Here is a 68,813-nt window from a genome sequence, read left to right on the forward strand (position 1 = left end):
ATACAGACAGCGATACATAGATATAGAGACAACAAGATAAAAAGATAGAAAAAGAGAAAGAGAGAGCGAGAGAGAGATAAAATAAGAGAAATATAGAGATAGAGAAAGATACAAAAAGAGAAATAGAGAAAGAGGAAGAGCTAGAAAAAGAGAACGAGATAGAAAGAGAAAAAGATAGAGATAGACAAAGAGATAGAGAAAGAGAAAGATAGAGAGATAGACAAAGAGATACAGAAAAAAAATAAAGAAACAGACAAAGAAATGGAGATCGTAATAGAAAGATAGAGAGATAGACAAAAAGATAGGGAGAAAGATAAAGAGAGATAGACAAAAAGATAGGGAGAAAGATAAAGATAGAGAGATAGACGAAGACATATAGAGAGAAACAGAAAGAGATAGAGATAGACAAGGAGATATATACAGACAGAGAGAGATAGAGAAAGAGAGAGAGAGAGAGAGAGAGAGAGAGAGAGAGAGAGAGAGAAGGAGGGAGAGAAAGAAAGAGGGGGAGATGGAGAGAGAGAAGAAGAGAGACAGAGAGACAGAGAGAGAGAATGAGGAAGAGAGAGAGAGGGGGGGAGGGAGGGAGAGAAAGAAAGAAACAGAGAGAGAGGAGGGAGAGAAAGAAAGAGACAGATAGAAGGAGGGAGAGAAATAGAGAGACAGAAAGAGAGATAAAATGAGAGAGAGTCAGAGAGAGAGAGAGAGAGAGAGAGAGAGAGAGAGAGAGAGAGAAGGGGGAGAGAGAGAGACAAAGAAAGATAAAGAGATAGAAAGACACACAGATAGAAATGGAGATAGAGAAAGAGAAAGACATAAAGAGAAATAGAAAGATAAAAAATAGAAAGATTCAGAGAGATAGATAGAGATTGATAGAGGTAAAGAAAGAGATAAAGAGAAATAGATAGAGGAAAAGGGAGAGAGAGAGAGAGAAAGAAAGAGATAGAGACAGAGAAAGAGAGATAGAGAGAAACAGATAGGGAGAAAAAGAAAAAGAGATAGACAGAGACAAACAGATAGGGGGAAAAGTGAATGAGACAGACAGAGAGAAATAGATAGAGAGAAAAAGAGAACGAGAGAGAGAAAGAGAGAGAAAGACATAAAGAGAAAACACACACACAAACACACACACACACACATAGATATATATATATATATATATATATATATATATATATATATAGAGAGAGAGAGAGAGAGAGAGAGAGAGAGAGAAATAAAGAGAAAGAGAGACAGACATAAAGAGAAATAGAGAGAAAAAGAGAAACAGATAGACATATAGAGAGAAAAACATAAAGATAGACAGAGAGGAAGACAAAAGAGAGATAGAGAGAAAGAGAAAGAGAAAGAGAGAGAGAGAGAGAGAGAGAGAGAGAGAGAGAACTTAGTAATGAGAGAACATCATGACTCACCTTCCTCCTGCATGCCACCTGCTACAGATGAAGCCCACACAGGTAGTGCCAGAGTTCCAATTCAACCTTCCAAGGAATTTTCCCACCTTGCTCATAACCTGCAAAAATCCTCAATATCTGCCATGATTGTTAAAGTCTACACAAGCACGATCAATAGAGACTCCCATCAGTGGTTAACTCAATGCAATGTTTATCTTTTTAAAAAAAAAAATGGGTGCCAGACACACACACACACACACACACACACACACACACTGGAGTGCAGAACTTACACCCCACAACAAGCACAGAAACAAACCAGGAATGCAGGAACAAAACCAGCACTCACATCAAAAAGCATTCCCCTAAGTGCAGCATCTAGTGCAACAAAAAAGAGAAATTAAGCAGATGCCATAGACTGACAGCAGATTATCAAGACCACATCATACACACCAGAATCTCAACAAGCAATACAATCAGGTCCATACTGAACCCAGGACAAGCTTTCTAAAACTAAGCAAAAGGACAACCACAGACAGCCATTATTACATGTGAAACCCTAACCAATCCTACCATGTCCAAGAGCAAATTTTAAATCAACCATCACACAGCTCAAGTAAGCACACCAGCAGCCATGCCCACCACCCATGCCCAGCAAACACACCCAGCAGCCAAGCTCAAAAGCAACAAAAACCTGCCACACCAAGCATCCACAGTAAGCCAGCACACCTCCAGCCACACATAGACAGCATGCAACCCAACCACAACCACAATGACTGCAGCCACAGAAAGAAATACAGAGGGTAGGTTTTCAAGAGAGTAAGCCAAGCTTCCAACACAACCAAAGCAACCTAGGTAGGCATCCTAGACAAAAAAAAATTCAATTATAAGAGATGCATAAATACAAACATGAGTGGCAGTATCTGGAAATCAAGCAGAAAGCTAGGGTCCACTCCATGTCACAACTGTTCAATCATGAAAAATTATTGAAGTGCAGATACCGGGGCCTCCACTTGGGTCACCAGCTGGTGTGACTGTGGCTGGCATGTGGCTGTGGCTGGCTTGCAAAAAACCAATGGCGACCCCACAAAGCTATCCCAAGGTACCAGGGAACCCCCACCCTGATCAGGGAACCCCTGCAGGACAAACCAGCTGGCCCCCACCTGTACACCACACTTGCACACTATCAAATGTAAGAGCAACATATACATTGACCACCGCTGCAACACACAAGATGGATGGCAACATATGGTCGAAGGCCCTGTATCTGTGGAGAAGAGAAAAAGGCAACACAAGATGGCCAACAGGGGATGGAGGTTGGGAAGGCACCTGGCCTGCAAGGGAGGGGAGCCAGAAACAATCCACCCTGTAGGAAGGTACAATTGTGGATTGGCAGGCCAGCACAGAAAAAAATCTGAGGACAAACGGGCTAGCAGGAGAACAATTACAAATCAATCATGCTAGCACGGTAAAAGGTAGGGTGTGATCAACATGACAGTCAAAAGTGGTCAAGGGCAATCAGGATGGCAGGCAATCAGTTTGGGGCCAGCAGTCTACCCTGCATTGCGATAGGGATGTCCAAATACCCGTTTGACCTAATCACGGCAAGATCAGGCATGAACGGGCACTTCAACATTCCTGAAAGGGTCCCAGATTGCAAAAAAGGCAGCATGCTTACCTTTGCTGACAGGTGTCCATCATATCTCTGCTGAACCAGAGCGAGAAGTTAGCAGAAAGAGGCTGCAGGCATCCCTTCTTCTCTTCCAAACTGTTGAAAAAAAAATAATTGACATCATAGCTCATGCACTGTAATCTCTAGGATAATTACCAAAGTAACATGATCAAATTAACATGAGATTCTCTACATTGAACAGATACACCAGGAAAACTCACACACAGATGAATGACAATGATGGCAACAGAAAGTTTTGGATAATGGAGAACCATAGAGTTGGATTAAGGTTGGTAAATAGGTAAGATTAAGGAAGAAATTTGTCAGAATGCACATCATATAGATGCTTGTTGGGTAAGCAATCTCAAAACTACAGGCCCAAAAAATCCTGTCAGCCTGAACAAAGTAACTACACATTCCCAAACAAAACACATACACATATTGTATGCTCAATCAGAAATAAATTGACAAGATAGAATAATGCATTGCTGCTATAATGATACAGGCATTAAAACACTGTGCTAATGCCCTCAATGAGCAGCTGGCAAACCGTGGCTCATGAGCCACACGTGAGTCTTTCAACAAAAGTATGGCTCTTACACAAAACACCACAACCTATGCAAGTATATTTTCCAGGGAAAACATCTGTAAGAGAACTGTTACACTGTTCTCTTGAGTCATAAATTGGACAACCAGCGCCCTAACTGGTTTAAATCAGTTTGTGTAGCATCAGCCTGCAGACTGGACAGTCCCAGGCAGGCAGGATTCCATGCAAGGGCATACACTTTCCTTTCAGGCACATACCCAGTAGGAGGCATGCACAAATCAGCTGATCACTTGTTATTTTTCAGGGATGCTTCTCTCTATGTATGCCTTGCCTGCCCTCTCTGTAAGACGATGTAAAGGGACACCAGCAAAAACATTAATAAATAAATCCATCCACTAAGAAAAAAAATTATATATATATATATATATATATATATATATATATATATATATATACACACACACACACACACACACACACACACACAAAGTAACCACCAAGTGAAACAAAAAGCAGTGCATGTTATGTAAATATGAAAGTGGATTGAACAGAATGGAAACACCAATAATGAAATCAATGGAAAATGGAACATTGCATGATAGACATGTCACCTGGAACTCGGAGTAATGTAGTACTATCACAATAAATGCCAGTGGAGTAACAGAACATAGACAAAATATCCAACATAAATGAATTCATCTCCCTCATAGGCACCACAGATTATAAAAGGGACATAACACTCAGAAATCAACTCCCTCATCTCCCTCATAGGCACCACAGAATCTAAAACGGACCTGGCACTTAAGGGGACAAAGAGATGCAGGGGGGAAAAAAAAAAAAAAAGAAATGGGAAATATATATTAAGCAAAAATACGAAAATCAAAACAATATAAAACAGGGCAATTAAAAGCAAAAGGCATAAATAGACATAAAGAAGGGCAATCCATAAGAAAGAGCTCATTCCCATAGTGAATGATATCTCTCTCTGGCTTCCTACTAGCAGGAGCTGCCAGGGGGGCGGGGAACAGAGGCAGACAAAAGTGAACTCTGAAATGCAACAGGCTCCCTGTTTGCATTTATAACTACTGAACCACACTCCATCAGGGTAATGCTCCCTCCCAAAAAGGCATTCGCACATAAATGTCTTAGGAATACGTGTGGTGCCTTTCTGAAGCCCACCTGAACATCCCCACCTTTAGACAGGAAAAAAAAACCTGCACCACGAATCTGAGGTACCAATCTTGAGGCATTGAAACACTCCCCCTTTTAAGGCTCACTGAGCTAACAGGATACAGAGGACGCACGATTCACAGAAACAACACAGACAAAAACCAACATAAAGGGAAAGCCACAGCCTTATCTGCTACAGGACCTACCGAGTCCCAGGGCCAGCCACGCTGTTGCGGCTGGAAGGGAAGCGGAGAAAGAGCAGCCTGATGCGGAGCCCCAACCGCTATGTCACCTCACGCCTCACACAGCGGCCTCTCCTCACGGCCTCCACGGGGCTCACCTCACCTCAGCCGCTTGGCCGCTGCCTCTCCCTGAGGCGCTCTCCTCACACCTCAAGGCCAAGCCACAGCCGGCCACTCGCCTCAGGACCGCACTGCACACCTCGTCAAGGAACCCGTACGGATCCAGCAGAGACACCTCACGAAATTAGACCCACACCTTCACTCCCTCAGGCTCACTTCCGGCCGCTCTCCGCAGTTCCCGCCTCTCTCGGCAGTTCCCGCGCAGCAGTGAATGGCTTTGGCTGGGAACGCAGAGAGGCCACGCCCCCAAGTGCAACACCGGCTCCAGCTTCCAAGCGGGCCCCGCCCCTCGTTCCAACCTGAATGTACACCTCCCTTAGGGAAAAGATTTCCGGCCTAGCCCTTACGTTGCCTGATAAGGCTCATGAAGGACACTTTCATAAATTTTAAAAAGACATTGGAATGGAGCCCTACCTAAACGTCGCGACTGTGCATGCACAGTGCTAGCCTGTGGACTGAGGGATCCGGGAATCGACAACAATTAGAGCACACATACCAAGTTTTAAGACTGGCTACGTGTACGGAATATACAGGAGCCATCAAGTCCATGGCCCCCTCTCACCATGAACACTCCTATCTATCCACCTATGTCCCTCTTCACCCATCTCCTGAAAACAGAAAAACCATAACCACACTGTCTTAAAAGATGAAGTGTAACACAGAGGGAATAACCAACAGAATCACGTCAATTTGCAGCCTCCCAAAATGCAGCCCCCTGTCCGGGAAAGGAGCAGGGATACGATATTCTGCTGCAGACATTCATCCCTTCGTAAGAAAAGCGCTGTAGCCGCACTGACTGCACAGAACAGCGGCACCAAGTAGCGATCAAGGCCTTTCCCAGACACGCACACAAAAACCACTGTACCCTTTCCCAGCAAGTAAAGAAGGGATAGAGAATGTGGTTGCAGGTCTTTCCGTGACCACACACTCATGACAACCCCCCTCCACGGTGCGTGGACATTGCATAAGTCACTTGTTTCCTGGTCTATCCTCAGCCCTTCAACAACTTCCAAAGTAAACACTCACAGGCTGTAATTAATATAGGAACGAACAGAAATGTGGCTCAAACCTCAAAAGACTCCCAGCACATAACGGAGACCAAACTCGCAAGAATAAAACACAGGGGCTACTCGATCGTGATATTGACTGCAATTATCCTGGCACATACATAACACACACACCGGCAAGTTGTATGGACTGCATCATGAGGACATACCAAGGCAAGGACTGGGCACACAGACCAGATCACAGGAAGAGAACTGGCACAGCCTGGAAAACTAGTAGTTTACAGAATCCCAACCCCAGAGCATGAGCCAGAACCAAGACACCACAAAAACTCCAAGCCACCCTAAAAAGCCCCCCAGTGCCCAAAGCAGGACGACAGGGGCAATAAAAGCAATTCTTTGACCATAAACGCTGGACACCACATCACAAAGCATGCTTTGCACAAGGACCCAATGCCGTACCTTCATGGGGAACCCACACAGGAACAAAGCAAGGAAACCAAGAACACCCAAACAGACGAGAGACCACCTGAGACAATTTACCGGCAGAAAACACACACTGCAACCGAAACTCAGATTTGCATCTGTTAACTGACATCCCTAAGCAGGCATTGGACACCGGACGACAATCACCACATGGCAGTCACAGAAGTGGAAACACGGGACCTCACACTGAGAACAGGGCAACAACAACGAACCCCAGACATCATCCTACATGACCCTAACCCTTACCCACCCCCACCCTTCATAAAAACCTTTTCAAAATAAAAGGAAATTTAAAAAAGCAAAAAAAGACAATGATGCAGAATCAAACACAACACAGTAAACAAATGAGGACAATATCCCTAGAGCCCAGAAGACAACTACGCACCAAGAATCTTTCCTAACTTCGCTAAAGAATCCTAATCTTTCCTAAAGAACGCGTGCAAGATGTCAACATTTATTTCCAGCAACCACAGTAGTCAAAACAAAAGCAGCTCCCACCTGTGATTTTTAGAATGGGGCCTTTACGCACATGGGAATTTAAAAAACTGCACTGTAATATTAAAGAACATGTGACCAACGCAGGATAAAAACTATGAAATGGCTTGCAATTCAAAAGATGTCCACAAGGAAGCAGCACTACACCGCATATCAAATGCACACAATGGAAAGTGGAAAAGACAGAAGCAACAATTCTAACATTGGCCTCAAGATTGTAGCACAGAATCGCAATGAAAATGCAAGCGATACAGTCAAGAAAAGACAGCCAAATCTCTGAGTAAAGATGCCTGTAAATAAAGGGAAATCGCAGTCGAGAAAACAAAAAGAATCAGCCAAAAGCAAGAAACAGGACAAACCAAAAGGCATGCACATCACCGCATACTTACAAATGACCTCGGCTACCTTAGTGAACAACAGGCCACAGAACTGGCATACACAAAATGAAACACAGCAGGCAGAACAGCAGAAACTGTGGCCAAAGCAATCAACATTGTAAATGCCACAGCACAGTAAACCAGCCTCCCCAGGCTCCCGCGCTACTCACCTCAGGAGCCAAGAATGCAAGCGCGATGCTCAAACACTACGTAGGCTTCTGGGAAAGTAACAATCCCATCTCTTCAGGTGCTGCACCAAGAAGGCATGGCAGACACAGGCGGAGCACGAGTCATTGCTACCCATAAACACACACAAAGGGATGGAATCGTGCAGTTCGCATGCCTGTCATCAGGACAGGGACCTGCCCTGTAACTATCAGATGTGAACCTCAAGACTGGGCTGAGCAATTGCCTTCTATCAAGACAGTTCACTGCATTCAAATTTTCTACAGCAAGTGGTGACTTCCCTCCATCACCAAAGTTCATTGAATTCAGAGACCTACAACAAGAGGTCAATTCCCACTCTCAACAAACATCACTGAATTCAGATATCAGACAAGTGGTGACCTACCTCCTTCAGGAGCCCTGAGGACAGAAAAATGTGCAGAACAAAAGGCGCAGGTGGAATCTCCCTTTGTTACGGCAATCAAGCCAATCTCCTGCCATCAGGTGGGACAATCATTCAGCACCCCTCCCAGCCAGAGAAAAGAATAGCCATCAATCACCTGGCCCTGCACCCAATGGCTTCCCTTCCCTACCGGAGACACTGTCCAACACCGCGAATGCGGCATCCAATGAAAGGCAGGGAAGCCGGTGCCGCCCTTGCCCCTCGAACGGGAGGTATAAGAGAGGGCCACGAAATCTCCACCCCCTTTCCGCGTGCCGCGCTCCTCCTCCTGGGGGTTAGCTCCTGATGTGGAAAAACAGTCTTACAGAAACTCAGGAAAGTGTGCAAGGACCGTAAAGCATGCCTCCCTCACCTCCCTGCAGTTGAGGGAAAACTCCGAGGCAGCTCACCGAGGATTACCATGCGGACTGGGACTCGGTGCCAGGATCCAGCATGGAGCCCATTGCGCTCCGCCGACTGCCCTCCGCCCCTTGCGATGAACCTGGGTGAGTTGCCTACTGGAGGCACCGCATTCCTTTTTTCTGTGGAGTGCCAGAATTCACTGTCGCTAGCTTCAGAGTTAGATAATCGGGCAGAAAGAAAGTAATGGGGAAAAGCAGCCAGACAAATGTGTGGAGGCATGTGCGTAGCTGTGGCTGATGAATGTGAATGAATGTATGAGCCAGGGTGCAGGAAAGCCAGGCACGCGAAATAAGAGCTGAACTAGGCCTGCTCCCAGAAGGAATTCCACATACTCCCTCCTGGGGGACCTCCGGGTGGCCTTAGGGGACCCGGAAAGTCTTGGAGAGCAGTGAGGGCATCACCGAGGCACAGCATGCTCCCCCATGGGGAAATTCGTCACACGGCATAAGTGACGGTCTCGCTCGGAGCGCCCATAAGGCCTCCTAGCAGGCCGGCTCCGCCAGACAGGGCGGCTGTTTCACACAGCTGGGCGAGAAAACACGGCATGTAACAGGGTTAAATCGCTCCCTCCCGGAGCTCGACCCTGAAGCAGCACACTGGGGAAAGCGTGCCACAAGACCCCTAAAAAGTACAGGCAGACTACAGTGACCCACCCCTAAGAAAAACAGCAACAATAATCTGAATACTGACAATGATGACATTATTAATATTCCTAATGAAATAGAGTTAAGATTGACTAAGCCATGACACTTGAAGATACAGAGTGCACCCAAAGTACAGCAGGCAATGTAAAAATGAGGCAGAGCTTGCTTGAGGAACACACCTGAAATGAGGAAGACAATCAAACAAGTAAAGAAGCGGAATGCTAACGTGCATGTGAAACAAATGGAGACCCGGGGAAGACAAAGAACTTCCCCAGGAGCGCAAACGAAGGAGGACTCCACAAACAGGTAAGCAAAAAAGGCTCCATTGCCATCCCTCCACCTTGTGCTCCACATCTGCACTCTGCACTGTCTGCATGAAATCCGTTCTGTATTCTCCTACCCCACGTAGTAACTGCATGCTCCCTCTGCTAACATCCCCGACCGGTGTGACGGGACATGGGGGGGGGGGGAATGTGGAAAGTGTTAGTTGTGCCTTTTAGCGGGCGCAGTAAGGAAACAGCACTTCTCAGAAAGGGAATGCAGGACTGGCACATATTCCTAGCTTGGAAACGCAAGTGCAGATGGCCGGCCAGCCAGCCATCACGTAGCTGTTAGCAGGTGTGACCAAAAAATACTTCACACCACATAGCCATTGATGATGATGATGATGCATTTCTTTCCAAAAGGTGGATATTCGAGGAGAAAAAGACTTCCCCGGAGTTGACAATGAATGCCTTCCCTGGAAATGCACCAGGAGAGGAGGATGAAGGAAAACACGCCACTCACTCGGAAAACAAGACCTGCTACCTGCACTAACAGGTGAGTACCAAATTAGAGCACGTGCCTACCTCTCACTGCAGATGGGGGAGGGTACTCAACACTAAGGAGAGCTAAAGCATCCCCTCAGGGCAAGGGACATACAAAGACCTCTGAGATTGGGGGGAGGGCGGTGCTGCAAGTTTCTAGATGGAGTGATGTGATGGGGTTGGGGCGCTAGGAGGAGAAAGGAGAGCTGGATGAGGATTCATTCCACCCACCAAGCAGAGAAAACACCTTTTCTCCCTGGGCTCAAACCAAAGAAGCATGCACAGGGGTCAGGAAAAGGTGAACCATTCAGAGGAAACTTGAGTGGCATTAGTTTGGAGTACCTAGAAAGTTGCGATGCTTACTCACATAAAGAGTACAGTGGAGGAGGGGGAAGAATAAAACCCCCCTGGCAGTTTTCCTGGGAACAATTAGGAGCATGAAAGACCCCAGTAAATTGGTGACTGTAGGGGGATTGGACTGAAGGACAAGAGGGCTTAAGGACTCAGCCAAAGAGATAGCGTTGGGAAGCTATAGGTGAAGGTTGTGCAATTAAGATCTCCCAAGCTTGCAACAGATGTTTCAAAGTTTGAGCATGTGAGGAACAAAGCAGGCACTTCATGGAAGGCAACCTCTCTATAGCAACACCTAACCAATACACAGAAAAAACGAGTACAGGAGATTACGTGCTGCTGCTGCTGGGGACTGCTGGATAACTGGAGAAAGTTCCATTGAGGTGCGTCTTGCTCGGACACCACAGCAATCACCCCTGAACACCCTAGCTGGTGGGTGCCATGGACAAGGAGGGAGGGGTAATGCTGTATTGCTTTGTAATGCCCATTCCCCAGGAGCTCAGGAAATGAGCCATAGAGCAAAAAACCCAGACACCCTGCACAGCCCCTGAAAGGCTGACCTCACCCCAACCCCTTGTCCTGCATGTATCTCCCGTGACCCCCTCACACCTTGCGCCACAGTTGCCCTTCTGTCCCCCTGCCCCCGACCCCACCACCCTGTGAGTGTCATGCTTTCTTCATAGATGAGCGACTCCGAACATGGCACATGGGAGGGCATTACCATGCATGGCAGGGTGGGCACTGGAAGGGAAAGGGGAGGCACCACGTTGAATTTCAGACAATGGGGTCCGAGGGAGGTTGCACGGGTGAGTGCATGGGTGGGGTGGGTGCGTGCCTGGATGGCTGACGGGGTGGGTGGGTGGGTGGTTGGCTGGATGGGTGGGTGGGTGGATGGGGCCAACATATAATAACCTGGCAAAGGTGCCAGACAGAAGCAGGTCTACAATGAGCTGGCAAAGGAGCCAGACAAAAGGAATATTTCGGACAACTGAGCTAAACAGTATGGGGGTCCTCACAAAAATAGATGGGGTTTATCTGCTGGCCACAGGAAACACTCATGAAAACAGAGGAAGCAGGACCACCCTAAGGGGAGATGCCACAAAGACTCATGCCACTCATATGTACCTGTCTCCATCCATGGGGTGGGAAGACTAAGGCTTCAATGGGACCTTATAGTGAGAAGCACCATGATTGAGAACAAAGGGAAGCATGAAAAGGGTGGAACATGGCTGGTAGCAATAACAAAAACACTCATGGAGAGGGCACCATGAAACACAAACCGGAAAGACTGGAAAGCGTACCTCTTAGCTACCCAAAGCTTCAGGACAACTGTGGGACAATGAGGGAAAACAAAATTTGACCAAATCAAAATGCACAACTTTTATTCCAGGCAAAGGGTTCTGTGAGAATTGGGAAACAGTCAGGTGGGCACACACCCTGACGTGACATGAAAGTCCATGAGGTGGGTGGAAGTAGCAAGTGCACTAAGGGGAGGAATGATGGCATAAGCCTGATGGAGAAAGTTTGGTGGAAAACATTGTCCCGGGGATGGGGGCGATGAACCAAGGTGGGCACCCTGAACTATGGCAGTCCAACTCATGCCTTTAAATGGCAGGAGTGCGAGTGGTCTTTTACGGGGAGCCCCACTTTTGAAAAGGACTACACGGGCAGGACTGCTGGGGTTGGGGGTGTATGTGACACCACTGCTGGACGTGAGTGAGGAAGCATATGATAAAAACAGGATTGTGGAAGGGGTCAGACATGGTGGCCTTTCTGTAAAGGCAGCACCACAAGGGGTGGAAAGGGGCACTACTTTTGAAGAAGTAACCTCTGGGATATTGGGACACATACTCATGCATTTGTGGTCAAACAACATACACTGTTGACCACACACTGATAGGCTGAAGTGAAAATGGGAAGTCCTGCCATGATTCAGCTGTGGGAGAGTGACAGCAGCTATCACTCAGGCCTAGGGAGGCAGAGGACTTTTGTTCCCACTCTAGGTACCACAGCCAGGTCACGAAATACACTTACCCAAGGCCTGGCAGCTTCACGGCCTTGTGCACCTCCCCCCATGTGGATACAGGTCAGCCACCACCAGCTGTGCTACCCAGGCTGATGGGGGGGAGGGGAGGAGCCTACTAAACTTGTTGAGTATACATTGTGGTGGGAGTTAGCATGACTAACTGCATACAAAAAAACAGCATGACTAAACTGCATACAATAAACGGATAGGCTGGAGGGTTTGCTGCTGACAACCATGATATCCCCATGGAAATGATAATGAGCATCCACAGTATAGGGATATATAACCCTAGGAAATGCTATCTACAAGGGCACACACCATCTCTAAGGTTATGAGTACTCACTGCTCCCCAGCAAAATAACAAATAACTGGTACATGATGGAGTCAATTAGGAAACGGGGCAGTAGAAATGCGGGGGAGGGGGGGGGGGACTACCAGGACATCCACAGGATTAAAGTATCACAGTGAGCCCTTTCGCAAGTGCTCCACACCACACTGCAGCACCCCAAGAGCTCAAAGATATATGACCAAGGAACAAGGAGGGATATGGGCATACATAGCACAGAGATTGCCAGGGCCAATAAAGGTTGCTCAGAACATGCACATGTAGAAAAGAGCTCAGAAGGAACTATTTCAATTTTAAGCAACAGCCATTTAGTGGGCAGTCTGAGTCCAACACAGCTGCTGATAGCAGACAAATCACAGGGTGGGAAGGCTATTCCCAGCCAAAGTTGTCTGCAATGATCTCTTGTTGCACATCTAAATCCAAGTGGTGGAATCAATGTACTATGATATAAAGTGGATGCCATGGTGAGATTCCTTGGGATTCCAATACTCAGCACCATAGAATGCCAACAATAGGCTGCACACTTATGTATGGCTTGAAATTCAAAGGTTACATGTGCAACCACCCATGAGCACTTTGTTAGGCTCATCAAACCATGGAGGTGACGGGCAGTAATCATGGGATCATGACAGGAATGCTTATAATGAACCATGTGTGATAACTGATTGACAAGACAGGAAGGTTTAAATACCCATAGGCACTAGATGTCAGTCACATCTTCAAATGACCTGGAGTGCATGATCAGCATCTATTATTTGTCTTATATAGGGCTCCCACTTTTAAAGGGAAAATATAGCATAGCCAGTAAGGACTGTGCAAGACGCAGGTACAAATAAGCCACGACTCAACTAACACAGTTCCAGACATGTAAGCATGTGTATGAATTCAGAGAGCAACATGGGAGGGAATGAGGGTGATTACTTTTGCTGAAACGAGCTCTAGAAGGACAGTTCATACAGACATAACATGCAGTGGCATACAAACTGCACAGATTAACAATGCTGACCACAAAGACATAGGCTACAATAACAAGAAAGTGAAAACTAATGCCATAATTCAGCTGCTGGACAGTGACTGCAGCTATCATTCAGGCCTAGGGAAGCAGAGCGCTTTTTGTTGCCACACTAGGCAGGTGGCACAGACACAACAAATAGACTTTCCCAAGGCCTTGCAGCTTCACAGCTTTGTGCACTTCCCCCATGAGGATACAGATCTGCCACCGCCAGGCTATGCTACCCACCCAGGATGATGCAGACGGGGGAAGGGGGGGGGACGACTAAAATTCTGTGGGTGTACATCGTGCGTAGGAGGTAGCATGACCAAGTACATACAATAAACAGGCTGGAGGAGCTCCTGGGGTTACTGCCATATGACCATGGTGGGAATATAACCATAGTAAATGCCACTGCCTACAAGGGCACACACATCTTTGAGGCCATGAGTACTGACTGCTCCCCAGCAAAACAAATAACCTGTTAGTGAACAGGACAGAGTTCCATGGAGTCAATTAGGGAAAAGGGCAGAAGATATGCATGGGTTGGCTACCAGCACATCCACAGGATGGTAGCCTGCAGTTGGTCCTTTCTCAAGTACTCCACAGCACACTGCAGCAACCCAAGAGCTCAGAGCTATATGACCAAGGAACAGGGAGTGATATGGGCAGACATAGCACAGGGATTCAATGGTTGCTCAGCACATGCACATATAGGAAAAAACTCGCAAAGAAGTTTTTTCAGACAAAGCAACAGCCCTTTAGGGACCTGGCTGAGGCCAACACGGGTACTGCTAGCAGCGAACTCACATATGGTGAGACACGGTGATCTAAGTCCAAGTACTGCGATAAAGGGCCATACATGGTGCACTTCCCCATGAGAACAAATGCAAACCCTGGCGGGACACCTCAGGATCCAATACTTAGCAGCATAGACTGCCAAGAGTAGTCTGCACACTTACTTGGCTGCAACAACCAAAAGACTTCCAATACCCTAACAGCTGCATGGTTTCTATGCTTTAAAGTTCAGACATTGCAGGTGAAACCATCCATGAGTGCTTCACTATATTTATCACATCATGGGATTGGGTGGTAGGGAAGGATAGAATCATGACATAAACAGGCATAATGAACCAATCACGGTAGCCTCTGTGTTCCACATGGGAAGGTTTAGACACCCTGGGCACGATGTCAAACCCATTTCTTCAAATGCCCTGAGTGCATGATTACTATCCCTTTGGCGGTTTTACAATGAGCCCCTGTTTTGACAGGCACACTATAGCAGTGACCACTGGGTGCAGGACACAATATATTGGATTTCCCAGACACTACTGCTGGACATGCATGAGCCAGCACACAATGGAAACAATTCTAGGATGGCTTTGACATATTGGCCTTTGTGTGAGGGGAGCGCCCCAAGGGGGTGAGGAAAGGAGCACTGCTTTTGGAAAAACAGGCCCTGGAACATTGGGAGACTGACAACAGACATTTGTAAAAGTACACGTATGGACACTTGGCCGCACACTGATAGTCTGCAGTGAAAACAATGGTAACAGTGATGCCATAATTCAGCTGCTGGACAGCGACATCAGTTACTGGTCAGGCCTAGGGAAACAAGGCTTTTATTCCCACGCTAAGTGACACAGGCACACGACCAAATACACTTCCCATGCTCTTTTTGATGCATCTTGGGGGACCTCCCCCCATGAGAATGCAGGTCAGTCACCAGCAGGCTGTGCTGCCCAGAATAATGTAGTCAGGGGTAGGGGGCACTAAACTCCTGTGAGTACACATACTGTGGGAGGCAGCAAAAATGACTGCACGGAATAAGTTTTTGCTGCTGCCACGCAACCATGAGCTGGCCATACAAGAAAACAATAGGCATCCACGAAATGGAAATATAAAACTAGGAAATTGCACAACATGCAAGGACACACACCACCTTTAAGACTTACTTCATCCTCCCCAACAACCACCAAAAATAACCTGTTAGTGAACAAGCACGTCCCATTCTGGGGATGGGACCCGCAACCTGGGCATGTGCCTGGGATGGGAATGGAACCAAAAGACCTCCTGCTTCATAGGTCGAAGCTCAACCACTGAGCCACACCAGGCAGAGGTCATTCGGTGGCTTTAATGCTGTTCTCTGCACTCAAAGTCCCAACGAACAGAGACAAAAGGTACGTTTACTTGAATGTCAGAGGTGAACTTACCAGGCACTCGAGGTTCCGGGGCCTCCAGAAGGGACTATGCTCTTGAACCCTCACCCTCAGACTGTGACCCTGCAGCCACAATTAGGCGGCCCTAGGACAGGGTCCTCCCGAGACTCTAATTCCTCTTCCTCCTGAAGTGCCCCCTACCAGGCCTCCTGCCGATGCCACCTCACCTGACAAGCCATCCCAACTGCAGCCCTGTTGTTAAGGGAAACACAGTGGCAGTTGTGTGTGTGTGTGTGTGTATATATATATATATATATATATATATATATATGTGTGTGTGTGTGTGTGTGTGTACATATTTCAAGGCAGGAGAGGGAAGAAAGAGAAACATCCATGATGAGAATCACTCACCAGCTGCCTCCTGCTCCACCACACCGGAGATGGAGCAAAAATCTAGGAATCTGACACCAGACCTCCTGGTTCCTAGCTTAAACCTCAACCACTGAGCAACACTGCCCGGGTGCACCCACATGTAATCACTGTGCCCAGGAGAGAAAAAGTCCTTGGATATGGGCTGTTAACTCTGTTAACTTAGTGTGAACACTGCATTTACTCTGAGAATATCATTGCTTTGATCCACCGCGGGGAAGGGGGATCGCCCCAGCTCACCAACTCTTGTGGGTTTGGAGGTGTGAGGCACCTTGACTCTGTCCCCAGTTCTGATTGCGTTCCAGGGGGCATCTCTGGAGCCTGGAGTGTCCCTGATTCCCGACATTTGTATCCACAGGTTCAGCAAAGTGTTAAAGCAATAGAGTCTGTAAAAATTTCCAGGAGGAGGATTGGAAGAGGTGAAGACTCAATGCAAAGTGGGCCTCTAACAAAAAGGGGGTGACAACGGGGACTCTGGCCGCCTGCCAAGGGCGACATTGAAATCACGTCAGAGGACTGCACTGCAGAGACACATCAGCGTGAACTTCCCCATGCTGATGATTGTGCAGGAAAAGGCCCTGGTTTATAGGAAATTGCCCCTTGGTATGTGGGAGGAAAAAATTATAATATTTGCGGGGTCACAGGGCATCACACGGGTAATTTCAAATTGCTCGTGAACAGACGTCTCTGTGCTATGTTTGTCACTTTACTGTAATTTTGCTTTGGGATGGTTTAAAAAAAGTGTAAACAAGTGATGCAATTCCAGAGGTGTCCATAAGACGGCGACATAACATCACAAAAGTGCTGTTACCAGGTATATTAACAACAGGGGTTTTTTTTTTGTTTTTTTTCCTAGATGGAGTTCTTTAGTAATGAACTAAAACTTCCCTCAAAGGCTCTTCTTTTCGGCATTAAACTCAACATTTTTAAGCGTTAAAATATCTATGATGATAACGCCTTCAGAAAATATGACATGAAGTTTGAAAGTTTATTCAATAGCATACGTATCAAATCGCACATATAGAACCACATTTGTGCACTTGTTTTTCTTTTTTTAATATGTTATGGATCTCAGAGGGGAAGGGAGAGAAACACCAATGATTAGAGAAAACCTTCCATCGGCTGCCTTATGCACGCCCTCCTGGGGATGGAGCCCACAGTCTGGCAAGTGCCCTGACTGGGAATGGAACCGCATAACCTCCTGGTTCATAGGCGGAAGCTCAACCAGGGAGCCACACTGGCCGGAGGGCATCGGTGGTGTTAACGGTCTCCTCTTCAGTCAAAGCTCCGAAGAACAGAGACGAAAACAACATTTGCTTGACAATCGGAGGCGAACTTATCAGGCACTGGAGGCTCCGGGTCCTTCGGGAGGAACTCTGCTCTCCAACCCTCACCCCCAGCCTGTAACCCTGCAGCTGTGAGAACATTAAAAGTTAGAGTCATTATGATTTTCTCCAAGGACATATTTTCATTTCGGGTATAGAATGACTTCTTGCTGTGAAAGATGAGTTTGTTGGCCCAGCCACACCGGCATGAACATGAAGTTCTGTGGCTACTGAAGCTCTTCTGTGCCAGTTAGTAAATGACAACCCTGGACTCTCCCTCTCTCCTTGCTGCCCCCTCTCACCGCCAGGAGCAACCCAGCCCCCATCTCCCCAGGACCAGAGCTACAGGGGAAAAGGGATTATGGTCCCAACTCCCAAGCGCCTTCAACACCCGCCCCTTCACCCGAGCAGCTTGTTTTCCAACTGTTTTATATATTGGCTTCAGGTAAGGCTTGGTTTGCAGAAAGTATTCAGTGTGAAAACCGTTGGCAAATCCCTGCTCAAGGTCAGCCCTCAGGCCCTTGCAAGCTCCCACAGTCCAGGATTTCTGGGAATGCAGGCCTCTCTCCCAAACACAATAGCTCCTTATAAAGCCAAGTGCCCGTCTGCCTCCTGGTGTCATTACCTTGCATCCTAATGGGCAGCAGACTCAGACCTGTGGCCCCTAAGCTGGCTCCAAGTCAGATGAGGCAGAAGGTGCTGGAGCCCAGGCTCAAGAAAAGGCAGCAGGGAGTGGACGTGGCTCTATGCCCAGCCCTGTGCCAGGTGCTCTTGGTCCAGATCCATGATCCTGAGAGGTGCTCCCTTGCTCCCTTTCCTCCCTCCCTTCTCTTCCTTCAGGATTTACTGAGCACCACCAAAGGCAAAGCTCACATCCCCAAAATCTTACCGGCCCGTGAGAACATCTTCCAGAAAACCACTGTGACTGGGGTGGGTGCAGGATGCAGGGGGAGCCCCAAGGGACTCAGGGGAGGTTCTCCAGTGAAGTTATAGCTGAGCTGGGATTAGATGGATGAGGAAGGGCACGGAAGCCGGTTTGGCTCAGTGGTAGAGCGTCAGTCTGCGGACTGAAAGGTCCCAGGTTCGATTCAGGTCAAGGAATTGAACCTGGGACCTTGGTTGGGGGCACATCCCCAGTAGGGGGTGTGCAAGAGGCAGCTGGTCAATGTTTCTCTCTCATCGATGTTTCTAGCTCTCTATCTCTCTCCCTTTCTCTCTGTTAAAAATCAATAAAATAATATATTTGGAAAAAAAAAAAAAAAGGATGAGGAAGGGCATTCCAGGTGGAGGAACTGCATGTGTGAAGGCAGGGAGGCAGGAACTGTGGGAGGGTGGCTCCAGCCTGTCTGGGACCTATGGGAGAATGATGGAGCCCAGGTCCAGGAAATCTGCTGGGTAAGGTGGGGGTCCCAGAACCCACTACCTGGACCCACTGCCTCCTTTGCTTTTGGCTGCCTGGCCAGAAGAGGCCCTGCCTACCTATACTAAAGGAAGCTTTGAAGCTGAAGAGGGAGTGAGGAAGGAGAACCAGCTGGTGTGTATTTTTGGATTGCTTCACAGAAATCGCCTTCTCCTCCCCCTCCTCCAATACCATGGCAATCAGGGCCACCTATGAGCTGGGCTTAGTTGAGGGGGAGGTGAGCTGGGGGTAGGGACCTCTGCTCCCCCCTCTGAGCCTGTTTTGGCATCTAGAATATGGCCACAACAACCCAGTTGCTGGCTTCTGTCAACCCAGGTGCTCCAGGAAGCAGAGGTCCAGGCTGGACTCATGAGGGGAAAGGTAAGGGTGGGCCTGTGGAGGACTCTGCACCATCCTGCAGCTGGAGGCTGGGCCAGGTGACTGGAGTCCCTGAGCCACGTGGTCTGCACTTCCCACCCAGTAGCCCGCCTGATGTGTCCATTGCACTGTCACTGCCCAGGAGCCCAGGGCAGCGGGAGACAGGGCCGAGGCACAGACACAGGGATGGGTCTCCCCAGGAGCCCTGCAGTGAGAGGTCTAGGGATCTCCCCTGCTGGGGCACAAGGTTCAGCTGTTCCCAGACCCCGGTCAAAGCCCCTAAACGAAGACTGACCTAAACCCACAGGAGCATGTGCTCTCCCCGTTCAGGGGTCAGAATCTGAAATCAGGGTGTCGGGGCTGTGCTCCCTTGGAGGTTCCAGGGAGGGTCATTCCTGCCTCTTCAAGTTATGGGGGCTCCTGGCGGCATCCCTTCAATCTTCACGTGGCCCCACCCCTTGTTCACACATCCACTTCCTCTTCATCATGTGGCCCCGCCCCCTTGCTCCTGTGTCTATTCTCGATTACATGGCCCTTCCCTCTTGTTCACGAGTCTACACTGACGTGTTCACTTGGTCCCACCTCCTTGAGGCCTCGGATATGTTTCCCTGGTGCCACCTTCCTGGCTGGCTGGCTGCTCTGCTCTCACACCTGTCAACAGTGCCTTTGCCAAAGTCCTTCCAGAAAATCATTTGCACGTGCCCTCTTTCCTGCTGGGACTGTGACAGCTGGGATTGAAAAGGAGACAGGGGAGGTATCCTGTCCAGAGTCCATGCCAGAGGACCAGAGGGGCCTGTGCAGTCCTGGAGGGCTGGGGGAGGGAGGGAAGGGTGGTGAGGCAGGGGTGCTGACCAGGGAGTGAATTGCACTCAGGGCACGTGAGATGCACACACAATCACCCCACACTCCTGTGAGGAGCATGTGGCCCATTCTACAGGTGAGGCCACTGCAGCACAGAGAGGGTGAGAGACTTCCTGAGGGCACACAGTAGTGAAAAGGCAAAGCTAAAAAGGGAAACCTGGGCTGTCCAGAATGTGTATCTCCTTTACCTGTGACCTCTGGGTAAGTGGCCCCTCACTGTGGCCATTTGCTCTGATGGGCTTTACCCTTTCCCCCCACCCCACTCCTCCACCCACAGTGGACAGGGGTCCTGTCACTCACTGCACCAGTGCCTCTGGGTGGCTGCTCTCGGTCCCACGGTCCCTCCCAGCTGCTAACCTAGACGGAGTCCAGCTGCCTTTGGGCGAGGGCCTTGTGTGGAGAACGCCCCGCCTCCCCTCGCCTTCTGTGGCTTCGATGACAAAGTACCATTATTTTTCCTGGGTCTGGCTTCCACTACCCGCCTCCCTGGAAGATTTTGTTTTTCCTAGAAAAAAAAAATTGGCTCAGGGTCTGCAAACGGGCTGACTTCCTGCATTTGCTCTGTGAGACGTGGCTCTGCCCCCGTGCCTCCTGGTCCATGTCCCTGATGCCACCCCACCTCCTTGGCAGCATCTCTCATCCCCTGGAGCCCCCTGCAGCTCCAGGGAGACGCTGAGTCATTAGTCCCCCAGGTCCTGCCTGCAGCCATAGGGTCTACAAACCAGCCTGGGAGGAGCTGGTGGATTGATCCCTTTGACAGAGGGTACAGACACCAGCTGGGCACTCCGCCCCATCCCCAAACTCTGAGTGCCGAGACTGAGCTACCAACCAGCTCCTGGAGGACTCGGCCTGCGCAGTGTGCCCACCAGAAGAGACATATCTGCAGAGTGGCAGGTGGAACAGGCTTCCCAGGGCATCTGGGTGGCCACCTGGCCCCAAAGCCATCCTTCAGCCTCCCACTCACCCCTGCTGAAGGGGAACCAGGTGTGGTTTCTGCCCAGCCCAGCTGCCTGCCTGGGCTCTCTTGGGAGTTGGCAGAGGCTATCGCCCTCTGCTGGCCTATTCCTGTTACTGCAGATGCTAAAGTCCCTGCCACCCAGCCAGAAAACCCTAGAGGGCACCTTGCAGAGGCGATGCAATGGTGGCCCCCTGTGGATATTCTGAGAACAGCACCCTAGCAATGAATTGTGAGCCAGAAAAGAATGCCCTTGACTGAAATCGAACCAGGAACTCTTTAGTCCAAGGGCCGATGCTCTATGCATTGAGCACACCAGCTAGTAATGAATTCCAGGAGTCTGAAAATGAAAACACAAATGACAATCTTACACAGTTAAGTAGAGCAGGGCCCAGCGAGCCACAGGTGCCTTTTGTGGCTCTGAGCTTCAGAGCCAGGAGCTCATCCGGAGGGCAGGAAACCCAGGGCCCTGAGGGAGGGCACAGGAGCCACATCGAGCTGGGAGACAGACACCAGGGCCTGCCTTCGCCCCCCCCCCGCCCCATTTAAGGGGTGAATGGGGGTGAGCATGACTAAATCAACAGAGTAATCTGTCCCTGTATCACAAGGTGTGATGCCAGACAAGTAGGGGGACCTGCCAGAGCCCCTCTTCTGCCCACAGGGGGGCAGGACACAGCCCCTCCCCTACTTCTTCCTCATGCTCTGCCCCACTGTATGCATTCCCCAGCCCATCCCAACTCTCACTGTGCCCACCCAGCGTAGCCCCTGCAATGCAGCCCACTGGAATCCCCATTTCTCACCCACACTCTAGAGTCCCTGCCACCTGATGGAGGCCCAGCACAGGGAGAGTGGGTCCAGTCTCTGGAGATGGGTGACACAGGTGTGCCCTCCCTCCAGGGGTGAGCGTGGAAGCCTGCGGCAGCCCTGGCAGAAAGGGCAGCGTCTGCCACTGGATGCCAGTGAGAACTCTACACTCCAGACCGCAGGGAAGAGGTGGCCCCAGGGGGTATGTGCGGGCCTCCGGGAGGACGGGGTGGGATGGGGGACAAAGGGAAGAAAACAGTAGTGTCTGCAGGGCCAGGCCACCCTCAGAACAGGTCAGGGAGACGCTGAGGACACACAGGCGCTGACCTGAGAGAATTCTTTTTATTCGAGCAAACAGAGAGGATCAGAGTGTGAAAAGCTCTGCCTTCTGCCCACAGCCACTCCGCACAGGCTGCCGCCCCTGATGCCTCGGTCCCAAGGCCGGCTACTCCCTCTTGGGCAGCGGAGGCAGGAGAGACGGGGACATGGGCTGGGGGGCCCTACAGAGCATCACTGGCCTCCCCCACCCCTCCGTACAGAGCTGCCAACAGCCCAGATCCAGTCGAGAGGAGAGAGGAGGAACCCAAGATAATCCACCCTGAAACACACCAAGAGGACCCCAGGCTGCAGCCCACGCCTGGAGAAGCCCCGTCTCTCTGGCGACTTCTCAGAGCGGCAGAGCTGGGAGGTGGGGCCGGGCCGCAGAGAAGACAGGAAAGGAAGCCCGGAGGAAACAGAGTCCCCTCGGTGTGCTGAGCAGAGGAAGGAGTCCCAGGTGCTTCTCAACAAGCAGCACTTGTCCATCCAACAGGAAAATGGCGCGGGAAGCAGGCAGACGCCGGCTCCGGGGTCCACACGCTGCATGGCCTGGCCTGGGCAGTGTCACCTCTCCAACTTCCTGCCAAGCGTGCCCAAAACATGTGTGCACACAGGTGGACACACACAGGCACACGTGCCACCATCTCTGCACACGTGCACGCCTGTCTGGCCGTACGGCTCACCTCTCCTTCACATGGTTCTGTGCCCCTGCACCCCCGCCGCTGGCCCCGTCCGTGCTGCCCCCACTGTGGCCCCCGCCACTGCACAGCACCTCCGTGAGGTCGTCCATGACGGCGGTCTCTTTGGGATCCAGCAGGTTGAACTCCCTGGCGAAGAGGATGAAGTGGATGTAGAGGGTGTTCAAGTGTCCATGCAGCTCGAGCGCCAGGGTCTCCTTGAAGTGGGACGAGTAGATGTGGGCCAGCACGTGGAACAGGTACCTGCAGATCTTCTTCACCAGGGACTCAAAGGAGCTGGGGAACTCTCGGCCTGTGGACAGGGCCATATCACCCTGGCCCTGCTCCCCACAGCGCCCCTCCTGCCCCCTGGAGCCCTCACCAGGCAGGCAGAAATACCCCCAGCAGTCCTCCCTGAGCAGCCACCAGCACACACTCGAGTGACTTGTCTCCGGGGCCCAGCCCCCGAGAGCTGGACCTCCCGAGCCACCTCTGTGACCAGAGGACAGAGATCCGCCACATGCCACCCCAACCTGAACTGGCGCTGGGGTCCTACATGCTTCCCTCTACGTGGCCTGGACCCAGGGGAGGCACATGGGGACGTCCTGCCAGCCAGGTTGAGGCCCTGGAAGCTCAGGATTACCCAGAGCCTGCCAAGCCCTGTCCGGCTGGACACACCCATGCTGGCTGCTAGAGACCCACAGGTCCCAGAGCCTGGGGAGAGGTCATCTTGACCCAGGATGGCAGACAACAAGTCAGGCAGCTGCCTGCTCCTCACATGCAGCCACGCCCACCCGGCACCAAGGGGCACTCTGAGAGACCTACCATACTTCGTGGGGAACACGTCCTCGTCCGTCACCAGCTTCTGCACAGAGCTCATGACAAAGTCAACATACTGGGGGGCAGTGCACTTGACCTTCTTCCCTCGTTCGTCATACCAGTAGTACTGTCTGTGGGGACAGAGGCTGGTCACGGGCCACCCCAGCCACACAGCCGCCCTGGTCCAGGGATGAGGGGCCTGCTGCAGGCCAGAGGTGGCACCAGGTGGGTGGCCACCATGTTGGAGGTGTGGCAGGCACCCAGGCTTCTCCTCTGAGCCCCTGGGGACACACCTGTGGGACCTGCAGCGGCGTCTGAGGAGGGGCGGACTGTACCAGTCTGACAGAGTCCAGGGAAGAAGACCCCGTCCTGGCCCACCTCCCGCTGCACTTGCTGCAGAGCCACTTCGGTCCTACTCTGTGGCTGCCTGCCAGCTCACCCCGCCTTGCCCGGCCCCGCCCCCCCCCCCCCCCCTTTGGGCTGTGCCTTGCAGTGGCTATCTGGGGACATGAGGACACCTCAGCCACCTCGTGCTCTTCCCCAAAAACAAGGAAGAAAGAGCCGGTGCCATGTGACCTTGTTCCCACGTGATATGGCCCTGAGCTGGGACACAGTGGGGCCAGGAGAGCAGGACCCAGGGGCTGAGAGCCAGCTCAGCCAGCACGATTGGTATGGAGCGTGACGCAGGGCAGTGTGCACAGGGACGGAGAGAGGAGCTCCTGGCCTCCTCCTTGACCACCAGCCTCTTGTCAGCACGTGACCACACTCCTCACTCCTACTCTGGAGGCTGGGGGAAAGCCCGGACCACATAGTGGCTCTCCTTCCCACCCTGCCCTGAGCTGAGGCAGTGCTGCCAGGGGCTGCTTGCTGAAGACACGCATGGCACAAGCTCCGGGGAGAGCGACCAGCACAGGCCTGTCAGAGCCTCCCTTCTGTGCAGTGCGGGAGCCCAAGGAGGGGCCTCTACTCAAGGACAGCCGCTAAAGCAGGGAGCCTGCAGCTTCTCGGGGCTTGCAGTCTTAGGAACCCCGTCAGGCGTGTCCCGTCCCTAGGAACTAGGCCTGTTAGCCTCAGGCCAGCTCCTGGCACCCACGCCCCAGCAGGGCCCACATGGTCAGTGTCCCTGCCTGCCCTGGCCAGGCTCTCTTCCCGTTTCCATGCCAGGCCCTGGGCCCCGTGAGCAGGTCTGAGAGGCAGGAGTACAGCCGCAGAGTCATGGCCCCACAGCCCAGAGTTCCCAGGGCCAGGCGGCACTCACGTATTGCACACGGCCATGGTCTGGCACGCCTCCCCTGTGCAGAACTCCGAGATAGTGCTGTACTGCAGGTTGACGTGGTGGAAGAACGTGGTGGCTGCAGGAGAAAAGAGCAGGCATGAGCTCCGCCATCTTGCACAAGGCCACTGCCCAGATTGCTTGGAGCTGGGACAGCCAGCTCGAGAGACAAACAGACCAGAGATAAACGCCCAGAGTGGAGCACCAGCCTTGGGAGCAGCCACCAGCTACCACCAGACAGGCAGCCAATACCAGGTGGGCGGAGGCTGGTAGCCATCGAGCCTGAGCGCCCCCCACAATAGTGGACAAACTTCCCACCTCAGTGAGGGCCACAACCCCTACTTTTACACACTCGAGCTGGAACGGGACACTGCCTGGGCACTGATTAAACAGAAGGCCACTCCACCCACCACACTTCAGAGAAGAGCCAGTCCCTGCAGAATCCTACTACGTGTGCAGGAGGCCCACGTGTGGCATTCTATGAGCCTGACCTCCAGGCCTGCTCAGGGCCCACACCGAGGCCCCTCAGTGCACTGCAGGGCTGGCCACTCCATGCCTTAGCATCCAGCCCTCTTTTTTGGTGAGTGACAACCAGGCCACTGGCCACATGGGCAGCACACCTTCTGCAGACAGAGCTCTGGGGGTCCCCAAGGACCCGGAAGGTGGCCACCTGCACTGCTTCCCTGACAGCTGCAGCCACTGTGGCTCCCAGCCCAGCTGTCCCCACGCACTGTTGCTGGCCAGCCACTCGTTGAGGTCGATCTCCCGGGGCAGCACCACCAGCTCCCTGAACTCGCAATCGGTGATCCTGGACTTGGCGTACTCCGGCTCCAGGTACACCTTCTTCTCCTCGGCCGCAGGCTTCTTCCCGTTGGGCTTTGCCTTGGACTTCCTGCCGAGAAAAGGAAACCGTCACTGCCCGGCAAGTGCCGGCATGGACTCCGGAACCCCAGGAGACAGCCCGCAGGGCACCGAAGAGGCTTCCTAGAGAAGCCTTGGGGTTTCTGCTCCCACTGGCCCCACATACCGTCCCCAGCCATCGTCTGGCCAGCAGAGCCGTCTGGCCACTGCAGGGGAGAGGGGGACACAGACACACGAGCCGGCAGCTTGGCGTCATGGGCTGAACTTGGAAATCTGGCCTCTCCCCTACGTGGGACGCCACAGCCCCGCAGCCAGCCTGGCCCAAACCAAGGGCCTGGCGCTCAAGGCAGGACCGACAAGCAGGACACAGGGTCGGGCATTACTGACCCATGAACAGAGTCCCACAGGCAGGTGGGCTGTGGGCAGGCATCATGCACACCTGACCCGACGGCCCCCTCCTGAGCACTGTTGTGGCCGACAGCCAGAGCCCCATCCTCACGGGCTGCAGGCTCACCCGCATGACCCCTGTCCCACTCGCCTCTGCTCCCTCGAGTGCAGGGAAAGGTTTCCAGGGAGAGGGAGGTGTCAGCCAAATGCTACAGAAATCTGCAGAAATGGCCATTTCCCACTAAAATGGCCATTTCTTCTTATTTAGGAAAACAATTCTTTCCACAAAAATGTGCCATTATTTAACACAGAACAGGCATGTGTGGCTATTTTTATATGAATGAATCTGAATTTCTAACATGTCTTGTTTCCATCTGAATCAATGCTCGCTGTGCTGAGGGGCTGCATCCCCTCCGCGGTGGAGGCCGTGGCCCAGATCCACCTCCTGCCACTGCCCCAGGCCAGAGCCGGCCACGTCCCTGCGGCTAAGGCGGCCAACGAGGTGGCATGTCCCCAAGAAGGAAATCTGTCCCAGGAGCGGCCAGAGACGCCGCCCAGGCTGGGCTAGACCAGGTCACTGAGTCTGTCACACATGGAGCCCCTGGGCAGGACGTGGGAGGGTCCCCCTGCGCACAGGATCCCTCCTTGGCCCTGCCTCCTGCAACCCAGGAGGGCCGTGTGGTCGGGTGCTGGCCCAGCCCCAGCAGCCCACCCTCAAGTCCTCAGACCTACAGGAGAAGCCAATAACTCTCCTGGCCCCTGTCGCTGTCCCCACAGCTCAGCCCTGGGGCCTCGGTGGCCCTCCCCCACGCCCCAGGCAAGGCTCACATTGCGGGGGAGAGGGGGGCAGCTGGCTGTGGGGTCAGCTCCCTGACCTTACCCTTTTTTTGTTCTGTTTTAAAAAGTTGCTGGGGTTTATTTGAGAAACAGGAAGAAAAAATGCTCCGTGAACGCCAGGGAAATGTTTTCCCTCCAGCTTCTCACAGGAGATCTTCGCCTTAAAAGGCGACGTGTGCTGGCCTCTGGGGCAGGGCCTGAGTGGCCAGTGCCAGGGGGCCACCGGGTTCTGGGGACAACGGGACAGACCCAGACCTGGGGCCCTGCCCCTGCCTGGGTGGGCCAGCTGCAGTGCGAGCACAAATGCCACACACTCTCAGGGGCACTCAGGGGTCCCCGTGGGGGCAAACTGTTCAATGTGGACACATATGCACAGAACTTCTCAGCGCCCGCAGCCCCGGCCCAGGCAGGGAGGCTCCATCTTCTCCAGGTCAGAACCACAGAGAGAGACCAGGCCCCAGGAAGAGCTGGGAGCACCGGGGGCTCTGCTGATGCCTGGAGACACTCACTGGGAGTGGGTAGGTAGGGGGCCATGCCACTCCTTGCCCGCAGCCCTTCTCCTGATCCTGGGCCCTGCTCCCAAGGGATGCCCCACCATCAGAAAGCCAAAACTGACCAGGAAGGTCCCAGTGCCTTTGGCCCCAGCAGGTGGGACATGCCGCAGGACCCACCTTGCACCAGCGCCAGCCTCTGCACCGGCTGCGCACCGTGTCCAATGCCTGGACCAGGTGCTCCACCCACCCCGCCACCTCCCCGCGCGCGCGCACACACACACACACACACACACTCACGCACACTGGCCTACGGGCACCGCAGGGCTGGTGCACACAACTTAGTCCTCCGGGTCTGGTGACCACAGTGTGGGGACAGGGCAAGGTGGGGCCCAGGCCGTGGAGCTGGCTGCTTGACCTACCTTCACGCTTTGCTACTTAGGAGCCATGTCACCTAGTGACTCACGTACATGCCTGAACACTAGCCTGGAGTGGCCGTTACAGGAGTGGCCACAACCAGCCACTGACACCATCATGGGCATCACACAGGCCTGCACGCTTCCTGTCCACAAGACCCATCCAATGTCACAGCCCCAGGGCCATTTGTGCTGAGCTAAACCATGTCCCTGCTGGGCCCACCGGAGGTGGCGTGAGGCTGCTCCCCATTGGCTAAGAAAGGAGTCTGGCTCTAGGAACATGGCCACATGCAGGAGATCCCCCACCTGCCCGCACAGAGCACTGGTGGAATGGCACCAGCTGAAGGGACACACAGAGTGCCAAGTGCCAGCCCTGCCCCGCAGGCCAGGGGACGCAGCCCTAGACACCTGGCTGGCATGGTCCCACCCTCTGAGAAGCAGCAAGTTCCAGGTTTTGAAAATGGGATGAATCTTCAAAGCATGAGTCAGGTGGCGAGGGCTGGTAGTCCCCAGGTCCAGGGCGAATGCACTCCCCTCTTTTTCTAGGCCGCCCCCCTGAGCCTGCTGTGCATGCACTGTCGCTCCCTCGCTCCCTTGCGGGTGCTGGGATAGCTCAGGCCATCGCCCAGAGAAGGATGCAGGGGGGTCTTAAAGGGGCGCCGTAGGAAGTCAGAGAAAGGAAGAGACCCTGAGAGCAGGAAGGACCAGAAGTGGCTGTGTCTGGAGACAGAGGGATGTGGGAACTGGAAGGTCTAAGGTAGGGAGCAGTGGGTACGTGAGTAGTGGGCCCAGTGCTCAGGTGCTGGCAGGCCCCACAGAAACTGCTCCATGGACAGGGGTGCTGTTGGTAGTCTGAGAAGGGGAGCCACTGAGAGGGCGGCCAGCAGGACCTCACCCTGAGCCTCAGCCAATGCCCCTCACTCCAGGATACCTCAGGGCAGGGGCACGGACATGAGAAAGAGCTGTTTGGGGGCAGTGTGCAGGCGGGAACGGGGGCAGCTATGTCCCTGGCAGAGGCACAGGCAGGCTCCTGCCAAGTTCCTCCCTAGGGCACTGAGGGGTGCAGGGACTCAGCCCCCACTTCGGCAGGAGCTGTGGTGCTACCCTGTCACCCCTGATGGCTAGACCCAGACATGCAGGCACTGGGGCTCTCCACCTTCGAGGGATACCTCACCCCCAAGATTTTGATGCAGGGCCCTGGGGTGGAGCCTGAACTGTCCTGAACCTTGGAGATTCCCAGCCTGACTGTTCTCTCAGGTCCCAACTAGCCTGGCGCCACTGCACCCCGACAGGCAAAGAGCCGGTCCCGTCAGACCTCCACAGTCAGACCTCCACAGGCTACGGCGGCCGGACTGTTTCTCCTGGTTTGACTGCCCGTGGTCAGCACCACAAACAAAGGGAACTTTCATAAGCTAATGCCCTACCAGGAGGGAGACTGCCCACAGGCAGCCAGAGGAAGGCAGGGCAGGAGCTCTGCACAACGCTGGCCCCAAATGCAGCCACCGTGTGGCCACTGTGCTGTGGCCACGGGTTCCCCTCTGACTCTCTGACTGTGAAATAAGCGGCTCTTCCTTCAACACTGAGCCCAGGTGTCACCTTCACTTGGAGTCTTCCCAGGCCCCAGGGGACACGACCTCAGCCCCGGCCCCACAAGAGCTCACCTCTGGGGTCCCAAGCGCAGCTCAGATCATGGGTTCTGCTGTCTTCCATGGGGCTGGGCCATTTCCATGCCAGCCCTTTTCCATTGTGCACACCGGTGTGTACACACCCACAATGCACACAGGTGTGCACACATGTGGTCGCCTACGCCGTCCAAGACAGTCAGTCGCTGTCCTGATGGGAACCAACCACCTGGAGAGTGCCACCAACCTGCTCACACTTCCAAATTCCCCTGGTGAGCTGACTTGCTGCAGCAAGAGGAGGTGGACACCAGAGGTGCCCAGAGATGCCGAAGGCACGAACCTCACAGGTTCTAGAACTTAGCGGTCACTCCAGCAGGACCACCCATCAGGCTTGGCCCACACCCAGACCCCCAACACAGCCTGCTACTCACTCACAGCTACAGACAGAACTGGAAAAGCGAGACACTTCCATTTGACAGAGGACCCACTACCAGCACCTGAAGGAAAGCAGACTTTAGCTCAACTGTGACACATCCCAAGGGACAGTTGCTACTGACCCCCGGGGCCCCTCCAACACCGTCCCTGACCCCCAAGGGCCTCTCTGCTCCCTCGGCCCCCCCATGCACGCGCACATTCACACAGAAAAGGTGCTGCCCATGGGGGGGGGGGGGCGCTCTGGAGGCCCTGCAGTAGAAGAGGAGCAGATGATCGTGGCCGCCTAGGTCAGTACTCCAGATAAGGCTCCTCATGGACAGGCTCCAATCACCCGCCTGGAGACAACAGGCCACACACGCCTGTGGCAAAGCCTGTCCCGCAGGCTCGGAGGGGCAAGGCAAGGACTGCTGTGGCCAGAAAGACTCACCAGCAGGCCCTTTTCACCTCCCAAATGCAGGCGCAAACTCCCGCCCTCGAGCAGCAGGAGGCAGGCATTTAGGGGAACCCCCTGCAAACAAAGCTCCTGACAAAGTCCTGGGGGCAGCAAATAACTGCAGCCTGACCCAGGGCAGGGATCAGGGGTTGTCTGACCAGCACCCTGTGCCCAGCGTTCACCTGAGCACTCTGCCGACGGCCTGAAGCACCATTTTGCAGCTGAGTCCAGTCTTGGGAGGCTGGCTGAGCAGAGCCCGGTCTGCAGGGGGGCTGCTGTGGTCCCCCAGCATGCTGGGGCAGCACGGAGGTGCCGAGGGAAGTGGGAGCCCCGGTACCAACTTCGCTCCCTCCCTGGGCAGTCTGCCTGGGAGCAGGCGACACCAGCCAATGAGGACGCAGAGGGGAAAGGAGGGCTCTGGCCTGGCAGACACACAGCTGCTCCTTTCACAGGCCAGGCCAGCCCGCCTGGTTAGTTGAGGGCGTGTCTCAGTGGACTTTTCAAAGTGGCGCCTTGCGGGCGGTGCTGTATGGGGAGGGCAGAGCCCCAGGGAAGAAGAACGCGTCAGCCGGGCCCTGGCACCTTGAGGCCCTTGTGACACAGCTGGGAGAGCTCTTGTGACACAGGCGGCAGCTCTGCCCTGACCTCCAAAGCTGACAGCACCCCTGGCCGGAGCCCAGCCTCTGCAGCTGCAGACACAGCTGTCACCTGCAGAGTGGCGCAGGCTGAGACAGGAGGAAGGCAAGGCTGGCAGGCTTTGGGGCATCCAGACCAGGCATGAGCTGCCCAGGGCCTTCCAGTGGGGGAGAGGCCGTGCGGCCACGCCTTCCTGACAGCTGCCTGCAGGTGGGAGAGCAGGAAGCACCAAAACCCCAAGTGGCTGACCACAGGGGCAGAGACAGCTCGCAGTACACAGAGATCACTGAGAGGCCCCACCTAGCAAGGGGATGTTCACATCCCCACCCATCTCAGCCCTGCCCTCCACCCACCACTCCCCCCCAAGACCGCATCCCAAAAAGGGCCCCTCCCATCTCCTCAGCTGTCCAGGTTCAACCCAGCTGGCACTGCGGCAACTCCAAAGCCACAGTGAGGACAGAACAACAGGCAGTGCAGAAAGGCTGCCTCTGCCCTGGGGACACCATGGGGACTAGGGTAAAAGGCCCTTCTGTCCCCACAGCCACCCAGATTGTCTGGGGACAGTCATCCACGGGCCAGCCACAGCACCAGGCAGCTGGGGTAACTGAGCACTAAGGGGTGCTTCTAGGCTCACCGTGTCCCATCCCTGCCCTGTCCTAGAGCCAGCCATCTCCGCCAGGTTCCTTCCCTGGGGAAAACAGCCCGAGACTGCACGGTGCCCACACCGCTGGGGGCCTCTCCACTGCCAGCACAGAGCAGTGTGCAGGCTTGTCCACTTCAGTCCCAGCGACGCGGTGTCTGCGTGCAGATCACGATGCACATGAGTCCCTTCCCATGACCCTACTCTGGTCCCTCACCCATGGATCACTGCAACCTCCTTAGGCTCGTCTGTAACCAGCCCCAGACATCAGAGAAGTGCAGAAATAAAGTGGCATGCAGAGAGATTTGAACAGAGGCACAAGAGCTCTTAGAATCGGGAACGAGAGCTCCTGAACAATGGGGGAGCTACCAGAAACTCAAAGGGACACACGGGGAACATGAGGCTGAGAGGGATTCTCATCCCCACTTGGGTGATGATGGAGCAACAGGCACAGGCCCAGACCGCCGCCATCACCAAAGGGTAAAATACACACAGCAACTGGCAGGCGCTGGTCAGCATGCTGGTGCACAGGAGGCTGGTGCTGAGGACAGGGTGGGGCTGCCCCATCAAGACACTCTGCCCCATGGACAGAGCCAACAAACCCTCAAGCCAACCACGTGGCTGAGGGTGTACAGAGCCTCGCAAACAACAGCTCCAAGGAGCCGGGCGCTCAAGCAGCCTTGCCGAGGTGGTGAAGCAGGAAGGCAGCACGCTCCCACCCAGAGCCCCACTGCAGGCTCTGCGGGGGAGCAGACCTGCAGCAGTCCCAGAGGTTATCTCTAGAGTGGCCCTCAGAAAGCTTTTGCTAAACCAACAGCAAATGAACAGCCCGCTGGAACCACCATCACGCTCCTCACTGGAGGACTTTCAACAGCACCGCCACCCCACAGCTAACACAAGAAATGTGCGTATCAGGTGAGGAAACAGAAAAATGCAACCATAACCAGAAAAGAGGCCCAGACCACGTTGAAGATGCTAAAGGTAAAAACTACTTTAAATAACAACCATGGTCAGCATTGCTGCTGTGCTCACTCCACTTGCGGCACACACACAGCCTGACACAGCCTTACCATCACCATGCCAGGGAGTCATGTCCAGAATGTCGCCCATTGTGCTGACGGCTGCATCCCAGCACCTACAACCATCCTGGGAATGTGTGGGACCCCCGTTCGGTCTGATTCATGACTCTGCTGAACAGGGTCGGCTTCCCAGAGCTACTGGCTAGACCATCACACAAGGCCTGGTGGCTCGCCCTTTACCTGCACAGCTGCCCGCTCGGCAGCACTCCGCTCAGGGGAGGGGTCGCCACACCCAGCAGTCGCTGCTGTGATAACTGCATCCTAGGTTTGTCTGACCTGCTACACAAATAAGAGGAAGCACTGAAGAGGTGTGTGTCTGAGACAGAGGGGGCAGGAGTGGTCTGGACCGTGGGGACGCTGACTCTGGAGTCACTGATACAGGGACTGACAGTCTCCTGAGGCCAGAGGTCCCACCCCACATGGTCCAGTGGGACAGAGAAGGAGCGACCCCTCTGAGGACCAAGGCCATCTTGGCACCACCCCTGCAGGTCAGCCACCAGAGTGACCATGGAAACAAGGCTCAGTGTGGGTCTGGCCACGAGACCCAAACCTGGCGTGTCCCAAGCTGGGTAGAAAGGCCTTCACCTGCTCCCCTGAGACCTCAATGGGCCGGGAGCACTGAGTGTGAGGAGGCAGGACAGAAAGGCACTGGCCACCTGGAATCCCCAGCTCCTGGGCCTCCTCAGCCCACCCATTCCCGTTCGCCTCTGCTGCCCAGGGTGACGCCGTGAGCGGGTGTGACACCTTGTCTGGATCAGTCTACAGAACTGCTCCCCCAGCACACTACAACTACTCTCCAGGTGTTTGCACCCTTGAACCTCAACTTCCAAAGGCCAGCATGCTCTGCCTCCCTCCCAACCCAACAGCAGAGGGAGGGATCAGGAAAGGCAAAGGCACCAGTATACCGGCCCCCACAGCTGACAGTGGCTCACACCAGAGACGCCCATGCACTGCTCGCCCGAGGAAAAGCGGAGCAGTGACAGCCCTGCCTGTCCAAGACACGCCTTGGCACCAGTGTGGGCAGGGCCAGGTCTGCCGGGTGAGGCAGAGACACAGACATAGGGTGGGGCCACCCTATTCAGCTTGCACACTCACCTGACAGCTCTGTACAACCAGGCCCCGGAGGTGAGGGAAGACCCTCTGGTGGGCAGGCCAAGGGGTAAGGCTGGAGGCCAAGTGCCCACTGAAGCACAGCCATGGCAAAGCCGGACACCAGAGCCCACGGAAACGGGAGGAGGGCAGCCACAGACCCTGGGGCTAGGGCATTAGGTCACAGAAGGCAGAGAAACACCCGCGTGCCCCACATACCACCTAAACCGTCTGTTTCAAGTTCAAGTCAAGGCACAATTCAAGCGATTACAGTGCCTGTTGGAACTGCTGGGTCATCACACCTGGCCCCCAGCTACCGCTGGCTGAGGGGCAGGGTACCCAGGCCATGGGCAGCCACCTCTGGCAAGTGTCCCCTGACCCTGCACTGCATCTGCTGAATTAGGGCCCACCAGCCTTGGGCACTGACAAGGTGGCTGAGACCCCTGAGAAAACAGCACCCTGTTTAATGCAGCAGAGCCCTCCCCTCTGCCCGCCCAGGGCACAGGCCCGGACAGAGGCTGGTGCTCACTGTTCCACGGTGAGTCACCTGGGCTCAGAAAAGCCCGTGGATTCATGGCAGGGACAGGTGACACTTCTCTCTTCCCTCCCCTGGCTGTCACCAGCCAAGCAGGCACAAGCCCAGGCAGCCAAGTCCAGGCTGCCTACGAAAGGGCAACGTGGGTCCTGCCAAGTCACTCCGCCCTCCCTGTGGTATAAAAGCCTGGGCTGCAGGATTTAGCCCAGGCTCCGTGCACAGGAAGGCGACTCAGCCACAGGGAGGGAGCAGTGACTGGAGCAGCCAGTGGCAGACCCAGGAGCGCCTGGGAGAGGCAGAAGACCATGGCTTCCCAGCGCCCAAAGCTGTCCCTCACTCCTATGGACCTGGCAACCTGCTGGTCCTCCAGAAACACTGGGAATCTTTTTTCCCCAAAAAAAAATGAAATCTAAGAAAAAAAGCCTAGCCTGGGAAAATGCCACGGAGAGATGGCAGTGCCCTCACTGTGGAAGGACAGTGGAAATGTTCCCAGAGATGGAGGGAATCCCGAGAGGCACAGCCTGAAGGCCCAACGGGTGGAGAAGACTTCCCACCCCCTGGTCACCCTGCAGACCCACAGGGTGGGGCCTTTCCTTCCCTGATCCCAGAGCCCACGCTAGCCCCTCATAGCAGACCCACCCCAGGAAGGCCACCATCCTGGGTCAGGGGAGAGAGCAGGGAAGCACAGACTGGAGGTGCCCCATGCCTGTGAGCACACACAGGCCCATGGAACCCGGTCTGCCTGGGCTGCAGCTCAGTGAGGGCGAGGGTCAAAACCCACCCTGGGGCTCTGTCCCCCAGAGCTTTGCTGCAGCCACCCTGCCAGCCAGGCCTCATCTACTTCCCTTCCTGCGGTACCACAGGCCTGGGCAGGGCGTGTCCCTGTTTTTTTATGGAGGAATGACACCCAGCAGGTCACAGGCAGAGAGGTGGGGTGGCCGTGCTGGGAGGACCCTGGTCCTCCTCCTGGATGCCCTGGCAGCCAAGGTGAAAGGGCACATTCCCCTCTAATTGGAAACGAATTTTCTCTTTGGAATGAGAGGGGAGGCATAAGATGTGGGTGTGCCCGAAAGGGAGAGGAATGCCGAGATGCCAGGGTCCATACTTCAGATTCCCAAGGGGAGACCCAAAGAAGCCTAGGGAGGAGACGCTCAGCAGGGAGCAGGGTCCAGGGACAGAGGGCCGGGCAGGAGCCGGATCAGCCTTAGGTATCTTCTAAGTGACCAGAAGGCAGGCCGCAGCCTTGGTTCTTCATGACGGCACGTTCAGCACTGGCAGGGCGACCAGCAGGGGGATTCCCCGGCACCACAGCCCCCTCCCTCTCCCTTCAGCACTGGTCCCCTCAAATGCTTCCTGGAAGAGGTTCCTACGAGAAAGGGGTTCCCCGGAGGAAAGGGGTCATGGGAAGAATGGGGTTCCCAGGAAGACGGGGTGACAGGAAGTGCTCTCTCCTGGACCGCACTGAGGAGGGGTTCCCCCACAGCATCCTGAGGACCGTGTTTAGCATCTGTGTGGGACTGTACTCGGTTCTGGTTTTGGGAACTTTCCCTGTACCTGGTGTCTGAAATGTCACAAATGTGACCCCAGGCCCTTTACACGGGAGCCTGTAGCACCTGAACTCGCTGCCTGTGGATCCGGAAAACTGTAGAGTTTCTTTAACTCGTCCCTCTGCTTCTGGCTCCTGCTGGCCCCACGTGGTCGCAGCTCTGCACAGACACATGGAAGCTCTGCATCTCCCCTGCTTGCCAGGTGTCCACGCCAGGCTGATCGACTTGCTGAGAAGTGCACCCATTTCTCTCCGGTCCTTTAGTCAGGATTTCAGTTTGCTGTGCCTCTCACTGCCCCGCATTCTCATTCGTTCTCAGGCTGCTCATCGTGTGGGGGCTGTGCAGTCCTGGCATCTCTGAGGAGAGTGACCACAGCGGTTTCTATTTCCTGCGTCCTTTTCTTCTGGCCTTGCTCTGTCTTATGCAGGTTTTCCTCAAAACACCCAGGGAGCCCGCCACCCACTCCTCTTTCACAGTGGGCTCTGAGAGCACCCTGGCAGCTCCAGGGCAGGGGGGTTCTCGGGGGGCATCACTGGGCACCACCTGGCTCGCTGGCAGCACATGGAGGACGACCCCTCCACTCTCAGTTCTGGGGGTCCTTCTCTTATATTGGTCAGACTCCCATGCCTGGAGAGGAGACCTCAACATTGGGGTCTGGGACCAGAGTGGCTGGCTGTGGGACGTCCTTGATGCTTGAAGGTGCCCCTTTGGGGCAGACAACAGGGGTGGGGGTGACTCACTGCTGCTTCTCCAGTTCACCCCTTCCCAGCTCTTGGGTCCTACCAATGTGGACCTGGTGGAGGTCCCTCAGCGGCTCCTGCTGGCCTGAGCTCAACTTTCCCAAATCCACATTCCATCCCATCCTCAGCTTCCCAACATCTAAACCTGTTTGTGCTGTCTGCCATCCTGCACTTCTGTGGGTTCTGCCTCCCAGAATTCCCTTTGCTCTCATTTCAGTGGGGTTGGGAGGGAGCAAATCCAATTACAAGGCCAGTACACTTGGTTCCGGTAGCAGGTCCATGTGCGATACAGGATGTGGGCAGACAGCCCAGCTCCCTTCCCGGCAGGACCGGCATCTCCAGCACACAAAGGGGCACTGGCATCAACAGGAGCTCTGCTCACTGACTGCAGGGCCTCCCACCCAGCTCAGGACCGCTCATGGAGGAGGGCCCAGCCCTGCCTGGACATCACTGTGCTGGATGGCAGGGCTATAAGGTACCCTGACAGCCTCTCCCGAAAGGCTCAGCCCCACCCACTTTCTGCCAGTATCACAGGATGACCCTCCATGTAGGTCCTAGCCCCACACCACCACCCAGTCAGAAAGCCATGGCCTTGACCCTACCCTGAGAGTCAGTGTCCAAGGCCAGGACTGTACCCAGGTCCCAGCCCAAGGCTTCCGAACAAACACCACTGTCTCCCTGGGGGTGCTAAGAGGCCAAGAACAAGCACAAATCTGTCCTCTACTGGACCCTCAACACATTGCTGAGCCTCATCGCTGCCCAGAAAGGGGTCTCTGACCTGCCAGGATACCCACAGCACCTCATGTTGGGGGTCCCCACCACAGCTGCACATGCCCACCTCCACATGAGATCCCAACACCACCCAGAGGTTTGTGTGGCTCAGGAAGGTCCCGATCTGCTAGTCACAGGCACGTCCCTGATCTGGGGGGCGGAGGGGGGGGGGCATTGGCCCCAGGGTGTGGTGGGGGTGGGCATTCATGTTGACGGAATGTATCACACGTTTTGGCCTGGGCAGTGGGAATGCACACCTAAGGTTTCACTTTGCAGTTACACGTGCACAGGTGCCTGAGGTGGGCCTGGCCAGTCCAGCCCTCAGCAAGCCTCAGTCTGTCCCCGTGAAGTCAACCTTGCTACACTCACCCTGCCCTGACCCTTCCGGCTCCCAGCAGCCCACTGTGACATCTGTGGATGACCTGGTACCTGTTCCACACATGTGGTCTGGTACTGTAACTCCTCACCACTGTGGTCGACAGCGCCCCCTGGTGGATGTCTATCTACTTGCACAGCCAGGGACCTGTCTTCCCTGGTAAGGGGAATCAAGGTGACTCTTCAAGTCTTGAAGTCTGGACAGACCTTCTCTCTCCTCCCGAGAGCCCTTGAAAGGTCCCCCTTGGCCATCCTGGTCTGCACACCCTTAGTCTCTGGGAGCCATGTCTGGAGGTCCTAAAGGCAGCAGTGAGATGGCAGCATTCGGACACACCCCAGAAGCGAGTGGGATAGTGGACTTGGAGCAGAGAGCAGCGCACTGACCTGGCACCAGCCTCCAGCCTCAGGCCCCTGGCCAGCTACCGGCCTCTCGGCCTCAATTTCCTGCCTACAAATGGGATGCTGACCTCCAACACAGTGTCCTGAGGGGGCAGAGGAACCCATCACCAGCTCCCGGATGCCCTGGGTACTCAGGGTCTGCTGCCCAAGAGCCGGGCGCCTAGGCCGCCAGAAGCAGCCCCTCGGGAAAGCCGGATCTCCTGCTGTGCAGTGACGAGGCCAGTGCACACAGACAGTGCCAAGCACAGCTGCTTCCAGGGCCCCATGACATGGGACTCTGCCGCCCTCTGTCTCTCTAGCGCCTCTGGCGAGTGGAGCTGAGAAGCGAGGAAGAAAAGCCCTTTCTCAGCCGTGACCAGGTGACCCTAAACAGCACCCGGAGAATGCCAGGAGCAGCCTGCAGAGGAAAACTCACAGAAGGTAACAGAGATCACAAACAGGCTCACCCCACTAACAGCGAAACACAGGTGACAGACAGCAGAGCCCTTGAAAACTGGCAGCCCTGCCAGAGCAGGCCCTTGGCCACCCAGCAGGCACAAGCTAACAGAATGTATGTGACAAAATGTATCCACGAGGGGAGGGCCACCTGACTCTCCTGGAAAAAAAAAAAAAAAGCAACAGACACATGCCCACCGCCCTGCTACGCTGTTTCCAGCCACCACACATGGGAACAACCTAGTCCGCAGGTTACAGTCCCACTGGCTGGCTCCCAACCACCAGCCGGAAAGAGGCCACAACAGGTCTCAGCAAGACCCAGAACAGGGAACAAAGACACCAACACCAGAAAGAACATTCTTCTTGTCCAGGTCCGGGGGTGGAGAAGGAGACGGGACACTGGCATCTCACCTTCCAACAGTGGAAGGTGACACAGGTATCACTTTACCTTGCATCTCTTTACACAGTGAGGAAGGGCATGCAGTCCAAAAGGCCCAGACCTGTGTTGGGACCACCTCGCAGAGCACAGCGTGCTCCCTGCCTCTGGTGGTTTATTCTCAGTGTGGCCCCTGAGTCCAATGAGAAAATGCAAACACCACCAGGGGAAGAGCAGGGTGCCCAGAAGCCATGAGGGGCACTGACCCAACAAGCCACAGGCTTCTGCCCTTCAGTGAGAACCCTCAGGAAAGCTCAAGGTCCTCTGAGGCCGGTCTGCATCCCACACGGCAGTTATTATCTTTCGGCTAAAACTCTTCTCATTTCTTTTACGAGCCTTTCTTTGTCCCACTGGTCACTCAGAAGTGTGTCTCCTAGCTCCTAAATACCGATGGTTGATTCACTTTGGCCAAGAACATGTTCTGGAGGGTTTCCGTTTGCTGAAATCTGCAGAGGTTCCGGTCAGTAGATGTTCCAAGTGCTTAGAGGGTGTGCAGTCTGCTGTTGGTGGGCCCTCTATTCTCTGCATTAGGTCAAACATGTGCACCGTGGTTTTCGAGACTCTGCTGCTGTCACATGTGGTCAGGGGACCGCTACGCTGAGCCTCTGTGACGAGCCCCTCCCGCCACTGCATGAGTGCAAGGCAGGTGGGTGGGTTCAGCCCCAACACCTTCCTGGGCCCCGGGCCAGTTCCACATCCTCCCAAGGGCTGTTTTTTTCAGGCTGAATAACTTCCATTGTATATTTAGACCACATTTTATCTATCACCATCCACAGACACTTAGACGGTGTCCATGTCTGGGCTGTTGAAAATAATGCTGCAATGAACATGGTAGTGCAGACAGCTCTTCAAGATAATGATTTTGTTTGCATATAGATCCAGTAGTGAGACTGCGGGATCATAAGGGAGTAATTTCCTGAATTTTTTTTTGAGGAATTTCCACAGTGGCTGCACCAAATGTACATCTCCACCAACAGTGTGTGGGGCTCCTGTTCTGCAAGCCTCACCAGCACTTGCCTCCCGCCTTCCCAGTGAGCCCCCTAACAGGAGCCTGCGGGGCTGTGCTCTCTGCAGCTGCTCCCAGCTTTGTGTTTAGCCTGGCAGTGCAGGTGTGAGGTGAGGACTCGGCCACGACACCTCCCCAGTCGCCTGTTGGTGTTCTCTGCACCAGCTCCACCATGGGGGAGATGGTGGTGCCCCTAACAGAACCATCTCAAGAGAGAGCAGACACTGCTGCCTTTCTGAGCACAGTTCAGACCTCAGGGACCAGCAAACCACCAGTGCTCCTTCCTTCCTAAAACATGAGTCCAATAAAAAGGAGGCAGTAAACGAGGAGAAACTAGCACAAAACACCCAGAGGAAGCACAGCTTCCCCGTGGCCAATGCCCGCTCCTCAGTCCTGTGCAGAAGGTCGGCATGGAGCACGGGGAGATGACAGCTGCCTGTTAGCCTAGAGGAGCCCCTGAAGACAACTAGGGTACCACAAGATGACACACTTATTTTTACATGAATTATAAGTGCCAGGAACTCACAGCAGAATTCAGGGAGTCCAGCCAAAACAGGTTTAGCTCAGTGGATAGAGCGTCAGCCTGTGGACACAAAGGTCCCAGGTTCAATTCCGGTCAAGGGCATGTACCTTGGTTGTGGGCACATCCCAGTAGGGGGCATGCAAGAGGCAGCTGATGTATGACTCTCATCGATGTTTCTAACTTTCTATCTCTCTCCCCTCCTCTCTGTAAAAAATCAGTAAAATATATTTTTTTTAAAAAAGAATTCAGGGAGTCCAGCATTTATTTATATATACATTATTGATTTTTTTACAGAGAGGAGAGGAGAGGGATAGAGAGCTAGAAACATTGATGAGAGAGAAACATCGACCAGCTGCCTCCTGCACACCCCCTACCGGGGATGTGCCCGCAACCAAGGTACATGCCCTTGACCAGAATTGAACCTGGGACCTTTCAGTCCACAGGTCGATGCTCTCTATCCATTGAGCCAAAGCGGTTTCAGCAAGTTCAGCATTTCTTCAGCCAAAAAGGTAGGAGACCATCCCAGTAGGAATACAGGTTTAATGACAAAACGTTTCTGAGCCCTGCAGAGATATCCCAGAGGACAGCCTTTCTGCTCTGAATGAAAACTTAAGAGCCAATGTCAGCACAGCCCCGGGCCCATGGCACAGCCAGCCTGAACCCCAGCCAGCAGCAGCCCTTTGCTTCCCAAAGGCCAGGCAGGGTGGCAGCAGGGACAGCCTGCATGGCGACAATTTGACCACAGGACACACGACCCATGCTCTCGGTGCCTCCTCCCTCTGGGGCTTCAGCACATCAGCGTCCCTGACACTAGCAAACCTCACTGCAACGATGACGCTGCCAGGATCAGGGCCTCCGAGAAGCCACGTCAACCTCACCACTGCATGCAGGGCTGGGAGTCCGCCCTAGAGCTGGGTGGCGAGGCTCAAGGAACTGTGACTCCCAGGACAGCCTGACACATAGGGCATGCCAGGCGGGCACCCATGCCTCCTGTCAGGGCCTGCAGGGCAGATGCCCATTGCCAGCGTTTGTGTGGCCGCTGCCACATGCAGGCTCAGGGTGCAGCATGCGCTGCTGTCTCCCACCACAGACGAGCCTCACAATGTCATACTAAGTGGCCCAGCCACAGAAGACCGCACGTGTAATGCCCAGAACAAACACACCCACAGAGAGAAAACGAGTGGGATGGGGTGGGGGCAGGGGCGGAGTGGGGAGGGACTGCTGATGGACATCGGCTTTCTTCTTGGGTGAAGGCAACGTTCTCAAATTAAACTGTGGTGATGGTTACCCAACTCTGTAATTTCACTAAAAATTACTTAATTGTATGCTCGAAACAAGTACACTTTTTGGTATGTGAATTTTACCTCAACGAGGCTGTTACAAAAATAGCCTAGAGACTGGGGCGAGCTCAGTCTGGTCCCCTCATAATCAGGCTCAGTGGCCAGCCACCAGCAACACCTGCCCAGGAGGCAACATGCGACAGCCACTCAGCCCCTGAGATACAGGCAGGCAGGCTCCACTCAGCACAGGACGCCTGCAGGCAGAGCCACAGGCCAGACGCCTTGTGACTCAGCTCAGCAAAGACGGTCAACCGGCCGAGAGATCCAGGGCCATGCACTCGGCACTACATCTCCTTGTGGTTGGTTTGTCTCCTTGGCCAGAGCCAGGAAGCTCTGACTGACACCTCACCTAAGCTACTGCTTGGAGGAGCAGGGCATGGCTATGTCAGGTGTCCGCAGCCCCAGGAAAGGGGAAGAGGGTTCCTGGGGTGTGTTTGCTACCCCTAGCTTTGGTCCCAGCCAGAGGGTAGGTTGTCCCTGCAAACATCACCCTGTGGGCCCCACCCAAGGCCAGGGGGAGGGCGCCCAGGTTTGCCCCCGCAGTCAGAAGAGGGAGGAAGTACATTTCCTCTTCTGTATGTCCAGAGCTTGGAAGCTTCTGCATTGTACTTTCTGTTGGTAAAATTTACACAGAACTTTTCTTGTCCGCTCATAAATGCCCACGGCTGCCAGTTGAGGATAAGGCACAAGTCTTCCCCAGACGCTGCTGCAGACCTCGTTGAATCTGACGTGCCTCCCACAGCCTCTCCCGGGGCTGCTTTCTTCCCAGGGGCCAAGCTGCCACCTTGCCATCAGCTTCCCAGGATGGAGACAGCCAGGGACTGAAGAGGCAGACCACACAAGAGTGGTGACCTTTTGCAAGTTAGAAAAAGAAAGTGCTACACCTACTGCAACAGCCAGCTCAAGGCCAAGAACAGGAAACGCACAGTGACACAGATGCACGCAAGCCACACAGCAAGAAGCTCCTCTCTGAGTCAGGCCGGCAGATTCCACAGGCAAGCTGCAACGTGCGGCGGGGTTTCTGGCTTCCGTGCAGGTTTCCTGAGGGACCTCCCTTCCCTCAGACGCAGCCGGGAGAGCTGAAGATAAGGCCTCCCCATTACTCAGCACAGCCCTTCCAGTGACAAAAGCCACACTGGTACTTCCAGTGACAGTGGTCACAGCCGGAGGGATCATTAGCGCTATGTTAGTGGAGTCCATACTTTGTCACCTGAGATGAACTGATGCAAAGAAACTCTTTCTTAGAAAAACAGGATAAACAGCATTTAAAACACAGAGAACTATATTGCAAACTACATGGCTGACACTGAATAGTGTGAATTAATAAAAATAGCAAGGAAGCATAAAAAAACACATTTCCTGACATCTCCCAGGCTGAAACCAGTTGAAGTATTGAGGGCCAGCTCAAGCTCCAGTGCTGAGTGCACAAAAGGTGTACAACGGGTGCAAGCGCCACTGGCTGGCTGTCCTCGCTGGAGTGGAGGGACAGGTTAAGTGAGAAGTGGACCCGAGTGGGAGCCATCTTCAGAGTTTTGCTATTCACCCACTCTATGGCTTCGTCTGGGCCTCGCATCGTCCTATTTTCCAGTAGCTGCTCAATAAACATGCGGGAGGGGCACCTGGCCCTGCTGGCTCCAGCATCCTTAGACACCACATTGAAAACAAGCTCTTGAGGAAGATCAGTACTCGACAAAAGAGATTGTGCCTCTTTTTAAAATAGTGGGAGGGGGTCCTAGTTAAGGATTATGGAAGAATTCGTGGTTTATAATGTCCAATATGCAACCCACTGAATTTAAGATAACAAACCACCTGGCACAAAGATAACAAACCACCAACTCCCCACAACTCAGTGTCCTTCTGGAACTGCCCATTGCACAGCCAGGCAGAGAGGACACTCCTTCCCTTCCCAGGAGCCTATGGAAGCAGCAGCTCCAAGCCTCGTCCCTTTTAGATCTGTCCTCCTCTAGTCCAGCACCTGGACCAGCCACCTCAGGAGGAGGCCCAGGAAATGTGTGCTCCAAGGCCTTCCACAGATGACTGCCTGGGTGCCAAGGTCTTGGCAAGGACCTCAAGAACCAGTTCCTTCGAAGCCTAACTGTGGTTAGTTTCTGGATAGTCACAGCTGCGACAGCGAAGTCCACAAAGCACAGACATCTGTCCAGTTAAATGACTGTCTGCTGGGCAGTTTCCAGGCCCTGGAGTACCTGCTTCCTATGGACACCCATCCTCACAGAGAAGGGGCAAAATACCAAAATACTAGCAGCTGCTTCCTCAGCAACTCAGCTGATCAGGCTGGTCCTTCCCACACAGGCACTGTGAGTGTACTCGGCTGAAACAGGCTTACTGGGAGGCCAGGTTGCCCCCAATACAATCCCTCCCAATAAATGCAATTCAAAACAAGGCAAACACAGCCGTGAGCCTTCAGAGGCCTCCTACAAAACACCTCTGGTAGGAATGGTCAGCACACAGCAATGCCAAACACCGTGTCAGTGCTCTTCTCCGTGTCCTCTGCTCACCCTCCCCCAAAGCCATCCGGCCAGCCTACAACTTCTATTTCACAGGAGGAGGTCAGGAGAGGTATGTGACCACCCAAAGTCACACAGCTAGCAGCAGCAGGGCTGAGTAGCAATGCTGCCTCCCCAAGAAGCCAAGTGAGCCGGCCACACCAAGGCTGGTCCCCAGCATCACCCACACGCTGCCCTGACCCCTGCACTCTGGCTCCCCACCTACCCCACCACACGTGGCACTTCTCTCTGGCCTCTCAATTCATCCCTCAAGTTGCTTGCCCCCCCCCCCCTGCCCCCAGGGATACCCCTTCCCTAGACTACACACAACCTGCAGGCAAAGGTGGATGGATCTAACCCATCGCCTTGCTTATCCAACAGCACCCTCCACTCTGCCCTATACCCGGCAAGGGGAAACAAAGACCTCCCCCCTCCTTTCCCGGACTTCAGTGTCCAGACAAGCCTTTCTATGAGCCGGAGGCCAAAAGCAACAGCTCCCCCACCCTTAGCCCCAGCCCCAGCCCCTGAGTAAGGAACCTGCCTCCGGAGAAGTGCTAGTAAAATGAGAGCTGAGGACAGATGGAGCAGTGCCTCCCCTTCTTGGTCCTCAAAAGTAAACGGTCAGAACAATCACTTTAGCCATTGAACTTTTTGGAGACGGTGTGACATTTTACCTCGTTTCTCTCATTTCCAGCTAAACACAAAAGCAAACTGAAGGGGAAGCCCAGCCCGCTGCTCCCAGCCTCGCGCTTCCTTCCTACTCCACCCGGGCCCGTATCCGCAGATCGCAGCGCGGCGTGCGCCTCGCCCACCGCACCCTCTCCACCCGCCAGCCTCGCCCGGCTCGCCCTCCTCCCGAGTCCGGATGACAGATCAAGTTGGGCTGCTTTGCTTCGTTTTCCTCGATTTTAAGGAGCTGCTCTCTGTCGATGCTGAAGTGATTTCTTCCAGAAGCAAGTTCCCTTCAGCTACCGGCGAGAGGAGCACCGGGTCCGACCGCCCCGGGCGCCCGACACCCAGCGGCGAGGTGTGGCCGGCCTGCCCTGGGCCGGCTCCCGGGGCGCGGCGGGCAGCGCGGGCGCCGGTCCTGCCCAAGCCGAGCCAGCTCCGCTCCCGGTCCCGATACCCCGCGTCCGGCCCCGCCGCAGCGGCTCCCAGGCTCGCGCCCCGCCGGGCCGGTCACTGGCCCGGCGCCCCGGTCCCCAGTCTAGTCCCCACGGAGCCGCCCCGGCCGGCCAGCCGCTCCACCCGCACCGGATGCCCTTGACCGACGGTGCCCGCGGCGCGCCCCGAGTTCCCTCCCGCGGGCTCGGCCCTCCCGCCCGGCCGCCCGACTCACCCCATGAGCCAGTCCATGGCTGCGCGGGACCCGCCGCGCCCGCCGCCCAACACGCTCGGCCCTCAGCCCGCGGCGGCCGGAAGTAAACACTCGCTCGTACACGCCCACACGCGTACCGCGGCGCCGCAGGAAGTGACGCTACTGAGCCGCCTGCTGGGAAATGTAGTCCCGGCGGTCCTAATCCCATGCATCTCCCAGCCCGCGCCGCCGGAGCGTGCACCCTGCTGTCCGCCCTGTCTTGGGACTGACCTCAGAGCCTAGACTGTCCTTCGCTCCTCCGACTGTCCCCCTGCAGCCCGCACACCCCGGACTGTGTCTTGGCGCCCTGGTTGTCTATTCACACGCTGGGCTGTCCACCGTTCTCCGGACTCCCCCCCCGCCCCCAACCCCCACCAATGCCTCGCCGGCTCCTTGCAACAGAAGGAAGCAGCCTGACTCTCAGAGGGGCCCATCCAGCCCTGCCCTCCCCTCCAGATCCCCTCCTGTCGCCTCGCTTTCTCTCCAGGCTCAGAAAGTCTCAGGTGTCATCAGGCAGGGCTCTCAGTTGCCAACAGCGGAAAGGTCTCAGGTGAAAGGAATTTATGGACGGATATAGGTGCCCGCAACATTGCCAGGAGAGGTGGAGAGATGGAGAACTGAGCCCACACGCCGGTCACAGCGGCCTCTTCTGTGATTCTGAGCCCCTGCATCCTGCAATTCCCCAAGGTGGAGACCTGCAAGTAAAACCTGTCAATCCTAGCCTCCCTCGCATCAGCATCAGCGGGAGGCCAGGATGTGGTATGACAGATGAGGTGAACCAGAGGTCTCCCTCCAGAGTGACCAGAAGAGGCTGGGGCTTCTGCTGCTTGAGCATGATGCCTGGAGGCACAGAGCCATCTTGGGACCAGTGGAAGCCACTGGGAACAAAAGACAGAACTTGGGACATGGGTGCCTTCAAACAGCTGCTTTCTTCCAGGTCCTAGACATTTAAGAACTGTAGGCCCTTCTGCCAGTCACAGCCAAGCCCTTCTTACCGACATGTGAGCTGCAGAACTGGAATGTTGAAGGTGGTCACTGTTGCCACTGGTGGTGCCAGAACCAATGTTCCTGGATGCAACTGTGTGACACTGCACTAGGGTGGGCGCTGGGCAGCAGGCTGACTGGGGAAAACTAGGTCCGTTGCCGGAGCCCGGCTGCACCAGAGTCGGGCAGCCTCCAGAATGAAAGTCAGCAGGTGGATTCCTAGGAAGGAAGTTAGTCCACCCAAGTTTGCTCCTTTGCCACTGTTCCCTCACCTACAGGTCCAAAGAGAGAAAAAAACATGCTGCCCACCATAGTGCAATGGCCCTTTATACACTTGAAACTGCTCACCCCTCTCTAAAGGCCCAGCCTTTAGTGTCGCCAGCAACCATCATGATGTAGAGACGTCCCTTCTCCCTTCATTACTTCGTGACTGTGAAACTCCTGGTGGAAACTACAGAGGTTTCCACCAACAGCCATTGAGACAGCAGTGAGGAGACAAAGGAGAGAGGTTCCCTCCACGTGTGATGTCTCAGAAAAGAAGAGCATGCAAATACTGCTGGGGTCTCTCGCAACCACTGGGCTTCCTTCTCCCCAGTCCACGTTCACTCTGCCTCTAGCCAGCCCTGTGGCAGGCTACGTCTCCTCCTGGTGCAGGGACTCAAACCACCCTTCCTGAGGAATAGGGGCTTGGTGGCCCCCTCCAGCCTGTGGTGCTGCTCTTCCATTAGCTGTGACAATAGCATGTGATTTTAAGAATGCTTCAGGCAACCCCCAGGGCCCATCCATCTTCCTTCCTGTCCCCACTGTGCACCAGCAATCCTATGTCCCCTCCATAGTCTGGGGTTCACATCTCAGCTCTTCCACTTACCAGCTGGTGGCTTGGACAACTTGTTTAACACCCTGTGACTCAGTTTCCTTAGTAGTATATAATGAGAATAATGTTACCAGATGTGTCATAAGGAACATCATTAGGTCACAGTGTAGATCGGGGGTGGGGAAGTGGGAGGTATGACTGGGAGTATCGGGAGTGTGACCCACCTGTTCAGGCAGCTTACCTGTGCTCAAGGAAAATCCACATCCCCTTGATGAGGGTGCTGCTGGGCACACCCCACTTTATGGCATCACGTCACCCAGTCTGCAATGCGCAATTCAGATCACATGGGCACGTGGTATCCCATAGTGTGTGTGCTGTGCTATCTGAGGTGGAGCACAGTAGCAAGTCAAAACTTGCATCTCAAAGAATCATGGGTCATTGGCTTTGCTCCAAAAGCCCAGGGCCCTTCTGCCTCACTCTTCTGTTGGCACTTGCCACGATCTCCACGCGCCTGGGAGTAGTGAGTGCCAAGTGGTAGAACTGCCTGGTCTGCAGCCTCGGTTACAGCTTCTCAGTGAGGGCACATTCTCTGAGTCCACTGGAAGGGCCCTTGCTAATTGGGTTAGAGCAGCACAGCCAGGGAGCACTGGCCAGACTGTCAGTTCCCTGCCCTCCGTCCACATCCATTTCCTCCTCTGCCTGCTCCCCTCTTTCCTCGAGAGAACAGTCACCCCAGTGGTAGGGACAAAGAAGGCTGGGTGTCAAGGGCTGAATTATGTCCCTCTCCCCCAAAAAAGACATACTGAAGTCCTGACCCCTAGTGCCTCATAATGTGACCTTATCTGAAAATAGGGCCATTGCAGGTTAAATCTGTTACAATGAGTTCATACTGGGGAAGGGCGGGCCACTAACCCAATATAACTGACTGGTGTCCTTAGGACCAGGGGAACTTGGGGCCCAGAGAGTGGGAGCACAGAGGGTGGAGGGTGTGAAGAACCACAGGGAGGGGACGTGCCTACACAGCCGAGGGGAGGAGGCGTGGGCCAGCTTCTCTCCAGGTCAGAGGCCACCAGCCTGCTGACACCACACCCTGGCGGTTCTGACCTCCAGAGCTGAGAAAAGATATTTCTACTGTTGAAGCCACTCGTATGTGGGACTTTGTTTCCTCAGCACTAGCAAGCTAATCCAGGCTGCAGCCTTCAGCCTTGCCTTTTCCTGTTGGTACCTGCCTCTGCCCAGGTTCCCAGGGGCACCTGGAGCTGCCGAGCCAGGGAGGTGGGCGGCTTGGTTTTCCCAATGATGCTTTGCTTTGGACTGGGGGCTCTGTGAAGGCAGGACCTGTAGGAATCTTCCCAAGGAAGCCTTCCTCCATTGTGGAGTGGACCATGAGGCTTGCAGGAAGAGGGTGGCCACATGGCTGAGACTTAAGGGCCAAAGCTGACTCTGATCAGCTACCCAGGATGCAGGCCGAGCCTGCTGGGTCCTCACTTCTTTCCTGGCCTCTGGCCTGATCCTGTCTGTCCCACAGCCCCACTGACTGCACCCCCCCCCCCCCCAGGCTCCTGATCATTGTATGGGGCAAAGGGCCCTCCTCTCTGCCTTCCCTTCCTCCCACAGCCAATGGGGGTGTGACCAGAGGGTCAGTGCAGAGCATTTCCTCCCTGTGCAGCTGCCCCACCAAGAGGTAATGGTTCTCTCTCCTCCTGAGTTGGTTCCTGTGCTGGGACAGTCCCAAGTGAGGTGAAGGATGAGCGGCAGCAGTGCCCGTAGCACAGAGACTCAGAGAGGCCTGTTTCTGCTCTGGGAAAGGCCCTGCCCAAAGCCAGTCTCCTGTGGGGAACCACACATGCCCCTGCCTTCTCCCTCCCAGGGCATCTGCCCTTTGGAGCCCTCAGCTCCTGCAGGCACACTGGGCCAGCACCCTGGGCAGGCTCCTAACACAACATCATCTGCTCACTTTTGGGGACAGTGATACTCAGGCAGGAGACCCAGGATCCTACCATGCAGGGACATGTCCCAGGTCCCTCAGCCATCAGGTAAGGAGTTGGAACTCCCCAGCCATCTGCTCCCCAAGCCTGCCACCTTCCCACCCTGTCCTGCCTCCCACAGGGGCTGGCCTCCTGGATCTGGAGAGGACAGTGGGAGAGGTCACCCTAGGAGCAGCCTATGGAGCGGCCGCCTGTTCCACAGCGGCAGGGGGGCTGAGCTGCCTGGAGATGGAGAGGCAGAAGGCTTCAGGCCCTGCCCCGTGGAGAGCAGGAATGGGCCCTTTTGTGGGCATTTGGCTTAGGCTCTGCGAGGCCAGGGGACTGGTGCCTGTGGGCTAAAGTTTCAATAGGGACACAAATCATATCATCTGGCATCACCTGGGACACTAACCTTTGGTACCATGACCCATGGTCTCTCTGCACCCTTCAGTCAGGGCCTCAGCATCCCTATCTCCAGGTGTGGCTGAGCCACCTGGCCCAGGCTGTACGTAGGGGCAGTTTCCACAGGGCTTCTGCTTCTGGGTTCATCACCACCATGCACAGCCACTCTGCCTTTGCCCTGGCATCCAGGTCTTTCTTCTCCTCCTCCTCAAGCCCCTTCCCTGGGACCTACCTCAACTGGAAAGCTTTGGCCAGGCAAGGTGTCCTGAGAACCAGCGACACGGGTGCCTCTGCTCCCAGGCACCCGCCGTGTTTACTTAGCTGAGGGCTGCTGGGACCTTCCAGGCTAACGGTGCCTGTGTTTTCTTCCCTGTCTGAGGCTCATTCTTCTGCTCAAGGCCCGAGGCTGAGGCAGCACCCCTGCCCCCGGCTGTCAGTTCGGGACTTATTAGTGTGTTTGTAGAGATTTAACCTTTAGAAAAACTGAATCGAGATGCTGTGGGAGATGGTCTCCATCTCCTAGGGGTGCTATAGAAACTGGCCACAAATGGAGTGGCCTACCTCAACTGGAACGTATTCTCCCGCAGCTCCTGAGGGAGGACCCTGCCATGTCTTTCCAGCTTCTGCAGGCTGGCCCGGGCATGTAGTGGCATCTCTCCAATCTCTGCCTCCCTTCCCGTGACGGCCCCCTGTGGGAGTCCAATCTCTATTCAAACTTCCCGCTTTTTCTAGCGACACCAGTGGTCCAGGCTCACCCCATGACCTCATACAGATACTCATTTCCAGAAAAGGTCACAATCACAGGTGCTGGGGTTAGGACTTCCAAAGATTTTGGGGGCCACACAGTTCAACCCATCACAGAGGTGGTGCTTCTGTCGCATGGCCCCAAGCACAGCTGCAGTGCTTCACCTGAGGCTTGGATGGGACTCTGCATGTCCCCAAGGACCCGCAGTTATAATTTGACCTAAGTGTGACTCATTTCTGAGGTGACAGTCCAAGATTCCTTTTTAGGAATTAATCCTAAGGTCTAGCTTGATCCTTTCCCCACCAGTTCCCAAATGTAGGTCTTCTATTTGCTGGAACCTCATGGGGGACTTTCAAGAGCATCACTCACCTGGGTCCTTTCTGGCATTGACTGTGGGAGCTGGACTTCCTCTTCCCGGACCCTTCTGCCTCGAGGAAGAGAAGGAAGCCACCTCCATCTTCATGGGACTATGCACACAGGTAGGTTTCTCCCCATTCCCCAGGAGGTCATTTCCATTTTGTGGCTGGTTCTATCCTCCAGCCCAGAACAGCAAAAAATGACTTCTTGTGGGAAGGAGGTTTCTCCTGGCCCACTGGCCCCGCAGCACAGGGCAGCCAAGGAAAAGATGACCTCTCGAGGCCTGAGACCGCAGGCCCAACCTTGCCAGGCCTTCCATTGTCAAAAGAAGACATGCAAGTATTTAGGTAACATTCCCAAGGACACCCCTGGGCCCAGCACAGGCTGAGTGAGTGGAGCTGAAGGCGAGTCTCAGGCAGGACAGAGTGCCAGGAGGTGCAGAGGTGCTGGCTCTCAGGGTGGTGGCCTCATCCTAGTACACCTGGTACCTGCTCCCCCCCCCGCCCCCCCCCCCCCCGCTCCTCCCACTCCCTCCACACACACTCCAGAAAGGGAAAGCCCTGGAGGGCGGCAGGGCACTGGCCTGCAGAAGGCACCAGAGGGGAGCCTGCACATGCCTCTAGGCACTAAGAGCTCACTCCTGGCCCTGCCTTCCGAGGGTCCTGTGCCCCTCCCCCTCCCATTGTTTTAAGTGTAGAGAACTCCTGGTCATCCCTCAAAGGCCTCTCTCAAATGTCCCTCCCTTGGGGCAGTCTTTCTGCTGCCCTCTTCCTCTGAATAGTGGCAACCCTTGCCGCTGATGTCACTAAGGTGTGTGGTGCATGCCCCCTGCCACTCATCTCCATACACCAGGGCCCCAGGGTGTGAGGGGTGAGGGGTCTGTCTTACAGAGGGCTTCCAATACATGATAAGTGAAATAGTTCACTGTGGTGAAAGCAGGCAGATTAGTCAGTGATATTCTCTCCTTGGTCCCCATTCCCATTTTACAGGTGAGAAACTGAGGCCCTGAGAGGGTGGCACTTGCCCAAGGTGCAATGAGGAGGTGGTGGAGCCGGGCTAGACTCCTGGTCAGGAGGAGGTCATGGATCTGCTCCTACTCCTTTCCCAGGTGGTGGACTCACAGGGTAGCTCTGCTACCTGGAGGCCTGGGGGGGCTGAAGCACCCCCCCCCCCCCAGGGGCCAGCAGGAGCCAGATCGGAGTGCGGGCATAGGAGAGGCTATGCTGGTAGAAGTGTTGTGCCCTGGGAGGGGCACAGGGTGGTCTGGGGTATTGGTGGTTTGGGAGGTTAGAGCAGCAGGGCCCGAGCTTCGAACCCTTAATTTGGGCTCAGCCTGGCGGTTGCTGGAATGGCCAGGCCTTTTGCTCAGAGACCTCAGCAGGATGTTACCGGGCCACCATCAGCCCTTCTCCAGTGGGTGGGGGTGGAGTAATCAGAAACTTCTGAGGGGAAGGAAAGGGTGAGCAAGGCAAGAGGGACTGCAGTGGCCTCCCTCCCACCCACCCACCCACCACCCCTTCCAGGGCTTTCACAGGCCTCCCAGCTCTCCTGTGCTGGGTCGCCTGCCAGTGGAATATCATGACTGAGCTTCAACAGAGTGGAGGTGCCTCAGGTCAGAGGTCAGGGGCCACCGCATTCCCAGGGCTCCTCTCCCCAACCCTGTTCCATGCAGGCTGTCTGGGGCAGGGCAGGCTGAGGGTCCCTAGGAGTGGGGCTGGGAGGAGCCAGGAGATGGCTCCTTAGGGCTCTCCTTCTGGCCCTAAGGCCAGCTAGGCTCCCTCTCACCCCCTCTGTCCAGTGGGCAGGGTCACAAGAGCCCTCAGCAATAGGTACAGCCAACTCCAACTCCCTGGAACTTTGGAAATGCAGATTTCTGGGCTTTGTTCCTCCTTAGTGTCTGACTCTAGGTCTGCTCTCAGGGGATCCTGACGGGCAGCCAGGTGAGAGCCCTGAAATAATGAGCCCTATTGACATTTCTTAATCCACCCAGGGCAAAGACCCAGAGTGTGGTGGGCGGTAAGGCTGGCTCTGCAGACCTGTACAGGCGTTCCCAGGGCAGGCTGCTGAGCACGTCTGAGGGGCTTCCCATGGTCCTGGGGAGAGTGTGTGCCTCCCTCCCTTCCTCCCTCCCTTCCTCCCCTGACACCTGGATGGGCAGGGAAGAGTTGGAGGTGTTGAGATGAGATACCAGCCACACTGTAGGCAGCACCCAGATCTTGGCAGTTCCGGGTCCGAAGATCAAGGATGAAATCTGTCTGGAGAGCAGCTGGGGCCATTGACTGCATTTGAGTTCCCAGAAGCCATGGGTGTGGCAGCTCAGAGCAGGTGGAGGTTGTGGGCAGTTGGGGCTGGAGACAAGCCAAGTGAGGGGCCTCGGGCTGGAGAGGGCAGAGGACCTGAAGCCCGGCGGGGGGCGCGCTTCCTCCTAGCCTGTAGAACCCCGAAAGGATGGGCTGATCCATGGCCCGCGACGGTCTGCCTTTCCCGGGCATGGGCAGCAGGTGGCGCTGCGAGGTTGCTCTGGGCTCTTGGGGCTCCGGGAGCGCGCGGTGGGGTGGACCGCGAGCCGACGTCAGAACCCTAGCCTCAAGAGGAGCGCAAACTACCGCCCAGGCCCGCAGGCCCACTCTGCGGGGGCGTCTGCCGGGCCCCACCGGGCAGGTGTTTGCCCACCTGGCGCCACGGCCGAGGGTGGCAGGGCGGGGCCCGGGGGCGCGAGCTCTGGGCCGGGCAGGTGCCCCGCTCCGGCTCTCCGCTCTGGCCGGAGGGGCGCGCAGGGGCGGGAGCCGCGGGCAGCGCGCGGCTCTCGGAGGAAGAAAGGAGCCGCGGTTCGCCTGCGGCGGCGGAGGGGGTGCGGCCTTCCCGGGTGAACTCACCCAGAGCCGCGCGGGTGTCGTCTCCCGGGAGCCGGCTCAGCGGGGACCGGGCTCTTTCCGGGAGGACCCGCTGCAGGTGCGGAGCTGTGGGCGCTCCGACACCTGGAGGACCTCACTGCCCACGCGGGAGTACCCCACCCACCCCACCCCACTTGGCCGAGCCCACTACTCCCCGCTAGCAGAGCAGCAGCGCAGCGCCTGCGGGGGTCCTCGGCCTCGGGAAGGTGTGGGGCAGTTAGCCACCTGAGGAGAGAGGTCAAGGCCCTAAGGTGCCCTCTCCACCCCGCCCCACTGCCCCAAATCCTGCCCCTCCCGCAGTTTCCCATCAGGGTGACTCAAGGGGAAGGGCCTTATCAGCTGCGCGTGCCATCCCCTTGTTCTTTATTTCCCCAGGACTGCCTGCTCCCTCCCGGGGCTGCCACCGGCGGAAATGGGGAGCTGAGAGGGGCGGCGCTCGGGTGGGGGAACCTCCGAGAGAGTGGGGGTGGGAACCAGGACTGAAGTCACTGGGGAGGGAGAGGACTCAGGAAGGAGGTCCTGGGTTCTCTCCCTGACCTGCAGGTGAGCAGCTGTGAAACCGCTGCTCCGCTGGGAGCGCAGGCCTGCAGGCCGGCAGTTGCCCAGTCTTGGCCTAGGGCCTCAGACCCCCAGGTGAGTGGGCAGGAGGAGAAAAGGAGCTGAGCAGAAAGACCATGGGCACCGGCAGCCAGGAGGTCCCCAGAGCCTCCCCCATCAGCGCAGCCTTCGTCCTTGGACAGGTTGGCCACGCCTCTGAGCCTCTCCCAGTCAGGGAGGTTCCTGCAGGATGGTGCAGGTCAAGGTGCAGAAAGAGTCTCCTTCCTGCCAGGCCAGGGCAGGCAGTGCCCAGTGATCCCCATCCCCGTGGGTCTCCAGCACCAGGGGCTTGACAGGGTGGCGCTAGGAAAGGGCAACGGGAATCTCCATCCGCCTCCTCCTGGAGGCAGAGGAGCAGGGGCCACACTGCCCACAGGCCACCTGGGACAAGAGGGAGCTTGGTGGGCACAGATCATACCCCCTCCACTCCTCTGGGCTGGCAGAATTCTCGACTTCATCCCGCTTCACCGATGTCCAGTACGGACGCTCCATGCATAGCCAGGGGCAGGGTGATCGACAGGGCTTTGTCTCCTTGGTGACAGGCGCTCCTCCACACTGGGCTCCAGGACTATCCCCCCTTCCTTCCCCCGCTTCTATTTCAAGTTCTTGGCTATTTATAGCAACATTGGCCAATGGCATCAGGCCCAGTCTGGCTTCTGCTGTCCCCCACACCAATGGTGCCACCTCTCCTTGGTCCCCCCATCACCTGCCGTGTGTGTGTGTGTGTGTGTGTGTGTGTGTGTGTGTGTGTTCGTACTTGCACTCGCCTGGCTGGAGCACCACGCAGCTGGGGCTGGGGTACCAGGGAGGAGCCGAAGGATCGCAGGTGCTGGGGTGGGATGGGAGCCCCAGCACCCCGCCTAGTTCATGGCCAGGAAGAGTAACGCAGCTTTTTCTTCTGTTCCCCGAAACCCCTGCTGGGCCACCTGGGGAAAGGCCTCTCTGCTTCTGTCTCCAGTTTGGATCTGGGTTCCCCAGGAGAAGACCTTTGAAGGGAGCTGGCCAGGCACCTGCCTGGTGTTGACCAGGCCTGTGGGGGAGCAGCGGGGAGCACCCTGTTCTTCCCCTAGCCCCACCGGGACCCACTCTGGGCTCTGGGAACTGGCCCCATGGCTCAGCCTCATTTTCTCCTGCCTGCCCAGCCTGGCGATGGCCCCCCTCTCCCTGATCCCCTCTCCCTGCACAAAGCCACTGCCAGGTCCTCATGGCCGCTCCTTCCTAAAGGACCCTTTGTCTGGGAGCAGGCCCAGGGTCTGCCCACCAAGCTAGACCTCCGCCCCACCCCCTGCCAAAACGGGTGAGACTCCTCTGGGGGTGGGTGCCAGGAGCTTGGTCAGCTGAGAGGGAGACTGCACTTCCCAGGGGCTCTGCCAGCTGTAGGAGGCCCCTGGAATAGCCCTGCCAAGAATCGGCCCACTCATACTCCTGTCTGTCCAGCACCCGGCCCTTTGTGCCCCTTTTTGGGAGAATGGGACACCAGCTGCCCGGTTTTGGTTCTGTTCTCCAACTCCTCAGAGGCTCCTGGCTCCTCCTGGATGAGGAGGCTTCGCCCTGCTCAGGACAGACCACATTTCTGCAGGAACCATGAAACTCCTCCCCCGCCTGCTATCAGAACCATGCGGAGCGGCGCCCATTCCCCATCTCTCCTCATCTGGGGTGGAGGCAGCCCCAGTGTTGTGCAACCCCACCTCTGCCCTTTTGCCCTCAAGGGCCCAGGCGGCAATGCCCCAGGCTCTCCAAACACAACCTGGCCTTCCAGGCCTCCCCCCCCCCCCTCCTTCCTGAGACCTAGCCCTCTTCTCTCTCCCCCACAGAGCCCCTCAGGTCTGAGCCTCAGAAGACCTTGATGGATCCATCCACAGGAGCATGGTCTGAGTTGGAAGGAGGCTGAGTGGCCACTGAGGCTGGCCCCTCCCAGGGACTGCTCAGCCAGGCAGAGCGGAGCCCCGGATCAGGGTACGGAGGCCACCCCCACCTCGGCCCAACTCTGAGGGATGTTAAGTCAGGTCCCCTCCTTGAGCCTTGGAGAGGGTTGACCTGGGTTTCTGGGGTGGTGTCCGACTCTTGAGACCAATGGGTTTTGGTTTATTCATTAAGTATTCATTGGGCGCCTCCTATCGACAAGGACCAGTGGCTTTCTCTGGTCCATTGGGAGCCTGAAGGTAAGCACTCAGCTTAAATATAAGGAGACTAGCAGAGTGATAAACATTACTACTCACCCACCTTCTCTCCCTCCCTGCCTTTCTCCCATTCACCGCCTCACCATTTCCTACCCACCTTGCTCCCCACCCATCCAACCTGCCACCCACCTACCCACCCTACCACCCACCCACCCTACTATCCACCTCACCACCCATCCATCCACCTACCCACCTTACCTCCTACCGATCAATCCACCTCCTATCCATGAACTTACCCATTTCCTATATAACTATCCACCTACTAACTCATCATCCATCAATCCATCCATCCATTCATCATCTATCCACCTAAACACTCATCTATACATTCAGCTACCTACCCACCCCATCCATCAATCTGCTCACCCACTCATTTATATACCCCATTCATTCATCCACTCCTTAACCAGCCATCTACCCAACCACTTACCCACCCACCCATCCATCCATCTACTCACTCTCCTTCACAATCAATCACCTACCCACCCACCCTCACACCCACCCATTCACCTACCCATTAGTCCTAAGTGTCTGACACTGCCTTTGTTGATTGTAAGGTAAGCACCTGCACTGCAGCTTTTGGTGGCTGAGGCATCTGTCTCAAAGGCATGGATCACCCATAAACACATTGTCCACTATATCAACCGCCCCATCCCTGAACTTCCTCAAAACCCTAGGCACCCACCCTTGCCCCAACAAAGGCAGAGCCCCATCCATCTGCCCCTATACCTCGCCGCGTGGCCTTGGGCATGAGGCTGACCCTCCAGGAGCTGACTAATACATCCCGTGTTTTCAGACCTCCCTGATGGTTGGTGCTGAGATGTGTCATTCGATCATAGTAAGAACACAGGGCTGGGCCGACCACAGTCCTGACTCTGATCTGTGAGGGGAGCTCAGGTGAGTGACCCAGGCATCCTAACCAATAGAATAGCATCACCATAGACAGGCCGAGACCCACACAACACCACCCCATACCCACCCTCTACCCACCACCCAGAACCCGCAAGTATCTACAGTTCTTGGCCCAGAGCTGGGTAGACACAGAGACAGATACAGGAGTGCCCAGGGTTTAGGAGACCTGCTGTCCCTCTAGGACAGTGTGGGGGCCGGAGCAGGTGTAGGCTAGATCACAGGGTTCAAGTCTTGCCTCACTACCTCCTTGGTTCAGGCTGGCCCATTTGGTCAGTGATCCCCACCCCCATCCAGACTTTCACTACCTCAGGGTCCGAGGCCATCTGCACCCCATGGGTCAAGCCCCCCCAACCCCCCCTCCCCAGCCGCAGGGGCTCAGGAGCATGAGAGGTGGGGGAGCACCTTACACTGCTTGTGACAACACCCGCTTTTTCCAGTCCTCCTTTTATTGACTCCAAGGGGCTGCCAGAGTTATAAATAGATGTTCTTTAGCTAAAAATAGCCTTGCTGGAGTGCCAGCCCATGATTCTAGCTTTCAGCCTCTTTCAGAACTCTCAAGGGTGCAGGATTCAAGGACCCCAGCTCCTTCCACAGCCCCCACCCGTGTATGTGGACACGCCCACCCGTGCACTCACATGCACACACAGCCACACAGGTCTAGCCGGTTTCACTGGTGTGGGCTACCTCCCTGCTTGCAAAGAGAAGCAGGCCAAACCTCCAAGGTCAGGCCCCCGCGGGTCTTGTATGGTACTTGCCACAGGACCATGGGGTTGGGGGCACAGGCCTGTTTGGAGCTGCCTAGGAAATGCCCAGTGAGGTGCCTGGCAGATGGTGGGTGTCTAGCAGCAGGGCTGGGCTATGGTAACTGCCAGGCAAAATTGGGAGGGACCCAGGTCAGCCTGTCTAAAGCCTCCCCTGTGAGTCCCTTAGGATCACACACACCACGCAGCCTGCAGCCTCTGCTGCCTGGTGCCTGCGAGGGGCAGGGAGGTCCGAGGGTGGCCTCCAGAGGACGGAATCCAGTGAGGGCCCAAGGGTGGTGGTGACACCAGAGGCCCTTGCACCATGTGAACCTATTACTCCAACAAATCATTTCCGTGATTTGTACATGCCCTTGACAGGAATCAAACCTGGGACCTTTCAGTCCGCAGGTCGACGCTCTATCCACTGAGCCAAACTGGTTTCGGCCTGGACCCCATTTCTGATGAGAAGGAAGCGCCATCATAGGTATGTGCACATGTGGCCCACACGGGACCCAGGAGGCTGTCATCCAGTCAGTCCCGGATGACTCCGGGAGAGGACTGTGGGCAGAGGAAGGAGCTGAGTTTTCATTTCACATGGTTCTAAGTTACCCAAGTCCTCACTAGCTCATAACAGAAAGGGTTCCACACCGGACCTCCTCAGTGATGCCTTCCCCCCACCCCCACCTGCCCTGCCCTCTGCCCTCTGCCCTCTGCCCTCTGCCCTCTGCCCTCCGGGTTTGGGCAGTCCAGCTTTGCAAGCCCAACATCATGACCTCCTGGCCTCAGAGGGGCCTCCAGGACCCCTCCCTGCCCTCCCAACCTGAAGAAAGAGTCAGCAGATGCATGGAGAAAACATCCATCTCAGGATTTATTACAACACAATTTTCCCAAATACAAAAGAGGGGACAGGAGGGGAGCAGAACGTGTGGCCGCACTGGGGGAGGGTCCCGGGCAGCCCAGTCCTGAGAGACTGGAGCTGTGTAGTGGGGGGAGCCTGCCACCTCTCCTCCACTGGACTTCCCAGCAAATAATAGGAGGGGGCCGATCCATTCTGGGGCCACCCCAAGACCAGAGCATGGGGTAGGGGGTGGGCAAGAGGGTAGAGAGCTGAAGGAGACTTGGAGAGGACTGAGGCCCACCCCTCCCTGCCCGGGACAGGGAGTAGAAATGACCAGGGAGGGGCCCCCAGCACATAAAGGGGACCTTCTGGTTGCAGCTGCTCCTTTTGGGGTGACCAGTGCCTCAAGAGCAAGAGCACCCCTGCCTGACCCCCATGGGACCTGCCTCCAGAGTGCTGGGCCATGAGTGGCCCGGACCACTGTCTCCTGGACAGCACTCCACCTAGTGTCACCTCAGAAACCCAACACAACAGACAAACAGGAGGCAATTTACATAATCAATAATAATAATAATTAACCAATATTAATAAATACTTAAACCTCTAATCCATAGATTGCAAATACAACAATGATAGCTTATTTCTTGGGGAACGGGGTGGGGACAGAGAGCAGGAACAGGACTTCTGCTTAAGGGAGGCATGACAGGGACACGGGGTTGTGAGTCCAAAGAAGAACAAATAGAAACAGCCAGAGGGGCAGTTGGGGGTGGGACTCAGTCCTGCCGGGGGCCACCCCTCCTGCCAGCTTCCCTAGGGGCCAGCTCCATCCACATCCTGGACCCTAGGACTTCTAAGGTTGGGGGACATCTACTCTAAACACCTTGGGTCCCAATAACCCCAGTGGGTGTGGGGCCAGGTGGCTGGGCCTTTTCTCCTGCCCTCACTCCCAGGCCAGCCCAGCTGAGCCCCTCTGCCTGGGTGGGGACCAGCACGCCACCTGGAAGATACGGGAGGCTTCAGAGGGGGGAGCTCTCCGGGAGAGGAGTGTGCAGGGGGTTCCTCTCCTCTGAGGCCCCTGTGAGGGCGGGGTAGACTTGAGAGACACATCCTGCGTCGCCTAAGGCCCCCCACCCTGCAAGCCTGGGGTTGGACAGGTGCTCATGGCCCTCCCTCGGCAAGGTGGCCACTCCTCACAGCCCCTCACCTGCAGTGCACCTGACTTACAAGTCTGGCCTGGGGTAGGCTGGTGGAGGGAGAGCCCAGAATAAGACCCTAAACCCATCTGCCCTCTGACCAGTGCAGCCAGCATGGCAGGCCAGGGAGCTCAGCTCCTCTCGCCAGACACCCCAGAGGGCGCTCGGGGACATTGTCAGTGCAGAGGGGAGGAAGGCAACCTCTGAAGAGCCTTGCTGAGCCCCTGAAAGTGGGCCTGGCTCAGGCGGGTGTGGGGGCACTCCACCTCCATCCTGTTCTGGGACCCCCTGCCTCTGACACTTAAGAGCCCCTTCACCAATCCTACCCTGTTCTATACCCCAGCCCCCAGCCTTGGCAGGCCGTGCTGGTCAGCACCTGCCAGGCATGGGCCTGGGGAAACGGGTGGTGACGGTGTCCTCATTGGCACCAACACACAGTGCCTGGGGATGGCAGAGGGGGAGCAGGGACTCCTGGACCATAGCTCCCATGGCTTTGGTGCACAGCCCGAGAAAGGAGGGGGGTGTGGAGAGGGGTGGGCAGGAGGGTAGGCGGGAGTTTCTGCGGCTCAGTTTGTGGCAAGGTTTTTTTTTGTGTTTTTTTTTTTTTCCTTTTTTCCCTTTTTCTTAAGTAAAAAGTGCACGAAAGCTCGGCAGCCTCTTTGCAATGGTCAGCAGTGTTTCCTCAGGGTGGGGCTGGCGGGGAGGGGACCCCGAGCCTGGCACCCAGCTTGCGACTGAAAGGTGGCCTCATATTGCTTAGAAACGTGTCTCAGTTTAATTACCAGACTAAAAATAGAGCTTGGAGGACCACCCTCGCTGTTGCCAAGCCATTGCCAGAATGAACAGCTTCAATAAATAAAAAATCGAAATATTTACTTCTCGATAAAAATCGCAGTAAAACCATTTACCTTTCTCTGCATTATATATAATATATATCCGTAGTGGGCCCGGCTGCTGGCGGCCCAGCCGAGGGCAGCGCAGGGCTCAGGGGCACCAGGTCCCCACGGAGGGGCCGATGCTGGCCGCCGTCAGGACACCTCGATGACCTCCACACTGCCGGAGAAGCTGGCCTGCTTGCCCAGAGCCGCCAGCTCCTCACTGCGGGCGCGCCCCTCCACCATGCCCTCCTCGAACTCCATCTGGCAGCTTCGACGCTTGAATTGCGTCTCTGGGGCTGGCTCCTCGGGCCAGCTGGTCCTCGCATCCCGGGACTCGGCCCTCGCCGCCTCCCGCCGTCGCAAATCACTGCCGCCCGTGCCCTGTGGGCCGGCCAGGCCGAGGGGCGAAAGCTGCACCCCCTGTGCACCCTCAGGGCTGAAGCACCAGAGCCCGTCTGGCGACGGCGTGCCTGGCGAGTCCAGGGGCGGTGCCCAGCCCCCAGGGCTGGCCGGCTGGCCTGGGCCAGGCAGCCCGGGCGCCGACAGGGCTGAGAGGCCGTGCCGTGGAGTCTGCCGGGCGGTGTCCCCAAAGTTCAGGCCGAGGCCATGTGCGGGAGAGCGGGCGGGGGAGCCCCCTGGAGGTCGGAGCCGCCGGCGGGGCCGCGGGCGCAACTCGGTTGCTGCATCTGGGCTGTCAGGGCTGGGCGAGGGCAGGCCTAGCACCCCCGCTGGGCTGTCCAGCTTGCAGAGCTTGGGGGCCTCGCCAGGGTCAGGGGCCCCGGGGCCATCGGGTCGTTGGCTGGGGGTGTAGGCCGACTTGATGTCCAGCGAGAAGGAGCGCTTGAGACGGCTGGTGTCTTGGAGGCGGTCGGAGGAGAGGTGCAGGCTGCGCAGGCCCTGCTGCAGCACGCTGGTAGCAGGGGCTGCGGCAGGCGAGGGGGGCTCCCGGCCCGTGCCCCGCTTGCCCTCCCTGGCCGAGCTAGCTGCTGCACTCCCCGTGGCAGCACTCTCTGAGGTAGGTGGTGGCAGTGGCGGCAGGGGAGCTGCAGGGCCTGGGAGGTGCTCGGGCATCCCGGGGAGGGGCGCCCCGTCGCCCTGCAGGGCAGCCAGCAGCTTGAGGCTCCGCTCGTACTCCAGCAGCTGGCCCAGGAAGTTGAAGTTGGGAGAAATGGATGGGCGCCGGTCCTTCACAAACCTGGAGCAAGAAATGGATGGGTGCCATCCTTCACAAACCTGGATGGCCACGGACCGGCTGTGCACCCATCTCTCCCAGGCCCAACTGCCCATCCTGGGCACCCAGCCGCTGTCAGACCCACACGTGCTGGGGCTGACTCAGACCTCCCTCCCACCTTCCCTCCCGCTTTCCCTCCCGCCAGCTGGCCCTGCACCCTAGGCCACTCCGATGCTCGATGCTCCTGGGTGGAGAGAGGAGAGGAGGGGGCAGGCAGTCTCATCACGGAGGGAAGCCTGGCTACCTGTAGGCGTCGTCGGAGGACATGCCCATGGTCTTCATGATGTAAGCGATGGCGATGGTGGCGGAGCGGGAGATGCCGGCGAGACAGTGGACGATGACTTGGCAGCTGGACAGCTTGGCTTTATCTGGGGGTGGGGGTGGGGACCAGGTGAGTGCAGGAGTGGCCAGTCCTGTCACCCCCAGGTGAGGAAAACCCCTCCCTGCCGCTAATAATAGCAGCCGCCTCTCTGGAGCGGCCCCTCCTCCCGCCCACCACCCCGGAGTGGGCGCAGTACCGCCCTCACCGATGAACTCGATGGACTTGTCCAGCCAGGGCAGCAGCTTTTCACAGTAGTTGTCGTTGATGGGGATGCGCATGAAGCGGCTCTCGCAGATGAAGTCCGGCTTGGGGCAGGAGTTGCTGGCATTGAGGACGTAGCTTATTCCGTTTTGGGTCATCAGATCCTGGAGGGACGGGAGAAGGAGGGGAGCAGGTTGGAAGGGGGCGCAGCTGGTGGGACCTGGAGCTCCCAGATCCCAGAGCCTCAGAAGTTGCCTTGGGGCTGGGCCCTGAAGCCCCGCCCATTTCCACCCGGGAGCCCACAGGCCTCTGCCAGCCCCGCCCACAGCCTGCCTGGCTCCCAGGAATTTTAGGGCAGCCTGGGCGGTGGCTTCACCCTCTTCCCTCGTCACCATTTTTAAAACACCGGATTCTTTCAGCGCTGGCCAGGGGCCCAGTGACATCAGCGGTTCGGCATGTGGGCTCTGCCGCTGAGGGGGCAGGGCGCTACTTCCTCGCCCTGCCCTGCAGGGCCCTCCCCCAGCCTGGCTCTGGTAATGCTGCTCCCCTTGGGTCCTCAAGGAACCCCAACCCGTGCTCATCCACCGCCCACGGGCCTTCAGCGTCCTTCCTCCCTGCAGCCTTCCCCCTTGGCCCGAGTACACACCTTGTTGAGGACATCCTTCTGAGAGCCCAGGTAGAGGTGAGGCAGGATGCGGGTCAGGCCCACGCTGGGCACGGGCAGGCAGGGCTGGGAGAGGCTCACGGGCAGCAGGGCAGCAGGCTTGCCCTCACAGAGGCCGGGGAAGCAGGAGGAGAAGGTGGCAAAGCCCCCTGCAGTAGGAGGAGCGAGGAGATGGTCAGGCAGGCTGCTGACACTGATGCCCCTGTGTCCCAGCCACAGCCACCCTGGCCCCACAGCCGACCCTCTGGCTTGAGTCCTGGTCTCAGGGCTGGGTGCTGGAGGCCATCTCCCCACTTCCTCGCTGCAGCTTGAGCTCCTGCTGTGTATCTACGGCCCCTCTGTGCCCACATTCCTCTGCGTGCTAGTCAGGGGGTATCCCCACTGGGGACGCCACTGTGATGCCCATAAAACGTGGGGTCGAGGTGGCGGTCAGCACAGCATGCCGAGGGCCCAGGCAGGGCAGGCTCCCAGGCCGTGGGTGTGGATCACACGGCTCCTCCATACCTGTGGCCGGGCCAGGCTGGGCCTTCCACCTCTCCCCCTGGGCTGATGCAATACCTCCCTGCCTCCATCTGGATGGGAGCCCCAGGCCAGGCTTGGGTGCCAGGACCAGGAGGCAAGAGCTTCTGAGGGGGCCCTCCCCTCCTCCTGGGCATGACATCACTCACTGGAATTGGCACAGCCCTCAGGGGCATCTGTGCTCCAGTTGTAGCTTCATTCCACCAGCAAAGACCAAGGAGCTGGGCACTCTGGGGACGGGGAGCACGCAGGATAGGCACGGGCACACAGACCACGTTGGCTGGCACGTGCACTGCCACAGTTCTGCACAGCACGTCTGAGTCCTGGGCCCAGGGCCAGAGAAGGGAGCCCACCACTGGCCAGAATGACCTGGTGAGCTTCTTTCCTGGGGAACCCTGACCCAGGGCGTGACCTCGGCAGAGCTGTTCCTCGTCCTAGGCACCATACAGCTATGGTCCTATGCACCACACAGAAAACGATGGCAACCACACACTGAGAATGGACTTCTCATACCAGCCTGGCTGGGCGCCCAGTGGCCACCAGCTCTCATAGAATGAGCCAGGCCTGCCAGGTGGCACCCTGGGGCAGACCACACTTCTGGGTACACAAGCCCTGTTGCACCTACACTGCTCCCCACCCAGCAGGCTGATGTTTCTGGTCTCAGTGGACCAGTCCATCCAGTGAGACAATAGGGCCGAGGCCTACCCTCCCCAGCTGGAGAAGGCAGCAGTGTGAGGTGTGGTCTCCTGCCCTGGTCTGCAGAAGATCTGGCTGATCCCAAGGACAGAGACACCTGGAGGCCTCAGCCTTCACCCTGGCCCAGCTCAGAGTTGTCTGTGCAATCCCCAGCCTGAGTGCCCCTGTGACCTCAATGAAGAGGCATGACTTTGGGAGGCATGGGGGACCTCCAAGCTAGGAAGTGGAGGCGCCAGCCTTGGAATTCCCAGGTTCCAAGGAGAGGAGGCCAAGCTGGGTCCTTGGAGTTGGTTCCTGCTCATCACCCAGAGCCAGGGGACCCTTGGTCCAAGGCGGGGGTGAGGGGGTGGGGGGAGGTCCACCAGGAGTGTCCTCCCCAGGGAAAGTCTGCACAGTGCACAGCCTGCCAGTCTTTGCTGCAATTCCTCAGGTACGGCCCCCATCACCCACCTGGCTAGAGCCAACTGGCTTGGGGTATCCCCTATGAATCCCCTAGATCACATGTGTCAAACACAAGGCCTGCGGGCCAAATCCAGCCCACCAGGCCTTGCAATGTGGCCCGCACCGCGCTGTCATCACTGCACTCCGCTGTCAGTTTATGACATTGTCAGTTTATGACTGATCAGTAAACCATTCGGCCCGCAATTTAGGCTGGATTTTAGATTTTGGCCCCTTCTCTGATTGAGTTCGACACCCCTACCCTAGATGCTAGGTCAGGGATGCCCAGGCTCTGGGGAGTGAGGCAGTGGTGGCTGACCCGGACCCTCCACAGGTCCCCGCACTCCCAAATGTGGGAAGGCGCCCCTATCTGGCAGGGCCCCCCTTGGCAGCCACTTTCTGCAGGAGGGACCCCTCCTTCCCAGCCAACCCTGCTCCCTCAGCTGGGTGGCAGGCTGAGGGGCTACGGCTGGTCTCGCCTTTACGATGCCATCCTGGACTTGTACAAAGGCGCCAGGACTCCACCCACTAGTGCTCCAGCCCCCAGGCCACCCCCACTGCCCTCCCAGGTGGGGTCCCTACCCACCCTTCGCACGGGGGCTGCTCCCGCCTGTATCTCCAGTCAGGGTCTGAGGGTGCCGTGTGCAAGGGGGGGTGGCGGGTGGCATCCCCCGCTCGCATTCCGCAGGAGTGGTCCTCCGTGCTGCTTAAAGGACTAGGCTCCCTCCCCCACCCCACCCCCAACATCACAGCCCAGTGGGGTGGGGGTGGGGATGGGGAACTGGGGTCACAGCAGCCTATTCTCACACCCCAGTGTGCCTAACCCCACGACCCTCTCAGGCAGAGGGCATGCTCCAGGGCTGTAGCCAGGAGGACCAGTTCTGGGGGACCAGTTCTGCTCAGATTGGGTTTCTAGAGGCTGAGGCCTATGACCCATCCTTGGGTTAGTTGCTGGGGGGAGGGGGGGGGGAGACTACCAGCTGAACCACACACATCTTTGCCTAGATATCTCCCCATCTCCCCTTTCCTTCTGTTCACCTCTTCACCTGCTAGTGCAGGGGTCCCCAAAGTGTGGGGGCCCAGGGGAGGGGACAGTGGAGCCCCAAGAACTACAGAACTACAGAACCACTGCCCCAGCCATTGCTGATCTCTGAGATTAGAGAGAAGAATGGGGTGGATTCATCTGGAACCCCGACTCCTGGATGCCCCTGCCCCCCTCCCACCCCTCAGCCAAGCAGATAAGGTGGGAGAGGCCAAGGGAGAGGTGTCCTGCACCCCCCCCCCCCCAGGCCTGGGAGCTCACCTGTGAGAATGGCCACACTGTCGAAGCAGCCGTCCAGCTTGCTGAGCAGGATGGAGAGGAAGCTGTCTGCAGCCAGCACGCTGGCATCCCGGGTGCTCTGGTCATAGACAACTACGTCCTGCGGCTCCTCAGCCTCTGCCTGGGGCCATGAGCAGAGGGCAGAGGTCAAGGGACCAGCAGGAAGGGTCTCCAGTGATAGGAGGGAGGGTCTGCTGCCACCTTGCTGCCTTGAGGGAAGAGCAGGCACCCGACCACCCACTGTATACCTGATCAGGTGTAAACACCATGGCCACACAGGCGAGCTCTTAGAGCAGGCAGACGGGGAAACTGGTCCCCATGCCATACAAGAGTGAAGGGAACAGCCGGGACCGGTTTGGCTCAGTGGATAGAGCGTCGGCCTGTGGACTGAAAGGTCCCGGGTTCGATTCCAGTCAAGGGCATGTACCTTGGTTGCGAGCACATCCCCAGTAGGGGGTGTGCAAGAGGCAGCTGATCGATGATTCTCATTGATGTTTCTAACTCTCTATCCCTCTCTCTTCCTCTCTGTGAAAAATCAATAAAATATATTTTTTTAAAAAAAGAGTGAAGGGAATAAACACTATGGGTGTCGGGAGGTTGTGGGCCAGACCCACTCGGAAGAGACAACCGGAGGCTGTGACAGGTCCCCAGCAGGCATTCATGCAGGGATCACAGTGACAGGATGGCACAGCCAGGGCCTGGGCTGGCCCCCACGTTGGCCAAGGTGAGGGGAACCACCCTCAGAGTCCCTGGGAGGCACATTTTGGAGATTTGAAGGCAGGGCACCTTTGGGTCTGGCTCTCCTCTCCCGGCACCCCCAGCCAGCCAGCTAGGGGGAGACAGGGCTGCAACAAAAGCCCCTAATTCTGGAGGCAGCAGCTGGAGGCTGGGCTCCACCTGCCCACCTCCCCCTCCCAGTGCCCAGCCTGGGGCCAGATGTTCAGCAGCTTTTGCTTAGAGAGAGGCTGATGCCCCTGGCCACCCAAGCATCAGCCCTTAAGCCAGCAGAGCTGCCAGCCCCAGCTCAATGATGTCACCGGCAGCCAATGGGGTTGCACTCTGGCAGGGAGTCCTGGCTGGGGGTGATTAATGGCCGGATTTCCTCATTGAGGCCGCAGGGAGTCCATCTGGGCCGGCCCCTGCGGTAGGGGCTCTCACCTGGGTCCTCTCACAACCAGCTGTGCAAGGGGCAAGGCCTGTGACCGAGAGCTCCCCAAAGCTTCCAAGGCTGATGGCATGTCACCCCCACCCCCATGAGAAGTCCCTCTGCCTTCCCAGACCACTGGCCCTGTTGTCTGTCCCTCCCCAGTTGGGATTGATGCTACTGGGAGCAGAGACAGGACTGTCCATTGCAGGTAACCCGACATTCTTGGGAGTCACGGAGAGAATTCTGGGTCACTGAGGACTCAAAGGGGAAAGAATAGAGGGGGGCGGGGCTGGGGCCGAAGACTGGTCATTATAAGCCCCTGGGCCATGCCCCATCCTCCTCTGAGTCCTCCCAGCCACCTGACCCAGCTGCCATCCTGGTCCACTGCCCCTTGCCACCTGGGCCCCAGTGCGCGGTCACATCTCGCTCATCCACTCACACCCCCTCTGGGCCCATGTTTGGGCCCCTGGGATGTGGCCTTGTCTGGTGTGTGTGAAAAGCTCCGTGTGGGGCTGAGTGAGGACACAGACTGGGTGGAAGGCTCTGGGAGGGTAGGCAGGGGCGATGGGGTCAGGGAGAGCCACCCTGGGGATGAAGCTGCAGAAGCAGAGGAGCTGCCCACAGCAGTCCAGCAGTGGGTGGCTCTGAGCATTTTGACTCTGAGGACCCGATGTGAGTTCAAGGGGAGGGTGGGGGCAGCTGCCCCAGACATGGCCTGTGCACTTGGCTGAGGAGCTCAGCCTTGCACCTGGGGTGGCGGGAGCCGGCGGGTCGGCGGGCA

The 68,813-nt window shown here is 56.2% G+C and overlaps 2 protein-coding genes across 4 annotated transcripts in view; both read right to left on the reverse strand.

Moving 5' to 3' along the window:
- Positions 1–22,331: 22,331 nt before the first annotated feature.
- Positions 22,332–46,088, reverse strand: MOB2 (MOB kinase activator 2). 2 transcript variants are annotated; one of them, XM_084907291.1, is made up of 5 exons: positions 45,972–46,088; positions 25,827–25,987; positions 25,081–25,174; positions 23,829–23,953; positions 22,332–23,316 (listed from the first exon to the last, which is right to left on the reverse strand). In XM_084907291.1, exons 1-5 carry the CDS (start codon positions 45,986–45,988, stop codon positions 23,006–23,008), a joined length of 708 nt encoding a protein of 235 aa, XP_084763417.1. In that variant the 5' UTR covers positions 45,989–46,088; the 3' UTR covers positions 22,332–23,005. The 2 variants fall into 2 exon arrangements, with proteins under 2 accessions (XP_084763417.1, XP_084763416.1); XM_084907290.1 differs by lacking the exon at positions 45,972–46,088 and adding an exon at positions 30,760–30,936.
- Positions 46,089–61,236: 15,148 nt separating this feature from the next.
- DUSP8 (dual specificity phosphatase 8) overlaps positions 61,237–68,813 on the reverse strand; it is a 12,870-nt gene continuing 5,293 nt past the window's right edge. For both annotated transcript variants that reach the window (XM_084907292.1, XM_084907293.1), the window contains exons 3-7: positions 66,868–67,006; positions 63,894–64,060; positions 63,252–63,411; positions 62,969–63,092; positions 61,237–62,688 (exon numbers count right to left, since the gene is read on the reverse strand). In XM_084907292.1, the coding sequence (XP_084763418.1) occupies positions 61,644–62,688; positions 62,969–63,092; positions 63,252–63,411; positions 63,894–64,060; positions 66,868–67,006 (1,635 nt within the window). In that variant the 3' untranslated portion in view covers positions 61,237–61,643. The remainder of the gene's footprint in view (positions 62,689–62,968; positions 63,093–63,251; positions 63,412–63,893; positions 64,061–66,867; positions 67,007–68,813) is intronic.

This window comes from Pipistrellus hanaki (assembly GCF_964339955.1).
Source record: "Pipistrellus hanaki genome assembly, contig: scaffold_53, whole genome shotgun sequence".
In the NCBI taxonomy this organism is placed as follows: Eukaryota; Metazoa; Chordata; class Mammalia; order Chiroptera; family Vespertilionidae; genus Pipistrellus; species Pipistrellus hanaki.

Bases quoted from the DNA above. Each gene is read 5' to 3' on its own strand.
- MOB2 (XM_084907290.1), bottom strand. From the start codon at position 30,869: ATGCTGGGGGACCACAGCAGCCCCCCTGCAGACCGGGCTCTGCTCAGC. The intron at 25,175-25,826 runs GTGCGTGGGGAC...TTTCTCCTGCAG, and splicing joins CGAGTGGCTGGCCAGCAACA to CCACCACGTTCTTCCACCAC. The intron at 23,954-25,080 runs GTGAGTGCCGCC...CTGTCCCCACAG, and splicing joins ACCATGGCCGTGTGCAATAC to ACAGTACTACTGGTATGACG.